Here is a 55,840-nt window from a genome sequence, read left to right as displayed (position 1 = left end):
GTTAACTGAATCAATTTGTTTGGTATTTCTAGAAAACTGAAGAACCGGTTTGGTTTTTGGTTAATCTAGAAAAAAGCAGGCGGTTAACCAAATCAACCGATATATATTTATATGTATATTATATATATTTTTAATGTCTCACATGTTATCTTTATATTAAGTATATATATATATATTATATAAATACATACATATATTATATTTATAGTTATTTATTTATATTTATTTATAGTAATATTTTATATATTTATTTGTAATATATGTTATAAGTATAAAAAACCAAAAAACCGAAGAATCAAACCAGTCAAAAACTAAAATTGATCAACCGGGCAACCGGTGGTCAAGGTTCAAAGTATCGACATGTATTGGTTGGTATCGGCCGATATGTGTCATGCCGATGGCTTCCCGATATGCCCCTACAGGGGTTGTATTGGGCCAGCCACTGGTTCAGAGGGTAGCCGGGCCTTAAACTGGCCCCTCTGAACTAATTTTGAAAAAAAAAAACTAAGTGAAACATAAAAAAAAGCACTGACACGGGCAGCCTGTGTCTATATTTAGAACCTTGTTGGTGGTATCAGTTTAATTTCGGTTTGGAGATACGGAAAAACTGGCAGGATTGGTTTGATTTCAAAAAAAAAACCCTACAGTTTGGTTAATCGAATCATGAGTACCCCTAATGGATAATCGCTTAATTGCTTAATTTTGGATAAAAATTAGCACTGGGGCACTTGATATCACTGTGGTGCCAACCATCCATTAGATGGTCCTGATTACCACTGTAACTAGTTGTAAATAGTTTCTCTTGATCCTTGAATTTGTTGCGTCTTCTTTGACCGGAACAGAAAATTAATATTAACAAACAACAAAAATCAATGGAAGATGTAGTCCTACCTTTCTTGATCCCTGAATTAGTCGTATGCATCAGAATCTACCCTATTTCATTCATAACATGAACCGAGCAAACAATATTCTAGTGTCAAGTGTAGTTAGCACCATTCAGATCACAGGAATCATTTTGCATTTGCTGCTACCCTTGGACCCGTTAAATGCATTACAGAATATGCAATGGTAGATTTCAAGTGGGCCGGGCAGCTGCCTCATATTCTTACTTTAAGTTCTAATAATTAAAAAAAAAAAGAGTTTTTTTAATTGTTTTCAAGTGGGATTATTCCCACGGCTTCTTCAAACGAGAGAATATTAATCTGATGACTCAAATACATTGAACCCAGCCCAGTTGGCCAAGAGATGAAGAGATAGACCCACCATATTTCTTAATCAGATGCCAATATGTAAAGCCTTGAATATATACACAAAGGAATTGGAAAAGGCAGCCGAATGCCTATACTGAACTGCCTGAACTGCCTGAACCATACTTATAATAAGCTTGCATATGTGGCATCCACAAAGTGATGCTTCTTGGCTCCGGTGTGGGTGCTTTCTGATTTCAATAACAATAAACAAGGGGACCACTCCTGTATTTAGATGATTAGATCTGTGCCTGCTTTAAAAGGGTATAGACCAGAGTATGATATATGCTGGTCAATGGCAATGAATGGCCTATGGTTTTGGGTTTTTTTTTTTTTTTTTTTTTTAACGGTTCTATTTTTCCTCAAACAGCAACACGACACCATAAATGTCGTCTGCAACATTTCTATTAGAAACCTGTTTGCTGAAGGCAAGGCAATGCCCATGTGGCATTTAAGTGCTTACTGTGCTTTTACTCTTGTTGTTAACAAAGAAAAGCTACTCATTTTTCAACGCCCTGTAACACCAAAATCGTATTTCCACCAACACTACCAGAGCTGGTGTGATGTTCTGTTTTGGAGTAAAACAAGGGTTAGCAAACATGTTCTTTTTGCCTGTGTTTCCTCCAACATGCTGATGTGGAAAAATCATGCAGTGCAACAATCAAGACGCAACCATGCCAAACACCATCAAAATAAGCACATTTTCAGATGGCTTATAACCTCATTAGCTACCATGGTCAATCAAATTAGAGAACTTGTTAATCGGGTGAATATACTAAGGCAGAGAGACCAACAGATGTAGGGCCATTCCTGAAAGGCTGAAAGTCGGTGCTTATTTTCCAGTATTAAAGCACAGGAGGAGCATGACTTTTTCACGTTCTTATTGTAAAAATAAGACTTATTTTATATTTAGTGTTTGATAGTCTTTTTTTACAATAATCACTTAAACAAGCATTTGTGATTATTTTGTCTTTCATTTTCTTTCAAAATATACCTTATGAAAGTACTTTTACTAAATAATTTTTGTAAAAATATTTTTATGAAATCACTTTTACAAAAACATTTTTACGAAAGTACTTTTATGAACACTTTTATAAAAGCACTTTTATGAAAGTACTTTTGTAAAATTCAACTAAGGATAATTTTATAAGTAATATTTTAAAATTCAACTAGGGATAGTTTTGGGAAAAAATCGAATAAATGCTTATTGTTTAAGCACTTTAAAAAAGCTGGAAATTTAGGCTTAAAAAATAATCCCTTATTTTTAAAATAAGTACTTATTTTGGGTTTATTTTCCAAACACCAATACGGAAGCATTTTTACGAAAGCACTTTTATGAAAGTACTTTTATGAACACTTATATAAATGCACTTTCATGAAAGTACTATTGTAAAATCCAACTAGGGATAATTTTGGAAAAAAAATCAAATAAGTGCTTATTGTTTAAACACTTTAAAAAAACAAAAAATTTGGGCTTAAAAAATATGCCCTTATTTTTAAAATAAGTACTTATTTTGGGTTTATTTTCCAAACACCAATAAGTGCTTAATGATGTGCTCCCAACCCAAATAAGCACATATTTTTAAACACTACCAAACACGGTCATGCTTAAGTTAAAAACAAGTGCTTAAAAAATAAGCACTTTGTATTGGGTGTTTTGTAGTTTTTTCCTCTCATAAGCACTTAAATAAGCATTTGTGATTATTTTGTCCTCTATTTTTATTCGAACTTTCAAAGTATACCCTTTGAAAACACTTTTATTAAATTACTTTTATGAAAACATTTATGAAAGTACTTTTACAAAAACACTTACAAAAGCACTTTTACGAAATTACTTTTATGAAAACACTTACAAAAGCAATTTCATAAAGTATTTTTACAAAAACACTTTTAAGAAAGTACCTTTAAGAAAATACTTTTATAAAGTGCTTTCATAAAAGTTCTTTCGTAAAAGTGCTTTCATAAAAGTATTTTCGTAAAAGTGCTTTCGTAAAAGTGCTTTTATAAAAGTACTCATTTAAAATTCTACTAGGGATAATTTTGGAAAAAAAAGTTGAATAAGTACTTATTGTGTAAGCACTTAAAAAATGCTGGAAATTTGGGCTTAAAAAATAAACCCTTATTTTTAAAATAAGTACTTATTTCAAGCTTATTTCCAAAATACCAATAAGTGCTTAATGGCCCAAATAAGCACTTATTTTTAAGCACTCCCAAACATGGCCTAATTGCTTATTCGAATAATCACTTGTTTTAAGCACTTATTCAATAAGCACTCCCAAACATGGCCTTAAATAAGCCTTTCATATGAAGTGTAATCTGTTGAAAAAGGGGATATTCTCCAATGTATATTGTTTTTCTTGTTGCAAGTTTCCAAAACAAATTTAAACGTTTGAAAATAAATTAGTTCTCAAAACAAAAAACAAAATATGTTGTTGATTGTACAAGTTTTTTGTTTCCAAAAATGTGATCTTGAATTACCAGTTTAAAGAATATGTTTTCGTTTGGTAACTTGATATCATGTTTCATAAATCATACAGTATCGGCATCCAAAATTTGTTTTTGTTTTAAAAACAATTATTTTGATGGTTTCAGAAACATAAATTGTTTTCTGAAACAAAACGAACTTTTTTTTTTCGCTTCTCAAAACAAAAAACAAACGGTTCAAGATTTTTTTTTCTTCTTTTTTTTTTCAGATGGAGCAATTTTAAAAACAAATAAATACAGAAACGCTCATGTTTTAGAACACACCCTACGCTTACAGCAAGCTTTATAATAGGTAGGCACAATGATATGGGGAAATAAGTAGAGGCTAGAATAGAATCACATTTCATTTCCTCCCATCAAATTGAAAACGGCTCCTATGCTGGATTCAAACAGAGCAATATACCACTATTCCAATTGCATCATTGAACTTAAAGGACTTGACACTCTTAGAAGCAAAGTGTTCCATGTAAATTCCATAAAATGCACAAGATGAAAAAACACAATACTTGCATGATGGAGTATCTCAGACAACAACAGGAGGAAAAAGGGAAACATGCTAAATTATCACTGCAGTTCATGCTTGTCACTGGCATGAGATGAGGATATTGAGGTCCACAGTTCATGCATGAAATGAGATATAACAAAAGAAGGTCCCAAGAATAAACCTTTAGGTTCATCTATCAAATGTAATCGCTGAAAATACAAGAGGATAGTGAATACAAAATTAACAATAAAGAATAGAATGGATGATGGATGATATATAAATATGCCAATTCTCTCACAAAAAAAAAAAAATTATACCTATTACCTTTCTAATTCACACATCAGATTACAACATCTATAAAGTACTTACTCATATAGGATGGACAAACCTCTAAATTCATTTAAATCTAACTGAACTTAGATCAGTAAAGTTCCGAACTAGAAAGTAATCTCACAGGGTGCATGAAATGTTCTTCCACGACATATAGCTTCTAAATTTTCTCCCGCATAAGAGCAGAGGGGTGAGATCTCTACACCTGGGTTCAACATAAGAATCCAAAGAAGCAAAAAAAGGTGTTAATATAGAGATAATTAAATTTTAATCAAATCTTGTTTGAGAGTCTATTTCTCATATACTATGTTAGTCTGTTTGCAATAGTTTGAGTTTTAGCAATAAGCACTTGTAGCTTCCCCATTTACACATAAAACCTAAAAGGATTGAGTGCTCAAGAGAATGTTGATGATGTAGATAAGGCCAGGCTTTCAGGGGTGTCTAGCACTTCGCTTTTATGGTTTATTGGGTGACATCTGTCACAACCCATGACATGAGCATGAAGGAATTAAAACAGCAAAAATTACCAGTTGCATATAATGGCACTGAATGTGTCAAGAAGCCACCTGCTGCAACCACCCAACGAGTGTGAAGACGGAGAACAAGCAAACGAGCACTATCGGGGGTATCAAAAGTTGACCCATTGGCATTTTTAACTGGTGCAAATTCCTCTTCACGTAAGACCTGATTATAGGAGTAAATCATTCCAAGTCCCAAAAAATTAGTGTAAACCAAAAATGGGCATTATTTCACTTCTGAAATAAAGGATGGAGGAGGACTGTAGGGGTTGGAAGGGAAGAAAGGGATCCACCTCAAAAAGAGCAGTTGAAGGAGCATATGTGAATGCATCAAATATGAATTGTTCCAACTTTAATCCCACGGTATATCCATGAATTGAAGGGATTTTCTTCTCAGCAAGGTGGAATCTGCATTCAATTGCATGGTACCAAGTTTTCCAGCATTAAAATAAATATTAGCAAACGAGTCCAAAAGTCTTCAAGAAAATGTCAATAAATATGAAACTGATTTATTCTGATAAATATTACAAAAAGAAACAAAAAACTTGCTCTGACCAGACACTTGTTTAGCGATCCCATCTTAACTATAAAGAGAAATGAAGAAAAAAAATTCCACAAACAAGAAAACAAACTACATCTATGATATGGGCATACAATGCATTTAAACTTAAGAATTTATAGAGCAACAGAAAACTGCATGAAAAAAGTTAAAATTCACAATGAACTGATCATAGATCCATAATTTTCATCCAAGTATAATAGACATATGGCATAGAAAGATAATTTAAACAATATCCACTATTGACCCTGTAAAGCAATGACCAAATATCAGAGAAGCATTTCCTCATTTGTTGAATCTTTTACAGAGGTTTGTGCTGTTATCATCCATTCTGTTAAAGAAAAACAATTGGATTTTTTTTCTTCTACAAAACAGTGGACAAAAGTTTATTAACATTAAGGGAACAAGAAATACATTCAAGGTCTTAAGTGTTGGGTTGACAGCTTTTGTATAAGAGATAAAAACTAGTGTCTAGATAACATCACAAGAAAGTTTGATAATGTTTCAAAAAAATCCCTCTTTAAGGAAATCCTTCCTACAAGCAACCCAAAAGTAAAGGATTCTTACTGTAGAATGATATATAAAAGAGAACCAACATCCCAGGAAAAAGCCTTCACAGTTTTCCACCCTCTAATTCATGTCACTCATGCAAGTTTCTTTCTTTTTTCTTTTTCTTCGTCTATCTTTTCTGTGTTTTTTTTTTTTTTTTTTTTTTTGGGGGGGGGGGGGGGTGTGCAAGTTTGTTGTTTCTAAAACCTTCATTGCTGATGAGTCATGTGAGTCTCTTACCAATGGAATATGGTGTTCTATCTTCTTTATCAATCCTCCATCAGCATCTACATTAAATTGAGAGGTGAAGCTAAAGGGGTTTTTGTTGCTTCCAGAATTCATGGGCTGCCAAGCGTGAGAATGCAGATTCAAACCTGAGAGCAATCACTTTGTGCAAAAAAAATGCCAAAGGTCAGGACTGTATCCAGCCACCCCTACCAAGACCCTGATACCTAGGACCAACATTAGGGAATGGCCTTTTACTAGAGACTCTTCTAATTCCAGCTTTCGGTCCTCCCTGGAAATAAATTGAATATGTTTCTAAAGTTGGAACATTGTTATAATTGTTTTATAATTTGGTGATGTTTATATTGGTGCTATCATCACCCTATTACTTGACGTCACAGGTGTTTCGACCCCTTCCTTTATTTTTTCATTTTTTTTTTTTTTTTCAAAAATTGGCTAGTGCAGTCGATCTAAGGCCCGCCTACCCCTTGAAATGGCTCAAGACCCCAAAAGCCGCTTATTTGGTGTATTTGTGATCTATCAATATGATATGTATTGGCTAATATGTTGTGAAATTTTAATCCTTTCTTGGTGTACCTCTCTTTTTCATTTTAATAAAAATCTTCTACGCTTTACTATCACAATGCTGGACAGCTGGAGGGGTTTTGTCAAAATGGTGTAGTTTCTGATTCTTCAGATGAAGCATCTTCCTTGGGCAGTGATCCAGAAGAAAGTTTGGATAGAGTGATCTAGATGTATACCAGTCCTAACAATTCTTCCATATCCATTAAATTTCTGAAATTAGATAGAATTAGGTATGGGAATCACAGGACAATTAAGTACTTCAGGCAATTGGATGTATGTGAATGGCTAGTCTTATACTCTTATAGAGCTGTGCAAAGAAGATAATGTAGTGGGTGCTCTGGTTTTGAGGATACTAACATAGGAGCTAATTTCCTCCAAGGGAGTGTCATATCTATTCAATTTGCTTGGCCTGGGGAAGGTGGTGGGCAGGAAGATGGCCATTAAAGGTTGGGGAAGAGGCAAGTGTAGAATAGCAGTTTGTAAATAAGTACCATTGCTATTGTTTTTGGTTGTTCTTGAGCAGAGTGTGTTACAGAGTGAGGTGGTCACTGTAGGTAGGGATCTTTAGATTCCTAGAGAGGTGGGTGCAAAAGGGATGGGCTTTAGTTAGGCTCTTCCTGACAAATGGCAATCCTTTATTTGCAATAATAAAATGAATGAATAAACTGTGGACCTAGTGACACTACACAAATATTAGGTTCTTTGAACATTCAGTTCCCATAAAAGTTTGCATTTGGAACACACACACACACACACACGAGAGAGAGAGAGAGAACACTGACATGCTGTCTTTCTCAAGGCCATTTGCCACTTGATTTAGAAAATCCAAAGTAAACATATGTAAGCACACCTGGAAAGCACACAACAAAAAAGTTTGAGAACTCAACATAAGATAAGTAATCTTAGACTAGAAAATCCTTCGGAGGATCTCTTAAGAACACAACTTCATAGAGCACAAACATGACTTTCTATAGTTCAAAAAGTTGACAAAACATTAATAAGGAAGCTTAGCATGCAGTTAGTGACAGGCTAATACTGCCAAACATCCTTAACTTAAAACTTCTTAGGAACAATTCACACTTAAATTTCAAAAGGCTAAAATCCTGTAACTTGGAAATGAAAGAACCAAACCTACACACACACACACACACAGGATTGGGGGACAAGAAAAAACAGCTGAGATCACTAACTGCCCACTCTATGTTTGCAGTACCTGAAATATCTACATGTTTTCCGTGAAGAAATTGAATGAATGAATTCACCTTTCTACTGCCTTTCTACTGAAACAAGCTTAAGGAACTACCGAGTGAAATCCATGGTAGACTGATAATGCAAACTTCCAAATTGTCAGTAACATGAAATGCAAAGAGGAAATTGTGAACACAATATCTTAATTAGAAAACCCTGCAATTTCACCCAGCAAGGATGCCAACTAACATACATGATATCACACTTATCTCTTAAAACATCACTGTGAAATTTTGGGCTTGAAAATGTATGCACAAGTAACATAGAATTACAATCAAGGCTACTGATACTAAATCAAAGACGATGGAAGGAAACTATACATTACTCCAACAAAAGCGAAGCCGTCCAGTCTCTTGATTGATTTCAGAAGCCAGCATTGGATCTAACTCACTATACTCAACCACAGCGAGAGGGCCACCTTTACCTTGTCGGACAAAAACACCAACCTTTTCTTGTGGGTATGCCTGCTACAAATTAAATTTTTGAAAGTATATTAGTAAATAATTTGACCATTTTGATAAAATACAATGGTAGTAACATTCTGAAGTAATAGTAAATAGATACAGGTTACCAACATAAGTAATGCAAGCAATCCATATACATTACAGCATTATAGAATTTAGTAAAAATGGCTTCTAAATGAGTTTTAAGTTTAAAATAAGAAGCATATATAGTTGTTTTCTGCAGATTCTTGTATTTGCATCTTCAGTTTGTAAGGATCAAAAATGCTACACTAGCATTTGATAACAAAGTCATTAAGTACTTCCTGGAGAAGATAGAGGCTACAACTGTGGAAGTCATATACCTCCTACACATCAGACCCAAGGTTTAAAATGTTGGTATTGGTGGGAATAAAAGTCATCCAAATATAGGAAATATGTTGGAAATGTTGTATGGAAATAGTGTATAAATTATAGACTATTTTTTTTTCTTTCTTTTATTCCTTCCTTTCTTTCTTCCCTTATTCTTTTCTTTCTTTTATTCCTTGTCTCATATTAAAACACGTGTAAGGAGATAACCATCCACAGCCTTGTCTATGAAACTTGGTTGACTATGGCTCCTTACTCCATCTTAACCCATAAAATCACTATTTTACATGTAAGGAGACAATTATCTACAGCCTTGTCCATGAAACATGGCTAATTATGGTTCCTTATTTCATTTTGACCTTGAAAATTATGAGTTTGTGTGGGGTAAGTGTTAAGAGTGTGAGGAAATTTCTGTCCTTTTATGAATATTTGTATTTGGATACCTATTCAAGGGCACATTTGTAATTTTGCTTGTGAAGTAAAACGAAAAGTCTCTTGGTGTGAACAATAACACACCAAGCATTCTTGACACTTTCTTCTTCTTCTTCTTCTTCTTCTTCTCAACATCTCTAAACCTTCCAACTTGGTATCAAAGCATCTCACGATCAAGGAAACTATTTGCTGTTGATTGTGACTCACAGACAGACCTACTGGCGTCAGTAGTCCGTACAATCAGCGACATCCTCATGGGTTTTTGATGATCATTGATTCACCTTGATTTTAGGGGAATTTTGGTATAAGTTTCATGGTGGTTTGAAGCTGTTTTAGATTTTTCTTGGATTTTTTGGATGAAAATTGGCGAAAAATCCAGATATAGAGTTTAGGGCTTGCATGCTAGTAAGGTGGGTTAGTTGCTGTTGAAACCTCTTGTATTTGAGTCATGGTAAACCCTTGGAACTATAGGAAGTAATCCTGAATTTTTTGGAGCCCTAAAACCTTTTTGGGAATTATTTTTCTTCCCATGTTTTGTCGCCAGTACCTACTTTTCTTAGTTTTTAGCTGTAACTCGTGTCTAACCTTGTGGGAAAGGTGTTTGGGAGTTCAGCTAGTGTTGGAATATTGTGGTGCTGGTGAGAAATATTTTTTTTGGAGGGGTTGTGATCAATGAACTCACACAAAGACATCCGCATACGTATCTCTTGGGAAGCGATGACAATGCCGAAGGGCAGATCACTACTGTAAAACTTGATGGAACAAATTTTCTTGAATGGTCTCAATCAGCCAAGCTTACAATCGGTGGAAGAGGTAAGCTCGAATTTATTACCAGTAAGGAAGCTAAGCCGAATCCTGAAGATCCAAACTGTTCCATGAGATTACTATGAAAATACTCCTTTGCGTTGTCCGACTAGAAAATAAGAATCTCAGTCTGGAATTGAGTAAAAATCATGCGTTGAAAATCTTTTACAATCTTCAGCACCCCATCTCTAGATCGCATAGGATAAATACAGGTATACCTAGAGTAGTCATCAATTAAAGTAATGAAATACTTAAAGCCAATTTCAGAAGGTAAAGTAACAAGGCCCCAAACATCAAAATAAACGATGTGAAAAGGAAATTCATATCTTTTATTTCTTAAAGGAAATAACTTCTACAATGTTTACTCAATTGACATGTTTGACATTGCAACTCATTTAATGATAAAGACTTAAAATAACTCTGGAAACATAACCTTTAACGACTCAAAAGAAAAATGACCAAGACGATTATGCCATAAGTAGGGTTGACTCTCACTAGGCGGACTCGAAGACTCTGCAACCACAAGAGTAGCTTGATTCTCCAACACGTAGAGACCATCCACCATACTTACTTTACCAATCGTCCTCCCTAAGGTCAAATCTTGGGACACATAAGAAGGAAATAAGGTTACTGAGTAATTTAAAGAGTGAGTAATACTACTGATGGAAAGTAAATTTATAGGCAATTTTGGAACATAAAACACATTTGAGAGGGTAAGGCCAAATAGAAGGGAGATGGTTCCTTCATCGGCTATGATAGAGAATCAACCATCATCTAGTCTCACCTTATCTCTTCTAGAGAGGAGGTTATATGTCTGAAACAAATTTGACATACCAGTCATGTGATTTGAAGCTTCAGAGTTAATTGTTCAAGGGATTTAGATGTATGAGATGACACATAGAAGGTAGTGGCAAAGTTACCTGATGTAGATGCAAAAAAGGTAGGAGTAGGGCCAGAATCCACCTGACGAAGTGTCCTACCATATAGCTCCAAATGGTCACCAAAAGAATTGATAATCTCTTCCTTGGGATCAGAACTAGAGGGATGTCCTTGAGATACCATGGGAATAGTTTCTTGAGAGGCCACATTTACTGAATTGTATTTCTTCTGATTCTACTGACTTGGCTTTTTTCCTTGATCAAATGCTGATTTTTTACTCAATTCCTTAGCCCACTTAGGCTTCCCATGGAGATCCCAGCATGTGTCTCTAGTGTGCCTAGACTTTTGTTAGTGTGTACACTAAAGTTTGTCTTTATCATCCACCCACTTTTGAAAGCCACCCTTCTTAAAAGAACCCCCTCCATTTCCACTTGTACCTCCCTTGACTACTAGGGCAACCAGTTCCCCGTTTGAACAATTCATCACACATCTACTCTCCTCAGACTAGACCAAGGCATAGACCTCCTGGACTGAAGATAGGTCATTGCTTCTCAATACCTGTACTCTGATAGACTCATATATAGGATTCAGCCCCAAGAGAAAAGCAAATACCCTCTGCTAGGAGACAGGGGACTTGTAAGCTTTTGCATCTTCATCACACTTCCAATTCATACTTTGATAATGGTCCAGCTCTTTCCAGATTGATGTCAAATCTGAGTAATATATTAAGAGACTCCTCTCCCCTTGCTTACAAGTGGATGATTTAGCTTGCAATTCGTAGATCTCTGCATTGTGTCTTTGTTCTAAATAGGTAGATTTTGCTTGTTCCCATATTTCACAAGCTGTTTGAGCCCACATAAAATTTTTCCTCACTTGTGGCAGCATGGACACCAAGAACCACAACATCACCATACTATTCTCTTGATCCCATCTGTCATGTTTAGCACTTCTAGTCTTTGGTTCCTTCACCTTAACCATTGATATACCCTATTTTTCCCTTGGCAGTAATGTAGAGCTTAATTCCCCTGGACCATTCAAGGAAATTGAGTCCATCAAAGGGAATCACAACCACAAAGAAACTCATATCCATCCCCTCACTCTTTTCGTTTTGACCTACACAACACCTGAAGTTGCAGAATTTTCAGAGGACATAATTCTGTTCACTATTCAGCTCCAAGTACACACCCAAGGGTCTGTCCTGACACAAATCAGTCCTAGAAGCACACTAGAACTACAGTTCACATACTGCAGTCTGGACACAATCTGGACACAAACCAGCTCTATTTTTTCCCAAAAAACAAATTTTAGGTTATTTTTAGGGCAGAAACAGACTCCACAGTCACGGTCCACCACAATTCCAGACCATGTTATCACCTCAACCACCAGGAGGGACCATGAGCAATGTTTCCAGTCAAAAACAAGTCATTCGCGACCTACAGAATTCCCATTCTTAGGTATAAGGATCACACGATCTACAGAAAAAGGGTTAGAAACCGAATACACACTTCCTCACAGCATTTAGAAACTTCAGTATCTGTTTTTCTTGGTACACGACCTAGGGGGAGAAGAAAGAGGTAAAGAACTCTGCTGTATCAGTCAAAAGTTGATCCTTTTGATCTCGATCTGAAGTAGGCAGCAAGAAGAAGAGAAAAAATTGATTGATCTGTTCTTAATCCCAGTCGTTATGCTCTGCTACCGTATTAGAAGAAAAAACAGTAGAAAAAATAAAAAAGAAGAAGAGGAGGAAGAGAGAAGAAAGAGGTGATCCAAAAATAGTTCTGGCAGTACCAGAATTTATTAATATATATAGGGCAGCACTTAAAACAACCATAAAGACATATTTACCCCTTGTGGCACCTACAACAGATAAAACTATCTATTCTAACACAAACCACCCTCTCAAAATTGTTTCCTGGAATCCCTTTGTGCATCTTAAAGATCTCTCTTTTCTAACTCCATAAAAATAACCAATCAAAGAAAAAAAATCCATAGAAGCTTTTTTATTGATAAATAAAATCATCTTCCATTAATTTAATGATTGGTTACATGAAAATCCCCTTAGAGGCGCGAGGTGCCACCTCTCCGAACAGCAAATACAATAACTACAACAGAGATTACATGAATGTTGATGTTAAACAAGAGTTACAGTTGTGCCCAGAACAATATTTCCCTATTTATCCCTTGTTTTGCCAAGACAAATCGGCAAATGCATTAGCTGATCTCCCAACCCATTGTACTGTTATAGACATATTTCTTGTCAGCCATTTGAATTTCTTTAACTCATTTTTGTAGCCCCAAGTGACATCCTCCGGATTATTTAACCAGTCCACCACTATTTTAGAATCTCCTTCAATCAGAAGCTGTTCCACTTCCACTTCTTTTGCAAGAAGTATTCCTTGTATTGCAGCTAACAGTTCTGCCTGGATAGAGTTCCCAACACCTAAAGGGCCATAGTAGAGTAAGACAACCTCTCTAGAGTCATTCCTCAGTACACCTCCCATCCCAGAGGGACCCGGGTTACCCTGGCTACTCCCATCAAAATTCAGCTTCAAAGAACCAAGAGGAGGGGGGGACCCAGCTAGTTAATACCCTTACCTTGTAGGAGGAACAGCTTGCTACCAATTTCCAATCCTTCCAACAATCAATAAAAGAAAATTGGTTAAATAATTCTAGAGTCTTTAACCATTGTATTGACTTGTACATAATGCAGTCCTTTAAGGCTTGACTGCTCCTTCCTTTTTCTTGGAAGATCCTAGCATTCCTTTCTTCCCATACTGTCCATAACAATACTGCTTGCGTGCACCTCCACATTTTCCTTCCTCTTTTATGGGGCCAAGAGAAAAAAGAAGGGTTAAAGATTGTGCTTACTTCTGCTGGCATATCCCAACTATGCCCAAACAAAGATAGAAGCCAAACCCAGAGCTCTGTAGTTACACTACAAGTTAAAAATAGATGATTACAATCCTCACCATGAGATCTGCAAAGAATGCACCAGTTTGGTGAAATGCAAAGGACGGGTCTTCTCTTTTGTAGGTTATCCATTGTGTTTACTTTACCATGCCACACTTCCCAACACAAAGCCATAACCTTGGGGGGGACCGGCCTACACCAGAATTCTTTGGAAGGGAAACTTTGTTGAGAGGAAGTTTGGCAGAGGAAATTGAAAAAGGAGCCACAAGAAAAAGACCCATTGGGGTGAATGGCCCAAATCCTTTTATTAGGTTTCGAGGGATCTAGCCAAACCTTATCAAGGAGACACAAAAGAGTAGACAAACACTCAATTTCCCCATCCCTTAACCCTCTTCAGAAACCAAAATCCCAAGATAACGCTGACAAATTTAAAATCGACGGAAGGAATTTTGAGATCACCTCTTTTTTATACAAAGAAACAAAGTACAAAGAAGGAAAAAGGTCTTTTAGAGGGAGATCTCCAACCCAAATGTCCTCCCAAAACCGAATAGAATTACTAGAACAAGCATCATGCCTGACACAACTGAGGAACTGCGGAAGAATTTTCTGAATTGATTTCCATGGTGTGGCTAGGTTAGCCCTCCTTGATGCACTAGCATCCCAACCACTCGCTGTACATCCATGAATATTCTTCACTACTTTGTGCCAGAGTCTATCTCGCTCCAAAGGCCACCTCCACAACCACTTTCCTAACAAAGATGAGTTTTGTTAAGCACATTCCCAAGCCCTAATCCTCTTTGCTTCTACCCACAATCCCCCAATTAATTAAGTGATCTTTTATACCTTCTCCCGGTTCCCAAAGAAAATCTCTCATCAATTTTTCCAATTTCTTTGCTTCCCTAGACAATATTCTAAAGACAGAGAGGTAATAGGTAGGTAGATTCATGAGGGTAGCTTTTATCAAAGGGATCCTCCCACCCAAAGAGATATAATTTTTCTTCCACACAGCTAATCTCTTTTTGATCTTCTCCAAGACTAGGGTCTAGAACCTACTCTCCCTAGGGTTTGCTCCTAACGGAAGCCCTAAGTAGGACAAAGGCCAAGAAGAAATGGAACACTGAAGACAATCTGCAACCGCCTCAACCTCCTCAAAGTCTAGCTTTACTCTGGCTATGCAACTTTCTCCTAGATTGATTTTCAAATTGGGAACTCCTTCAAAAGCTCTAATCAATTCTTTCAGGTTTTTCACCTTCTCATTCGGTTTGTGCCTACTCTCCATCCCCTTATCACATCTTCCCTATCAGCCCTAGTTATAATTCAACTGAACACATCAGCTACCAAGGTAAAGAGAAAAGGTGAAAGTGGGTCCCCAAAAAATTATAAACAAAACTTTATTTCCTCTAGGTTATCATTGGATGGATTACAAAGACAACGAGAGAAGCTTGAGAGACATAATGAAGGACTCCCCCCCCCCCAACCATCAAATGTATTTTCTTTCAATTTTATTCTTATTTCTTTTCATTTATTTCTTCATCTTGTAAGACATAATTTTGGGGGATAAAACAAAAATCATGGGCCTAATTTTCTTCCCATTTTCTTTTCCTTATTAGGTTTTCTACCCAACTGCATTCTTGAAAATATATTTCCATCTTACTTTCTTTTCTTTTTTACTTTCTATGCAACCAAACACAGTCTAAGAAAATAAGTAGGCGAAAATTCAAAGCCTGAACTGCATCAAGAGTTTACTAAAGAACTGTTTCACTAGGAACAATTTGATAATTTTGTGTCAATTACCTTACGGACAACTTTTGCTGATGCAGCTACTCCTTTATCAATAAAATATCCTAAGGAAGTTGGATCCGCAACACGAACCTGATTTCAAGATATTGAAAACTATAAATCAAAAAAGAAGATGATTATCAGAAACCTTAGCAATGAGTAACAGAAGAAAGAGTCTCACCAATGCATTATCAACTCCATAGCAATCCAAATATCTCACACCTCTCATGGCCATATCCTCCAACAATCTTGAATATTTCAGAGCTGATTAATAAGTTCAATCAAAAAAAGAATCAGTATTTACTCACCAAATAGGAGGAAACCATGGGATTAAGATGCTGTAATAACCTAAAGATGATACCTGAGTAAACTCCCCCATTTCCATCTGGAGCCTTTGCTACCTGGCTTCAAAAAACACATATTAAATGTCTACTACAAGAAAAAAAGTATACTTCGAAAAAACTGTGCCTCCAAAAGATAGCAAAATAACATGATTATTGAATAGCAAAGAGTTATAGTATATATGAATCTCGAATTTTATTTCTCTTGCATGAGACCTAAAACCTGAGATTGGCATTACTAAAGGTTACAATCTATATAGAAGATTAACATTATAAAATTGTCTTCATGCAGTCTGCAGATCCTTATGAAACAGGAAAAATTAAGGAGATTATGAGGGTAAAGAAAGTGTAAAAGGAAGAGAAAGGGAGAAAACAAAGACAAATAGAAGAAAGAGGGCAGGGGAGGAAGGAGGAAAGGAAAGAAATGAAGTAAACAAAACAAGGAAGGGGGAAGGAGAGGAGGTAACTTGCACTCCCCTCAAATTGTTCGAACTGATTCAGAGGTAATACAAGATGGGGAGGTTAATATAGAAAAGTTGGTAGAGAGGGAGGTTCAGATTGGGAAATCACTTGGATTAGTCTTCTGGGGTAGGGAAGGTTTTGCCAAAATTTCATTTGAGAAATTTGAGTAGAAGAAGAAAGAAGAGAAAGAGAGAAAAAGAGAAATCCTAGAGAAAAGCAAGGGGTGGAACAAGGAAGAGGAAGAAGAGGAAAGTTTGGATGAGAACGAGTAAAGAGGAATAGGACAGTGGGGGAGGGGGGAGGGGAAGAGGGATGAAGATTCTCAGTTGAAAGGTGGGAGGTTTGAGGGATGGAAAAGACGGAAATGGTAAGAAATTTAATTACAAACACCAAAACAGTTGTGGTATTGTTGGAGGAAAAAAATTGGAAAGTTTTGACTTCAGATTGAAACTGGATATTTGGGGAGAGGAGGGCGCAGAATGGGTGGACCTACAAGCTTCGGGATTGTCAGGAGGGGTTGTGATAATTTGGTGTTCAGAAGTCTCCAAAGTTGATTTATTGGAAAATTTATGGAATTCACTTGTGTTACAGCCTTGTAATGTAGATGCATTCTCAGTTTAAAATCCTGGACATGTAATAGAAGTATGTACTTGATGTTGGTGTGTCATCTAGACAACCAATGTGATAGGATGTAATCTTTGCTTTTAATAAATTTTCTTTCTTCTTGATTCTTCAAAAAAAAAAAATTAATCAGTTCTAGTTAGAAGACACTAACTTGGAAATAGGATCTACAAAATTCGACATCAATGAAATAGGCAAGACCTTGGTTCTTACCAAACTTGGCCCACATTTCTCCTTTTCCACATTTTTCTTATGGAAACTGTTGCAGTTATCACTTCTTTGACAATATGACACTTAAAGGAACTATCCTAATCACTTCTTCCCTATTCACTTTAAATTATTTCAATCATTGTTTCTTTAAAATCAACAGGAAGCATAATAATCATCTGAAACTGAAATTCTAGCATGCATAATTGAATTCATCCATGGATGCTATGTTGAGTTGAAAGCAAGCATATCAAGTGAGGTTGAAATACCAAAAGATCACTAGGCCATCTAATTAATATTTTCAGATTGCTCCAAACCATAAAAATAAAAATAGCATGTAAAGAAACAGGTAAAATCATACTTTATATGGAGTCTCCATGATAAATCTGCCATCTTTAGAAATACAAGGTATAGTACCTTGTTGGAAGAATGTGACCTGCAGTAAAGAAAAAGATCTCCATAAGAAAGAGAGCGAGAGAGCCAATAACAACAATAACGAAGTGTACATATCTTACTTGATCAGGTTCAAGGCCAAAATATTTATGACTTTCAAAAAACTTGCGTGTAGCATCATCAGTGAATGGGCTAGTCATTATATACCAATGTATTGGCACAAAACCAGCTGAGCCTGCAGATAATAATATATAAGGAAAGAGATGAAAAAAAAAAACGTTGGGATTACAAGTGATACAAATTGGAATAAACTGAAAGTAGAGAAAGTAAAATCTTACCCTCATTTACAGATTGAGCTGCAAGTCTTTGAACGCATAAAATTCTTTCTGCTTGGAGTTGAAATAATGACTTTCCTGATGGAAGCCCAATGTCTAATATAATAGAAAGTAAAAGGTATAAGCAAATGGATTATGGAACCATCTGAACTATAAGATGATCCAACATGGCAAACTACATTATTAAAATTTAAAAGATGCAGGACTCTGTATATTAATATTTTTTAAACCAATAAACACAGAACTGTAACTAGACTTCTGAAAAAAAAAAAGAGCCAAGATGTTATCAACAGTTTTGGATATACTATGTTTTCATAGTAACTATAAAGCTAATGGATGTTCTGATTTAAGATCCCAGATACAGATGGAATACACAGAAGCAAGTCTTCATTTCATAAAAGCCAGGATAAATATGTATCTGGATTTCCTACTCAATACTTAATATCATAATTTCTATTTTCAGTTCCCAAGGTACTTATCTTTTTTAAAACTTATATCCAATCAAATTTGAAGGATATTATTATATTTATTTGTGAAAAATACCATTTGTATTTTTAGGGAGATAAGGCAACTGACAGTATAGGCATGAATTTGCTTAAAGTGCACACAATGAACTGCCAACAGTTATGTTGATGCATTATCCAAACAAGGAGCTAACAGGGAGAGATTATTCTGGGGTTTGGTCCAATAGGATAAATGATTGGGTGTTTCTGACACAAAACTATGTACATACTATTCTTTTGAAACAACTAATAAAGATTTACAGTTATTAGTAAAAAATATACTGGTTGTATTTTTCTATGGAAACAAATAAGTAAATTGTTATAAATTATGAGAACATTACTTTTTATCAGTAACATAACTGAGACGTTATTGATTATGAAACCATTTTGATATACACCACCTACTCTCCAAGTGCATGAGATATAGATCTAGATCTAGATGACAACAAAATCTATCAAAACAGCAATTCAAGTAAGAAGCCAGTGTCTCTACTTCCCTTATAATAAGTCTTAGAGTCCAATGTCCTTCCACCCCCAAAAGAAACCAAGTTCTAGCTACTTGGCAGTCCCCTTGAACAATTAAACACTCCAACCTGCAGCATATGCTAATTTTAATCCTTTGAGTAGTGCAAGAAGCTTGGCCCTTGGAGGACTCTCTACTCCAACTGGGATAAATATGCATATGTTTACTGCATGATTTCTGAACTCTCCTCACACGAGATTGTCTTAGAGTACCCAGAGAATTTCCACCAGAATTAAGGTTTCATCATCATATGGGGTTGGCGACATAAATCTTGTCTTCCCATTCCATTCCTTTTAGTTCCATATACATTGTTAAATTATGAGCCTTTAAATGATTTCTTATTACTTCAACCCATATCCTTTTTGTTCTTCTCCTTCAACTTGTAATAGATCACTTCTTACAGGTGCTGTACATGGTCTTCCCTGCATACCACCAAGCCATCTTAGTCTAATTTCCCTCATTTTATCAACTATCGGAGCTACTCCTAGGCTCCTTCAATTGAATTAATTTCTGACCTTGTCCCTTATAGTTTGTCCCTGTTGAAACTGAAGAGAGGAGAGTTGACTGTTCTGCAATGAGGGTTTGAGAAGAGGATTTCGAACACACCCTCTCTCAACCCCCTAACACTGTTTTATTACATATATTTGAATAATTACAAGGAGGCCCTTAGTTGGGCAAGAATTTACAAAGAACTTAATATTGACAGGATGGGCCCAAAATAACAAGAAGAATAAACAACCTATGGGCCATTCGGCCCATCTTCTCTACACTCCCCCTCAAACTGAGCATAGATGTCAATCATGCCAAGCTTGCTGGTATCATGCTGAAGTTTTGCCTTGGGAATGCCTTTGGTAAGAAAATCTGCCAACTGCCCTTCAGATGTGATGAAAGGAAGACACACTTCACCCGAAGAGACCCTTTCCCTAATGAAGTGTCGATCAACTTCAATATGCTTGGTTCTATCATGTTGCACTAGGTTGTGAGCAATGTTGATGGCAGCCTGATTATCACAGTACAACATCATTGGCTTGTCATATTCAACTCCAAGTTCTTCCATCAAAGATTTTAGCCATAATAATTCAGAAACCCCATGTGCCATGGCCCTGTATTCTGCTTCAGCAGAAGACCGAGCAACAACCGATTGTTTCTTGCTTCTCCAAGAAACAACATTACCAGCTACCAAGCTGCAATACCAAGAGGTAGATCTTCTGTCATCAATGTTCCCGGCCCAATCAGCACCGGTGTAAGCTTCAAGTTTCATACGACCATGCTTGGCAAACAGAATACCCTTTCTTGGGGAGCCCTTCAAATAACATAGGATTCTCTCTGCAGCTGCCAAATGAGTGTCTCGAGGAGCATGCATGAATTGGATAATGCAACTGAATGCATATGCAATATCTGGCCGAGTCATGCATAGGTACAAAAGTTTCCCAAGAAGTCTCTGAAAGATTCCTTTGTCTTCTAACAATGTCCCTTCTGAGGCTGAGAGTTTATGACTCATATCAATAGGAGTAGCCGCAGGTCTAGCACCCATCTTTCTAGTTTCAGAGAGCAAGTCAAGAACATACTTCCTTTGGGAGATAAGAATCCCATCCTTGGATCGAGCCACTTCTATGCCAAGAAAGTATCTCAATTCCTCCAAATCTTTAATCTCAAACTCTGTATGGAGAAAAGATTTTAGATCATGAATTCCTGAGGCATCATTACCCGTTACTACAATATCATCTACATACACAATGAGGTATACTGCCAGAGGTTCACTCCTCTTCACAAAAAGAGTATGATCGGACTGTGTCTACACATAACCAAAATTAACAAGTGCTGTTCTAAATCTCTCAAACCATGCTCTAGGGGACTGTTTTAGTCCATAAAGAGATTTCTTCAGCCTGCATACCTTCCCTTTCATATCAGTTCCATACATCCTTGGAGGAAGAGACATGTAAACCTCCTCATGTAATTCACCATTCAGAAATGCATTCTTCACATCTAATTGATAAAGGGGCCAGTCAAAGTGAGTAGCTAAAGATAGAAGAACCCTCACAAATGTCATCTTGGCAACAGGTGCAAAAGTCTCTAAATAATCAATCCCATGTGTCTGTGTATAGCCTTTTGCAACCAGCCTGGCCTTGTACCTTTCAATGGTGCCATCAGCTCTATATTTGATAGTAAAGACCCACTTGCAACCAACAGGATCCTTCCCTTCAGGCAAATCCACCACTTCCCATGTGTCATTCTTGTGTAGGGCATCGATTTCAGATTTCATAGCATCCCTCCATTCTGGAATCTTAATAGCTTCTGACACAGACTTGGGAATAGGATGAGAAGCAACAGAAGAGAGATAGGCAAAGTATGAAGGTGAAAGCAAACTGTAAGAAAGGTGCTTGGAAATGCAGTGTGCAGTGCACTTCCGTTTTCCTTTTCTAACAGCAATGGGAATATCAAGGTCAGGGAAGGATGAATCCAAAGGTGCCGAACCAGCACTTGTTGTCTCTTCTGTGACTGGAAGTGTATGAGGCTCATGTGTTTAGGAGAAACAACCTGCACATTTTTGGATATTTGCCTTTGATACACCTTAGGATTGAGGATAGGACGAGGAGGTAGAGTACTGGGACAAGGAGAATGGAACGACTGATCCACCCTTGATTCATTTGAAGGAGAGGCAGACACATCAAGAGACTCAACAGGGACAGGAAGAGGAAGAGCAAACACCTGTGTCAAATCCTCCCCCTGTGGACAATGTCCTTCTGGAGAGGAACCATAAAAAGGGGAAAACTCATCAAAGGTGACATCCATTGAGACATACCGATTGCCAGACTTTGGATCAAAACAACAATAACCCTTCTGTGTAGGGGAATAACCAAGGAAGATACACTTTTGAGCTTTGGGTTCAAACTTATGCCTTTGGACACTTGGAACATGTACATAACAGGTGCAGCCAAAGACACAAATAGGAACAGGAAAAAGGTCTTTGTCCGGATGAAGAAGAGTGAAGGGAGACTTAAACCCCAAAACCCTGGATGGCATGCGATTTATAAGATAGGTAGCAGTAAGTACAGCATCACCCCAAAACCTGGTAGGAACATGTGAGGCAAATAAGATACTTCTTGCAACCTCAACAATATGCCTGTTTTTCCTCTCAGCAACCCCATTCTGTTCTGGGGTCCTAGCACATGAGCTTTGATGAATAACCCCCATGTCAGAAAGATAGCAGGATAGGTTTTTCTCAAGGTATTCTTTTGCATTGTCCGATCTGAAGATTTTAATCCTGGTATCAAATTGGGTTAGAACAAATTCATGGAATTGTTTTACAAGTCTTGGAACTTCATCACGAGATTTCATCAGGAATATCCAAGTGAACCGTGAAAAGTCATCAATAAACATGATAAAATATTTGTAGCCACCCATGGAGGGTAAGTGGTAAGGTCCCCACACATCAGAATGCACAATATTAAAAGGAACAGAAGATCTTTTATTGCTCAAAGGATACTTGCTTCTACAATGCTTTGACAATTCACAAGACTCACAATGAAGACTGGACAGACTAATTCCCTTAAACAGTTCAGGGAATAGATGACTCAAGGCGGAAAAAGACAGATGACTAAAACGACAATGATACAACATAATCCGACTAACAGACTCTGAAGAGACAGATCCAAGAGCAACATTCCCAAGATGATCAGTGCATTGTCCTGGAGTATCAAGCAGGTATATTCCGTTCGCCTCATGGCCACTCCCAATCACCTTCTGAGACTCCAGATCCTGAAAAACACAGTAGGAAGGAAAAAATGTTACACAACAGTTTAGTGACTTGGTTAAACTGCTCACAGACAACAAATTTGTATTTAGTTTAGGTACATGAAGGGCAGAAGGTAATTACAAGGAATCCGTAGCCTTGATGGTTCCCTTACCAGAGATAGGGGCAAGTGAACCATCAGCTAAAGTGATTTTATCACGTCCAGGAAGTAAGTCATATGAAACAAACAAGGTAGACATATTGGTCATATGGTCAGAAGCACCTGAGTCAATAATCCAAGGGATCTTGAGATTACCTGAAGATGTAGCATGATTAGCAGAAGCCCTTACACCTGAATGAGCAAATGCTGAAGTAGTAGAATTTCCTGAAGGGTCGGAATGAGAGGTCACATCACTCAGCTGACTGATCATCTTCCCAAACTTTTCATATTCTGCGCTCATGGCTGCCAACTGTGCAGAAGCAGACATCTCTTCACTATCTGGCCCGGCAGCTACATTTGCACTTCCTGATCTTTTACTATCATGTTTTTTCTGAAACCGAATGGGAACAAGATTAGGATGTAACTTCCAGCACTTGTCTTTGGTGTGCTTCGGTTTCTTGCAGTACTCACATATAACTTCTTTCTTTCCTGTGCCACTAGAAGTTCCAACATTCCCTTTAGGTTTAATCCCCGTATTGGCAAAGTGATCATTAATATCAGCCCCTTGAACTTGGACAACCCTTCACTACTCACCAATGCATAAGCTTGTGACAAAGAGACACACTCCTTGGAAAGAATATTTTGTTTTGTGATATCATATTCTAGGTTTAGTCCAGTTAAGAACTCAAAAACCCTGTTCCTTTCAACCAATTTCCTGTAAGTCTCTGCATCATTGGTGGTGTGCCAAGTTACAGCTTCTATTAGGTCAATCTCTTGCCGTAGGTATTTCAGGGTTGAGAAATATACAGCAAGAGGTTTCTCTCCTTGCCTTAAATTCTTTACATCACTTCTCAATTTATATACCCGGGCCACATTGAGGTTTTGGGAATAGGTTTCTGCAACACTGTCCCAAATTTCTTTTGCTGAATTCATCCATAGGTAGTGTTGACTGATTTGTGGCTGCATTAAGTTCACAAGCCACCCAATGATAGTGTAATTTTCTTGCATCCACTTCTCGTAGGATGGATCATCTTCTGGGGGAGCCTTCTTAGTCCCGGAAATGAACCCCCACTTTCCTCTACTACATACATGAATCTTTACTGATAGTGACCATGCCAGATAATTAGTTCCATCTAGTTTAACTGTGGTCACAGTCAATAAGGAATCACTTGGAGTCCCCTGAACCAGTCCATATTCAGCACCACTTTTGTTTTCAAACTCTGATGAGTACATCATGTAAATACTCCAAATATGATTTCAGATGACTTCTACAAGTATACTGTATAAGGACAAGCAATAACTGAGTTCAGCCGACCACAAGGAGGCAACACACTGAGTTCAGCCGACCACAAGAAGACAATACACTGAGTTCAGGCTTCAAGAAGTAATCAGAAACTCCTAGGCATTGTGCACTCAGCCGAAGTACCTTTTCAAAGTTGTACACTCAGCCAAGAAGGGTAAGTACCAATCGGTATTGCTGAATAGGCATTTTCACAAACACAGTGTGAGCAATAGAGACAACCCCATTGTCAAGGAAGAGAAAAGACCCCAAAAACAGTTCGTACAACCCCCTAAAACAGCCAAACAAGAGTAACAATACACAGCCTTGTTACAAGGATGTTTCAGCAGGTTTTAACAGTCCAAGAAGAAGAGAAAAAACAGCCCAGAAATTCCTGGGTTAAACCAGATTTAATGCAGTTGAAGGTAGTACAAAACAGCTAGGATTTTCGAACACTTCAACAGTCCAAACACAGACGAAGGTAATACAAAAGAGAACCAGAAAACTGAGCACAACTTACAGTTCGAGCTTCAACAGTCCAAACACAGTCGAGCTTCAAAACAGAACGGAGCTGTTCCCCTTCCCCTCCTTTTTTTTCTTCTTCTCTGATTCTTCCTGGTCACCGAACCCCTTCTCCAAGAGATTCTAGTCTTGGACTCGTCCAATGACCTCCAAGAATCAGGCAGTACGTGACTAAGCCTCCAGCCCTAGGATATTCAAGTTCAGATACGCTCTGATACCATGTTGAAACTGAAGAGAGGAGAGTTTGAGTGTTCTGCAATGAGGGTTTGAGAAGAGGATTTCGAACACGCCCTCTCTCAGCCCCCTAACACTGTTTTATTAGATATATTTGAATAATTACAAGGAGGCCCTTAGTTGGGCAAGAATTTACAAAGAACTTAATATTGACAGGATGGGCCCAAAATAACAAGAAGAATAAACAACCTATGGGCCATTCAGCCCATCTTCTCTACAGTCCCTTCGTCCATATCAAAATTAGCATTTTTTACTACACTCGTGTTTTGGATATGTTGTTATCCTACATTCATTTTCTGGCCTTACAACCATTTTATAAAAATTTCCTTTTAGCCTACGTGGTACTCGCTTACCACATAAGACTCTCTTGACAGTAAATCTGATTGAAGGTTACAACAAAGAGAAGAGAAGAGAAGAGAGGAAGGAAGAAATGTTGAGGCAATGGAACAATGCTGGTGGCGCCAGCTTCATTATAATATATAGGGCGAAAAAATAAGAAGGGAAATGACCTTTCTGCCCCTACTAAGTGATTGTACAATAATAGATTAAAATAAAAAAAAGGCTTTAATCAGCCAAACAGACCCTAATGAACATAAAATCAATTATTTAAACACTTTCAACACTCCCCCTCAAGTTGGAGCATAGATGTCAATCATGCCCAACTTGTCACACAAACCATTATGCCGCACATGATGAAGGCCTTTGGTGAAGATGTCTGCAAGTTGTTCTTCTGAGCTGACATATGGGGTGCACACTTCTCCACTTACAAGTTTCTCTATAACAAAATGGTTGTCCACTTCAATGTGTTTTGTCCTATCATGGAAGACTAGATTAGCTGCAATGTTGATAGCAGCCTTATTGTTGCAATAGAGTGACATAGGGTTGCTAACTATAAAACCCAATTCTCCTAATAGATTTCTTATCCACATGATTTCAGCAACTCCATGGGACATAGCTCTGTATTCTGCTTCAACACTAGACCTAGCCACCACACTTTGCTTCTTACTTCTCCATGTGACTAGGTTCCCCCCTACAAAGGCACAATATCCACTGGTAGACTTTCGGTCATCAACTGCCCCTACCCAATCAGCATCAATATATACCTCCACCTTTAAATGTCCATGTTTTTGGAACAGAAAACCAGCTCCAGGAAACTTCTTGAGGTATCTAAGGATCCTTTCTACAGCTTCAAGGTGAGTTGTCTTAGGATTGGCATGAACTGATTAAGGACACCCACTACATAAGCAGTATCAGGCCTGGTCATAGACAAATACAAGAGTCTCCATACAAGTCTCTGAAACTTCTTCACATCTTTCAAGAACTCTCCATGACATCAACCAGATGATGGTTAGGTTCAATTGGTGAGTCAATTGGTCTCACCCCCAGTTAGACTGTATCTTCTAGTAGATCTAGTACATATTTTCGTTGGGAAATAAAGATGCTCTTGTGAGAGCGAGCAACTTCAATTCGAAGGAAATAACGTAAGGGGCCTAGATCTTTCACCTCAAATTGAGTGGTTAAGAACTTTTTTAGTCTCTGTATTTCAACCTCCCAATCTCTTGTGATCACTAAGTCATCCACATACACAATTAGAGTTGCAATTTTCCCTTCACCTTTCTTTACAAATAGTGTGTGATCTGACTAGCATTGTTTGAACCCCCATCTATTGAACTGCTGAGTGGAACTTACTAAACCCGGCCCGAGGAGATTGTTTTGAACCCATATAAAGATTTTTTTAGCTTGCACACTTTCTGTTCACTGCCTTTTGCACAAAAACCTGGAGGTTGGGTCATGTACACTTCCTCTTCTAAGTCACCATTCAAGAAAGCATTTTTTATGTCCAATTGGTGAAGTTCCCAGTTAAGATTTGCTGCCAGTGAAAGGAGAATTCTAATAGAGTTCATCTTGGCTACTGGGGCAAAAGTCTCTGCATAGTCCACTCCATATACTTGTGTAAAAAATTTTGCCACCAGTTTGGCCTTGTACCTTTCAATAGTTCCATCAGCATTGTGTTTCACTGTGAACACCCACTTACACCCTACCGGTTCCTTCCCTTCAGGAAGACCCACCAACTCCCAAGTGCCATTTTTGTGTAATGCATCAATCTCTTCCTTCATTGTATTTGTCCGTTCAGGTTTGGATAAATCTTCTGCCACATTCTTAGGAACGGGGATACTATCAACAAAAGAGAGGAATGCACGATATGAAGATGAAATATGATCATAGGACACAAAGTGAGGGATAGGATGGTTAGTGGTACAAGATCTAGCACCCTTTCTCTTAGCAATAGGAACATCAAGATCATTAATGGTAGGGGAAATCAACATTGAGAGGAGCAGGCATATCAATAGAAGCAAGTGTACCTGGCTGATGGGAAGGATCAACCTCCGTTGAAGCCGATGATGTTGGTTGCATAGTGTCAGGTTCCACGGCTCTTGAACTCTGTTGGCTTTTGTGGCGGCGAAGAAAGACACAAAATGGAGGAGGGTCAGGTAGAGGAGGTAGTTGAGTCTGAGCCTGTTTCTCCTCAACCCTATTCTCCCCTTGAGGAGAAACCGAGAAGAAAGGTTGATTCTCAAAGAATGACACATCTATTGAGACATAGTACTTACGAGAGACGGGATCATAGCAACGGTACCCCTTTTGAGATAGAGGGTAACCAAGGAAGACACAAGTAATAGCACAAGGATCAAGTTTACCCCGAGTAGGTGACAAGTTATGAACAAAGCAACGACACCCAAAAACACGCATTGGAATGGGGAACAACGGAGTTGTAGGAAACAAAAGCTGATGTGGGGCCTTATACTCTAGTAACTAAGAGGGCATACGGTTGGTGATGTATGTAGCACACAGAACAACATCCATCCAAAAGCTCTTCAGAACATTCATATGGATTAACAAGCCACGAGCTACTTCAAGAAGATGACGGTTTTTTCTTTCAGCAACACCGTTTTGTTGAGGTGTCTTAGCACAACAGCTTCATTGAAGTGATCCACTCGAAGCAAAGAATTTTGTGAGATCACTATGGAAGTATTCCTTTGCATTGTCCGATTGGAAAATATGGATTTCAGTTTGGAACTGAGTGAACACCATGCGTTGAAAGTCTTTCACAATTTTAGGCACTTCCTCTCTAGATCGCATAGGGTAAACCTAGGTGTATCTAGAGTAATCATCGATCAAGGTAATGAAGTACTTGTATCCAGCCTCAGTAGGTAGAGTAACAGGGCCCCAAACATCAGAATAAACAATATGAAACGGAAATTCAGATCTTTTATTTCTCAAAGGAAAAGAGCTTCTACAATGTTTACTCAATTGACATGTTTGACACTGCAACTGACTCACTGACAAAGACTCAAACAACTTTGGAAACATAACTTTTAACGACTCAAAAGAAAGATGACTAAGATAACTATGCCATAAATAGGCTTGACTCTCACTGGACAAACTCAAAGACTCTATAGCCACAAGACCAGCTTTATTCTCCAACACGTAGAGGCCATCCACCATGCTTCCTCTACCAATCGTCTTTCCCGAGGCCAAATCCTGAAACACACATGAAGATGGATAGAAAGTAACTGAATAGTTCAAGGAGTGCGTAATACTACTAATGGAAAGCAGATTTATAGGTAATTTAGGAACATGTAGTGCGTTAAAAAGGGTAAGGCCGAGTGGGAGAGATATGGTTCCTTGGCTGGCTATGGTGGAGAAAGAGCCATCAGCTAGTCTCACCTTATCTCTCCCAGAGAGAAGATTGTATGCCTGAAATAAATTTGACTTACCGGTCATGTGGTTTGAGGCTCCAGAGTCAATTACCCAAGGGGAATCAGAGGTACGAGATGACACATGGAAGGCAGTGGCAGTGTTACCTGAAGCAGATGCAAAAGAGGTAGGATTAGGACCAGTATCCATCTAGCGAAGAGTCCTACCATATAACTCCAAATGGTCACGGAAGGAATTAATGATCTCTTCCTTAGGGTCAGAAATGGGATGCCTTTCCTAAGTTACCATGGGACCAGTCTCTTGAGATGCCATATTAGCTAAGTTATACCTTTTTTGATTCTGCTAACTTGGTTTCTTGCCCTGATCAGTTGTTGACTTCTTATCCAAATCCTGTGCCCATTTAGGTTTTCCATGGAAATCCCAACAAGTATCCCTGGTGTGTCTTGCCTTCTGGCAGTGAGTGCACCAAAGCTTACTCTTATCGTCTATTCTCTTCTGAGAGTCACCCTTCTTAGAGCCACCTCCAACGTTAGTATCTGAACTTCCCCAGACAGCTAGAGCAACTGGCTCCCCCTCTATAGAATTCATCACATTTCTTCTACTTTCTTCTGACTGAACCAAGGCATAAACCTCCTGAACTGATGGCAAGCCTTTACTTCCCAAGATTTGCACCCTGATGGGCTCATATGAAGGATTCAGCCCCAAGAGGAAGGCAAATACACGTTGCTGAGATACAAGTGATTTATATGCCTTTGCATCCTCATCACACTTCCAGTTAACATTCTGATAGTGATCAAGTTCTTTCCATATCGATGTCAGATCCGAACAGTACACCGAGAGACTCCTTTCTTCCCGCTTAAATGTGGACGATTCAGCTTGCAGTTGGTATATCTTGGCATAGTGTCTCTGCTCTGAATAGGTGAACTTTGCTTGTTCCCATATTTCACAAGCGGTTTCGGCCCACATAAAAGTTTTTCTCACCTGTGGCAGCATGGAAACCAAGAGCCAAGACATCACCATACTATTTTCTTGGTTCCATCTATCATATTCAGCACTTCCGCTCTTCGGTTCCTTCACTTTCCCATTGATGTATCCTATTTTTCCCCTAGCAGTGATGTAGAGTTTTATTCCGTTAGACCATTCAAGGTAATTTAGACCATCAAAGGGAATGACAGTCGTGGAGAAATCCATTCCCCCACTTATCCCATTTTGATTTCCAAAAATCCCTGAAGTAGCAGAATTCTCAGAAGACATGGTCAACATAGAATTTTTTTATCAAAAAACTTCAACTTAGGATCCCTCCTTGTATCAAAACAAAAAACTCCACACACAACAAGTGATTAGTCCACCCACACTACAGTTTTTGGACTTAATCTGAGCACAAGACCAGCACCAATTTCCAGAATAAACAAGATGACAGATCTGATTTTCAGACCTGTACGGAGTAGCCCAGCCTACTAGTTTTCTCAGCAGGTCTACAAGCAATAATCACAAGGGGAGATCTTTACACACAAGGCATCAAGCCAACAAGTAGAGAAAACAGGTCATACGTGACCTACAGCAGCCTTTCACAGGTACAGGATCACATGATCCAAAACAAACAGAGGAAAAACCTCACAAGGGTGTGCTAACATTCAGTGGTTCAGGTCCATTCGTTTTCCTCTTGATACACAACCAAGGGAAGAGAAGAAAAGAAAAAAAAATGGGGCGGTACCAGTTGCAGGTCTGATTCGAACAACCCAGATGTACTCCTCTGTTCTGCCCAGATTCAGCAGCTTGAAGAAGACACTTGATCACCCAGTTCAATGGCCACGCTCTAATACCATCTTGACAGTAAATCTGATTGAAGGTTAAAGCAAAGAGAAGAGAAGAGAAGAGAAGAGAAGAGGAGAGGAGAGGAGAGGAGAGAAGAGAAGAGAAGGAAGGAAGAAGTGTTGAGGCAATGGAACAGTACTGGCGGCACCAGCTTCATTATAATATATAGGGCCAAAAAATAAGAAGGGAAATGACCCTTGTGCCCCTACTAAGTGATAGTACAATAATAGATTAAAATAAAGAAGGCTTTAATCATCCAAACAGAGACCCTAACAAACATAAAATCAATTATTTTAACACTTTCAACAGATTCCAAATGCACCACTCCATTTTGACCATCCACCAAAACTGAGTTTTACTTTCCCCATTTCAGTCACATCGCATTGCCAAGATACAACCTATCTTTGATGAAAAAACCAGCCACTGTGGACCATCAAGATTGGGTCCACTGTAACTCCTTTGTACTCCTTTCTAAGCATCACCCTATGTGCCACTCTTATCATACAAAAGTTAATAACAGTATTTGAATCTTGACTTTTTTCAGAAGTACTCATTATACACTAATATCTAGTATCTATTAATATCAAGATTGGGTCCACTGTAACTCCTTTGTACTCCTTTCTAAGCATCACCCTATGTGCCACTCTTATCATACAAAAGTTAATAACAGTATTTGAATCTTGACTTTTTTCAGAAGTACTCATTATACACTAATATCTAGTATCTATTAATATCAGTATCATGTCTTGTCCGCACAATTATGGTTAAGCATGTTGAGATACCCGGTGTCATAGGTTGCTTCTGAAATAGAGAGAGTTTGTTCATTGAAATTACACACTGTAGTTGCATGCATATCAATGCTAAATCTGAATCATGAGAGGAGAATCAGATTAGATTAACATTTGTTCTAACATTTTCTCCCACTCCTAGCTTGGGTTTGAAGTTTACTGCAGTTGTATAAAGGCTGATTAGAAGCTTATGTTTTCTAAGATTTTGGGACAATCAGTTAGCATCTTTTCATTCCATTCACTATATCTTAGCATTGTAAACAAATCCATTCATTGTCCTTTTTATAACATGTAGTCTACACTCTACAGATTATCATCATCTGTTACAAAATCAGATATGTTCTTAGAGCTAGTTTATTTTGCTGATGTCCATCAGATGAAACCTACACACTTAAAAAGGAAGACAAAACAATATTCAAATCAGAATTATTTGAAGAGGAAGCATGATTCACCCAAAAGGAAGATAAAACAATATTCAAAATCATCTGCACCAGAGCATCACCTCAAAGAGTACCAAAATCAACCCCCACTCCATAAAGAGAAAAAGAAAAATAGAAAATTCTTGGCAACTCTCATTCTTGAATTTCTAATAGTAGTCGATCAAGACTACAATCTGTCTTGAGTTTAAAAAGAAACAAATATTAATTTGAAGAGGATAAGAAGAGAAGAAGTACACGAAGAGGAATTCAGAAGAAGAGAGAGAGGGTCATAACTTCTGCCAGCCCACTCTTATGATTTATATAAATGTTTGACTAACTGTAAAAGGGCTAATTGCCCTTACTGCTTACATGGCAAAAAGAATAAAAGAAAACTAATAATAAAAACTGAAATAAGTACCAACTAATACACTGTCATAACTAACTAAAATATTACTGCCATACGAACACAGTGGGGACCACATCAGTGGGGTCCACATCAGTGTTCTCTACACTCCCCCTCAAGTTGGGAATAGATATTTATCATTCCCAACTTGCATAGGTCTACTTCTAACTTCTTCCTTGGAACAATTTTGGGGAGAAGATCTGCGAGCTGCATGCTAGAGGTGATATACGGAAGACACTTCTTGAGATGAAACCCTTTTTCTAACAAAATGTTGGTTTACTTCAATATGCTTAGTTTTGTCATGCTGTACCGGATTATGGGCTATATTAATAGCAGCCTGATTATCACAGTACAACATTAAGGGCTTCTCATAAGCAACACCCAACTCCTCAAATAGTGATTCAACCATAGGATTTCAGCCACACCATTTTCTATGGACTTATATTCAGCTTCAACACTGGAACCAGAAACAACACTTTGTTTCTTACTCCTCCAAGAGACAAGGTTACCTCCTACAAAAGCACAATATCCAGAGGTAGATCTTCTATCATCAACATTCCCAACCCAATCAGCATCTATGTAAACCTCTATCTTCATATGATCATTATTCTTGAATAGTATACCTCTACCTGGGCACCTCTTCAAATATGCTAATATCCTCTCAACTGCAAGTTCGTGAGTGGTTCTAGGAGAGTGCATATACTGACTGACAACATTGACTGCATAACTGATGTCCAGTCGTGTGAGACAAAGATAAAGGAGTTTTCCAACTAACCGTTGGAAAATAGCTTTATCTTCAAGAAGCTCTTCAACACCCAACTTTCAATTTCTTCCAATAGGTCAAGAACATACTTTGAGAAACAAAAATCCCATGTTTAGACCTAGCTACCTCAATACCCAAGAAGTATCGTAGCTCTCCTAGATCTTTTACCTCAAACTCTTGATGGAGTTCTTTAAGAGACTTAATCTCATTGTTATCATTCCCTATCACTATAATATCATCCACATATACAGCAAGCAAGGTCAAGGAAGAATCCACTCTCTTAGTGAACAATGTATGGTTTAACTGGGCCTGCACAAAACCGAATTTTTCAAGGGCTTGTCTGAATCTATCAAACCAAGCTCTGTGAGACTGTTTTAGTCCATACAAGGCTTTATTCAACCGGCAAACCTTCTTTCATGTTTCTGCATCATAAAATCTAGGAGGCAACTACATGTAGACTTCTTCTTGCAAGTCTCCATTGAGGAAGGCATTTTTAACATCCATCTGGAACAAAGGCCAAGAATAACTAGTTGCAAGGATAATAAAACTCTAATAGTGGTCATCTTTGCTACTAGAGCAAAAGTCTCCAACTAGTCTATACCATAAGTGTAAGTAAATCCCTTTGCAACTAGTCAGGCCTTATACCTTTCAATGGAACCATCAGCATTATGTTTCACAATAAACACCCATCTACATCCAACTGGTTTATTCCCTTTAGGCTGGTCAACTAGCTTCCAAGTATTATTCCTTAAAAGAGCATCCATTTCAACTTTCATTGCATCTTTCCACTCAGGAACTGACAAGGCTTCCTGCACTTGGATGCAAGAAAGGACCTATAAGAAGGGGAGAAGTGATCATAAGACAATAACTGGGAAATGTAGTGGGTTGTGGATGTGGTGCAATGCCATTTGCCTTTACGGACTACAATGGAGAGGTCAAAGTCATCCAATGGAGGTAAGGGCTCAACAGTGGAAGGTATCTCAGTGGAACTCTAATCTGATAAAGGAACTTCTGATGAGTTAACCCCACACTCACTACTCTCCCCCTAAGGAGAAACCCGAGGATAATAGGGTACATCCTCAAAGAATGTAACATCCATAGAGACAAATCTCCTCCCAGAAATGGATTCATAGCAGTAATATCCCTTTTGAGTTTGTGCATAACCGAGAAAAATACATTTGGAGGCCTTATGATCAAATTTGGAACGACGAGGACCAAGAATCTGAACAAAGCAAATACAACCAAAGGTTTTAAGGGGAATAGTAAACAATTCCTTATCAGGATATAAAAGGGTAAATGGAGGTTTCATATCAAGAACCCGTGAAGGAACTCTATTGATGAGATACACTACTGTAAGAATAGCATCTCCCCAGAAACGAATAGGCACATTGGAGTTAAACATAATGCTTCTAGCCACTTCCAATATGTGCCTATTCTTTCTCTCAACAACCCCATTCTGCTATGGTGTATGAGGACAAGTACTTTGGTGGATAATCCCATGTTCAAGCAAATAAGAGGCTAATGTGTTGGCAAAGTATTCATTCGCATTATTGGATCTGAAGATTTTAATTTTGACCCCAAATTGGGCTAAAATCATCTGATGAAAGATTTGGGTCAAAGCAGGAACCTCATCTCAAGAACGCATAAGGTAAACCCAAGAAAAACGAGTATAGTCATCAACAAGCAATAAGAAATATTTGTATCCCCCCATAGAAGTGATATGATAAAGTCCCCAAACATTGGTATGCACAATATCAAAAGGATTACTACTTCTTTTATCACTCAATGAATAAGATGTTTTACAATTCTTTGCAAGCTCACAACTTTCACATCTCAAACTGGACAATTGAACATACTCAAACAAATTAGGAAACAAACACTTCAAAGAGCAAAAAGATAAATGACCCAACCGATCATGCCAAAGCATAACCTGACTAACCAACTAAGAAACAAAAGACTTCCTATATTCACTATCTTCCCAATGAGAACTCTCTCCAAGCAAATAGATCCCATTCGTCTCATGGCCAGTCTCAATCACCTTCCTTGTCTCTAAGTCCTAAAAAACATATCAGTCAGGAAAAAAAGTTATTGAAAAACTGACTGAAAGCAAGTTAGTACTAAGTTTAGGAACATGAAAAACTGAAGATAAGGAAATGGTATTAGACAACTTGATGTCTCCCTTGCTAGAAATGGGAACAAGGGAATCATCAGCAATGGGCACTTTATCTTAGATAGAAGATAAGTGATAGGTAGTAAATAGTGATGGCAAGCCAGTCATATGGTCAGATGCACTTAAGTCTATTACCCAACAATGTTCAGTATTACTTGGAGCTAAAGCATGATAAGCTGAGGCCTGAGTACCTGAATGAGCAAAAGTTGATGTTGGAGGAGCTGATGACAGCTGAGATGATTGAGCTGAATTGCCAACTTCTTTTTTCAACTGAGTCAGGGCAGCCCAAACAGCAGCTAGGGTGTCTAGAGGTGTGCCTTTTGTTCCTGAGTTTTGCTGGAACTAGATGAGGATGTAGCTTCCAACAGGTGTCTTTAATATGCTTAGGTTTCTTGCAATGTTCACATACCAGATCCCACTTGTCTTCCTTCTTTATATCCCTCTCCGTATCACCCCCAGACTTAGGTTTAACTGCTGCCAAGGCTGGTTAGAAAGGCCGATGTCGCATCATAACCTTTCTCCTAGTCTCTTCACTATGCACTAAGGAGTAGGCTTGTGATAGGGTCACACTGTCTCTTGTTAGTAGTTGTTGTCTCACAATATAATATTCAGGATTCGAACCAGCTAAGAACTCAAAAACCCTATTAGTTTCAACTTGCTTTCTATGGTTTTGTACATCCTTCTGACTTTCCCACTCAAGTGTTTCTAGGTGGTCAATTTCATGCCACAAAGATTTCAAGGTAGAGAAGTGAACCGAGACTGGTTTCTCTTCTTGCTTAAGGTTGTTAGCCTCACATTTCAGCTCATAGGCCCTAGCAATGTTAAGGGGTTGGGAGTAGTTCTCTTTCATGACATCCCAGATTTCGTTAGTTGTTTTTGCCCTCAAATAGTTTCAGCTGATATGTGGCTGCATAGAGTTGCACAGCTGTCATAACCAAATAGTTCTCCTGAACCCATTTGGTATAAGTTTGGTCCTCCTTAGGTGGTTCCTTCACATCTCCCAACAAGTAGTTCAGCTTCCTCTACCCCCAATGGCCATCATGGCCGATTGAGCCCATTCTAAATAGTTTGATCCATCAAACTTAATAGTTGTAATCTGAAAGGTATTCTCAGACATGTTACCTAAACTACTAGTCCCAAAAACACCTTCCCTTTGATTCTTGAACTCCATTCTTGATCAAGAATTAATAGAAAACCTTTTTTTTAACTACTGTAATAAGAGAAACAGCGCCCAAACAATTGATAACGCCGGCCTAGGTCTTCCAAAGAACAAAAAACACAGTTCTGAATGAAACAAATCCAAATTCTGATCTGAAACCAACAACAGTTCTGAATTTTAGGGTTTTCTCTCAGAACCCTAAAAAACACAGGTGAAAAGGCAAAGATTTTCCAGCCGCACCTCTCGGAATAAACCAAGATGATCTTTTCTAAAGTCGATCTCAAGGAAAAAGGCTTACTTTATGAAAAATTTCTGGCCGCCACCTTCTAATTGATGCAAAACCCTAATCTTGAGGATCTGAAGCTTCTTCTAATTCTTCTTGATCATTGGAACTCTCCCAGGCTTCTACAATCTCCTTAATAGCAGCCGCTTACTGCCAATAACCTCCAAGAATCAGCCGATCCACCTTCTCTGTTGAAAAGCTTCCAAACCTAGGAAGTTCTCATGTAGTCGGCTTAATTAGACTAGCATAAGAACTCCTAGGTCGGCTCTGATACCAAGTAGTCGATCAAGACTACAATCTGTCTTGGATTTAAAAAGAAACAAATACTAATTTGAAGAGGAGAAGAAGAGAAGAAGTACATGAAGAGTAATTCACAAGAAGAGAGAGGGTCATAACTTCTGCCGACCCACTCTTATGATTTATATAAATGTTTGACTAACTGTAAAAGGGCTGCATTAACCTTATTGCTTACATGGCAAAAAGAATAAAAGAAAACTAATAATAAAAACTGAAATAACTACCAACTAATACACTGTCATAACTAACTGAAATATTACTGCCATACGAACACAGTGGGGACCACATCAGTGGGTCCACATCAGTGTTCTCTACACTAATGAACTGATGATCCTTGAATTCTTACATGATATGGTACACGGTATTCTTTTTTCAATTTTCCATTTCTACAAGCATCTTCCATGATGCATATCCAAATTGATTCAAGTGTGTTCCATATTAAGATAAGAACTGTCAACCAAGAGAATTCAGTTCTAGGACATTGTTTAAGTAATCAAGTACTCAGATTAGTTGCTTACTAAAACATCCCTTGGGGTCAGAACTACCAAGCCGTGTCCCCTGCATTCACATTTCAATTATGAGTAAAAATGGCAAAATCACTCAATCTAATACAAAGAAAAGCATAATGGGTATTTAAGTACAAAAGTACAACAACTAATGAGCTAAAGAATAAAATTAGAAAAATAGAAAGAAAATGAACAGAACTACTAAACTAGAATCATACACTATAACATATTCCCCACAGTATTTATTGAAAAAGGTAAGTATTACATCAAAAGGCAAGCGATATATATCTATATATCTAGATACCTATAACATCAATTTTGATGGGAACCAAATATTATCCTCAAATTCCCATATAGAGAGTTGAGGGATCTTACTCTTGGATGAAAAGCAATAATTCTTTTTGCATCATTTGTCCCCCTTTTCCTTAATCTGAAATTGAGGATGGATATTAAATAAATATTTCATATCTTTTTTCTTCCAGTTTCTTCGAAGGCAATATAAATTGAGATAGAGAGGAATAAATAGTCTCATATCTTTCCTTTTTTTTATCTTTTTGAATATGTAATTTATTGGGTTTTTTCCTTCAATTTGTAAAGCAGAATTGAGAGAGAGACCCATGTCTCCTTAGTCCTCTTCTCAAATTTTATAATTTCTAAAATAACTTAGCCTTAGTTAATTGGATTAGGAAATTTTACTAGTATTTTTAGGAAAAAAGAAATTTAAATTCTCCAACATATTTCCTTAATCTCGTTTTTATTATAATAATTGATTAAGAAGTGTATTATTTGAAACCACATCTCCTACTTTTATAAATTCGTCATTATTGATCAGAAATAAAGAAAAGTCTAGCCTTGGACTAAATAGTCATTGCATCAAGAGTACCGGGGGAAAGCCTATCACAATCAAAAGAACCCACTTTGCATTTTATTAATACCATACCCCACCCCACCTACTAGTTCTACTCCCAAGTAGCTAACAATTGCTAGTTTATACATGGGCCACTCACAAGATAGGACAGGACTGTAATCTGATATCTTTATCAGAACTTTGAGAAAAAAAATAGTTGCAGGAAAGCAACCAAAAAGAAAGAGAAAAATCAGAATTTCATCATAATTTAGAGGGAAGGAGGGAGGGAGGGAGGAAGGGAGAGAGAGAGAGAGAGAGAGAGAGAGAGAGAGAGAGAGAGAGAGAGAAACAGAATTTCATCATAATTTAGAAATTACTTTGTTGTTTCTCAAACAATAGTGATATTTAACAATACAAACTTGGCCTGGCTTCTAATACCTATGGAACTGGGTTTAAGGCCCAACATTCCTTACTAAAATCTCTGGCCATGATTTGAAGCAGTTCATATCTTCAACAGATATAACTGAAAAACTGGATAATTATACATCAGAGACCACCTAAGTCCTAATATAAAACAAACAAAGATAATGTAATTATACTCTTATCTCTAAAAGGTAAGGCAGTTGGCATTTTCCATTTTTTCAGATCATCAAAGGCCTAAACATGTATTCCTGAATTCCTTAAGTTGCATGCATTTGTACCATCTCTCTCAAGCTTAAATGAGCTTCAGTTGCCGACTCAAATCTGAACAGGTTCCAGTTGGGAAAAAACTGAAGAACTTATTGGAGCATTATTCAATAGTGTGCCTATAATTGTTTGGTGCCAACTAAAAAGGAAAACAATAATTAATACTTTTCTTCCTCTTTTTCCTTTATTCACATGCAGAAAGATATAATTATAAGCGAAGTTGTTATGTGTAGCTATTTATCAGAAAGATGATCCAAGAAAGACAATGATATCCTACAATCTACTTATTAATTAAGAAAAAAGAGATCAATGCCATATTATGCGTATGCATGTGTGGATCAGCTGTGCTAAAATACAAAACCTCAAATCAAGCAGTAACCAACTAATTGAAACAAGAATGGCACCTGCCCTCCAGAGAGAAGCAACACTGCCAACCTCCCTTCTGAGATAGCTTTCAGGCCCATCTTCCACCATCTCTCTCTTTCCTCAAGTGTTCGCACTTCGACAGTCGATACACAAGACTCCGGAACAGGCTCAATTGCCGGTATGGGAAGTCCTGAATGCGCCCCAAAAGATTTGAAAAGGATCAGGAAACAACGATCTAAACTAATTTAAAAAAAAAAAGATACAACTTCGAATACTTCAAAAATAAAGAAGAAAAAAAGAAATTCACCTTGAGATCGAAGTGAGCACCGGATTATCCGATCTATTCTTGGAAGATCTAAGCTCTGAGGAAAACAAATCCAATAGAAACAAATCAGAGTTCCTCTTAACTTGAAATTCCGAAAAATATCAAACACATTTCTCCCACTTAGTTATGTAAACCTTCGAATTACTCAATATGCAGCCGAAAATACACTAATTAGAGCACAAATCTGACTTAACAAACTGAAAAATAACTCAGTTCGAATAAAATCAAAAGTAGCAATGCAGCATATGTAGAAGAAAGATCTTAAAAATGCAAATCGAACATGAAGTAGCGGAGTCAGATTGCAGGGATCGAGAGTTAAAAGATCTGCATGAATTCGAAAAAAATGCGTTTATAATGTGAATCATACCTCGATATCCTTGACGAGAAGCTCCCGTTCTTCTGGAGAGAGTTCGTCCCAGAGGGAGAAAACGTCTTCTTGACCATAATCCTTGAGCCTCTCAAGGAGAGCTTGTGGAGGAGACGATGCGTTACCGCCCGGCGTTGTAGTACCCAGTTCGCTCATATTCTCTCTCTCTCTCTCTCTCTCTCTCTCTCTCTCAGAAGTCTCCCCTCTCACAGTCCCACTCTACCTTGCTTCAAAGCTCTGTCATGTTGGCCATCGGGCTTTTAAAGGAAGAGATAAACAGTGACGAAGAAGACAGACGGAAGAACCAAACGACCAAAACGAACTTGCCATTTGCCGATATCGGATCGCCCGATCCGGATCTCATTGGTCCGACACTGAGACTCGGCGGGATCTACATCTACCTCCTGAATATCGCCCGAGTCACTGTGGGCCAAAAGTCATTCAAAAAAACCGTCTTGCATTAAGCCGTACAGCGCCTTGAATACCGTCGATCTGGTGCATCATTCATCACCAGTGCACATTGAGTCAAACAGCGATCAAGCTTAAAATTTTTTTCTTTTTCCCAAGTTAATGTAACTATTTTTTAGGATTAACTAGTGAACTGAATACGGAGAAGTTATATATATATATAATAGATATCATTAATTTATTTATTTTTATCTTTTGGAAAACTAAATCAGAGAAAAAATAGTTAGTATTGAAAATGAAAAATTATTTGAACTTTTGCAAAAAAAATAATAAGAAGAAGAAATAATTAATATTATTAAATTACTATTAATATTTTACTAATTATAAAATCAGAAATAATTATAAGATTACAATAATAATAGTAATAGTAATTTAATATTTTATAATTAATATGAAGTAATTAATTTGTTGTAATTAAATATTTTATTTAATTAGTCAAGTAATAATTAAACAATTTAATTAATACCAAGTTGAAAATTAAACAATTTAGTTTATAATTGTATTATTATGTTATTATATTGTTAAATTTAATGATAATAATATATACAATGATAATGATTAACATTACATAATTATCAGTAATTAATAATAGCATTAGGTGATTAATAATAAAATTACGTAATTATCAGTAACTAATAGTAACATTACTGAATTAATTATGAGTAATTAATAATATTAATACTTTAAAACAATTATTTTTATTTTTGTTCTTAATTATCAGTAATTAAATTGTAAATAAATAATTTTTAAATTGTAATAAGCAGTAATTAATTACAGTATTTTAAAATGTAATTAACAGTATTTTGAAAATTACAGTAATTATTATTGATAGTTACAGTGTTTTAATAAATTACTATAAAAAATTAAAATTAATGTGTTTATTAATTAGCAGTAATTATTTTTAAATTGTAACAAATTACAGTTAACAGCATTTATTAACAGTAATGTATTTATTAATTAATAGTATTTTTAATAATTACAGTATTTTTAAATAATTAACAATACTTATTAAAAAACAGTATTATTTAACAGTGCATCATACAGTATAATATATTTATTAATTAAATAACAGTAATTAATAGTGCATCATACAACAATTACCAATAATTATTTTTTAATTAACAAAAAGTGCATTTAATTTAAAATAATTAAAAGTGCATCATACAACAATTAGCAGTAATTATTTTTTAATTAATACATTATTGTTTTTAAATAATATATTTTTAAAACTGTAACTAAATGATTTTTAACGGTAAATATAATTTAAGCTATGAATAGCATAAAATTACATTTAATTACCAGAAAATTACATTTAACAATAATTAATTAACACTAATATAATATATATTAAAACAAAATAAGAATCATCAGTTATCATGAATGTTTATTCAAAGTGGGCCCCATAATAAATACCAAATACAGTAGTTAAACGTTAAATGATAATCAATATTTATTAACAATAATTAAAATTGTTAAGCCAAATCATTAATGTTTATTCGTAAATGCAAAATATGAATTAACAAATCTATTATATAATAATTATACTTGGTTGGAAAAAAATATTTTAAGTAAATATTTAAATAATTACAAATTTAATTAATATTATTACCCAATAACAAAAAATTTAAATTAACTACTAAAATAAATTAATAAGAATAAGAATAAGAATGGTTAAATTAAAGTAATAAACGATTCAAGTTGAATTTAATGACCCGCATAAATTTACAGGTTTGACATGTAAGTTCAAATTAATAAGTACATATTTAATTAAAACGTTTTGAGTTGAATTTAATTAAACCGGGTCAGATACTCGTGGGCCAGACCACAACAATATTTTATGTTAAACGTATTTGGACTATTCAAATTTAACAGTTATTAAATTTTAATATGTTTTTAACAGTAATTATTTTTAATATGTTTTTAAATTTAACAGTTATTAAATTTTAAGATACTAATTAACAACAATTAGCTGTAATTAAATTGTAAATGAATTATTTTTAAATTGTAATTAGCAGTAAATATAATTACAGTATTTTAAAATGTAATTAACAGTATTTTGATAATTATAGTATTTTAAAAATTTACTATAAAAACATTAACAATATTGTATTTATTAATTAACAGTAATTATTTTTAAACTTTAATAAATTACATTGAACAGAATTTATTAACGGTAATGTATTTATTAATTAACAGTATTTTTAATAATTACAGTATTTATAAATAATTAAAAATATTTATTAGAAAAACAGTATTGTTTAACATTGCATCATACAATATAATATATTTTTAATTAAATAACAGTAATTAACAGTGCATCATACAACAATTAACTGTAATTATTTTTAATTACCAGAAAATTGCATTTAATTAAAAATAATTAACTGTGCATAATACAACAATTAACAGTAATTTTTAATAAATACATTATTTTTTAAAGATAATATATTTTTAAAACTGTAACTAAATGATTTTTAACAGTAATTATAAGTTAAGCTATAAATAGCGTAAATTTACATTTAATTACCAGAAAAATACATTTAATTACATTTAACAGTAATTAATTAACACTAATATATATATATATATATATATTAAAACGAAATTAGAATCAACGGTTATTATTAATGTTTATTCAAAGTGGGCCCCATAATAATTACCAAATATAGTTATTAAACCTTAAATAACAATCAATATTTATTAATAATAATTAAATTTGTTAAGCCAAATCATTAATGTTTATTCATAAATGCAAAATATGAATTAACAAATCTATTATATAGTAATTATACTTGGTTGGAAAAAAAATTTTAAGTAAATATTTAAATAACTGCAAATATAGTTAATATTATTACCCAATAACAACAAATTTAAATTAACTACTCAAATAAATTAATAATAATAATATGAATGATTAAATTAAAGTAATGAACGGTTCAAGTTGAATTTAATGACCCGTATAATTTTACGGGTTTGACATATAAGGGTCAACTTATGTGGACCTGTAGACTGTATTAGTGTCTTAAAAATGGTAGTTTATAATTTATTTCCTATTATTATTATTATTACTATTAATTAATTAAGTAATAATTAAACAATTTAATGAATACCGAGCTGATAATGAAACAATTTAATTGATAATTGTATTATTATGTTATTATATTGTTAAATTGAATGATAATAATATATACAATGCTAATGTATAACATTATGTAATTATCAGTAACTAATAATAATATCACGTAATTAATTATAACATTACGTAAAACAATTAGTAATTAACAAATAACCTTACGTGATTATCAGTAATTAATAATAAGATTACATCACTAATTATAAGTAGTTAATAGTATTATTACTTTAAAACAATTATTATTATTTGTGTTCTTAATTATCAGTACTTAATTATTGTTAGTGATTAATAGATGTAATTAATTAATAATAAATCATTAATTACTATTACTTTAGTAATTAACAGTAATTAAATAGTCCGACCCACAACATAATTAATAGTAATTAACAGTTATTAAATAGCCGGCCCACAACAGTAATTAACAGTAATTAATAGTAATTAACATTAATTAAATAGCCCAACCCACAACAGTAATCAGGAGTAATTAAATAGCCCGACCCACACCAGTAATTAATAGTAATTATAAATCCTGGGCCGGTCCTCAACAGTGCAGTGTTTAAGTAATACAAAATTGGACCATTTAATAGCCCGATCCGAAAACCTGCTTTAATCACCATCTTTACCCAATATTAATTTGTTCGCTCGTTAGAGCGACAAACTCAGAGGACGAATAGAAAGTAAATTAACAAACCCATAAAGTGGTGGTTTGCCACCCATTTGAAGAAAAAAAAACATAAGATAAAATAAATGGAACAATAAAAATTGAAATTGATCAGAAGTTTTACTGCTAGGGGAGATTACAGTACACCAGATTTTTTTTTTTTTAAACATAAATGCTTGTATAACTGCCGGAGGAGAAGACAGTACATGGCCGATGATCGCCAGTAGTTTCTAAAGAATATGAACATGTAACGAACTCCAAATCTGAAAAATAATCAACTAAATCCTAACTCATGAACAGAACGCATCAAACCGAAAAAATGCCAACTAAATGCTCTGAAGGTTTATGCACTAACGGAATGAAGGGTTAGTGAAGTTCTCTGAGTTTCAGATATCACTCGGTTGCAGATTTCTGTGCAGAAAGGTTGGTATTTTCAATTGCATTAATTTGCAATTTGTTTGCTAATTCATGCATGAGTTACCTATTTCCTGAACTAATCTTCTTAAATTTCTACTTTCCATTTTTTTAGGAAATGATTGAAAGTGGGAGTTTCTCACTTCACACTACACTACATTGTGAAAACTCCAGTATGCATATTAAAGGGCTTTATTAAAAGACAACGAATAAGATATGTCTAATTTGTTTCAGGGTTTGGAAGGCTAAGTGTCTAAATGGAAAAGGGCCATGTGTTTGACTGGGGAGACTTTGGCCTGATTTCATTACTGTTAGACAGTTTTGTATGCCCTTAGCTTCAATCAAAATGATGTACTTTATGAGTTTATTGTAAATGAATAAAAGTTCATATTTGATTCATGTTCTCTTGGTATGTTTCTGTGTAATACTCTTAAACTGGACATTTAATGAGACTCGTGTTAGTTTAGAATGTTCACAGCCAGTGAGTCGGTCTGGGGAGACCTATCCTGACAAGACTAACACTGTAGTGCCACCAAGTCGGTTGGGGTGGCTTGTCTCAACTACCGGGGTGAGACCCTAGGCACTTACAGTGTAGGATTAATTGAATCTTTGAACTGGACCGGATTTCCAGTATTGCCCTGGACCTTGGTGATTGATGGGTAAAACTGGAAAGTTACACCCGACCCCTAGACTCGATTATGATACTGCACTAGGTGTTGGATTGAGCTGTCTTTGATGTACCAATCAGTGAGATCCTTAGCGGGGGTCAAAAACCTAGGTATGTTGGGACAGTCTGAGAATTCATCTGAGTGAGTGATCATAATGACAGGATCAGCCTCTTTGTCGGACAAAGGTAATGATCGGGGATGCACTCTCACTGATGGAAACCAAGACTACCGGTAGCCGATTTCAATCGTTGAGATTTGTTTTGCAAAATATATTTTATATGAGATATAAAAGTATATAAATTATGGTTTCGAAATGATTTGCAAAAGGTTTTAATTCCCGGGATCCATACTTGAGAGAGTGCAACACTGTTCCTTGCAACCGAGGGAGATGTCCTCTCTTGTCGAGCAGTGTATGATCATTATGGGCTAAGAGATTAAGTGTAAGACCATTGAGGATAATACCTGATGGGCTAATCTTGCATCTGCCCACAGTCCCTAGGTATTACAAGGTGGCTTGGCGCAGGGACCACTTAGGGTAAGTGTTGGGCCCATAGAGCCCATCTGATGGGTTTCAGGGGGTGCACTGTCCATAACAGTGTATTTGGCCAGGCCTTGTAACAAAGGATGGGCTAAACCCATGTGGCTGATGTGTAGATCAATGTTTGGGTCCCACGCCATACAAGGAAGCCCAATTGGGCAGTAGTTTGGAAGGCTAAATGAATACATAACCCTAAATGGGCCTTAAGCCCATTTCGAACTAGGCTAATTTGATTAGTCTTTAAGGGGCGAATTATGAGATAAGATCAGCTAATAGGATTGGGCCCACACGCTATCCACTCAGAGAATCCAAGATCTAAATGAAATTTAGATCTGGAAACTTCCTAATTAGATTAGGAGATGGCTAATCTAATCTACAGATAAGATAAGGGTTATCCCTTATCTTAAAGGGACTTCTAATCCAGATATGATTTGGGTTAGAAACTCCTAATGGGATTAGGAGTTGATCCCTTTAAGTCTATAAAAGGAAGAGGGGGCGGTAACCTTTAGACAAGAATACACAATCATCAGCAACAGATAGTCTTGTCTTCAGAGCTGAAATCACAGAAGAGAGAATTCTGCTCCCTGCAAATACTCTCTAGCCGCCTCCTTCCTGCAACCACCGCCTATAGCAGTTCGATCTCCATTGCTTGGGGAGAAATCAAGATTGGATCTTGATTCCAATCTTTTGGAGAAAAGATTGGTGGGAGTTGTATTCACAAGCCATCCAGGTGATTCTTGAGAAGGATCAAGTTCTTTTGGAAGAACATTGTTGATTCTACTCCACCCTGCAGTGCGCCATCTTCAGTGGGAGCATATTTTGGATCCTATCTTGGGCGTGAACACCCCCATTGAGAGATATTGTTTCTCTGTATCAGGTATTATCTCTCCCTACTCCTTTTGGTTCAGATCTGGTTCAGTTTATGGTTCGAGAATGATCCTTGAAAATATGATTTTTTAAATAGGGAATTCGATTCCCAGTTGAAGGGAGAGAAAAATTTTTGAAATTCACCCCATTTATTCCGCAAGCGTGGGCGTCCATGTGATGGATTTCCTATCCCTTCAATTACTTATATATCTATATTTATATATATTATATTTTTTATAAATTTTAGTGAGTTCATTAACCAACTCGAGTCTGTCCGGGCTTGAGCCCAACCTGAGTGCATCAAATTACAATGCACATTGGGTTCAAGCCTTAAGCCCAAGTTTTAGGGATCTCCAACCCACCCAACTTACACACCTAGCACAAACAACTCCGGATCTCCTACCCACAAGAACCCAGTTCATGCCTACTCACAATACATCACCCCTACATAATACTTTGCAGATAATTAGATATTCTCCATGTGTGGCTACAATAAACATGGGCAGGAGATTCGGGCTCACTACAAACGCCCTACATGCGCATCTTAATGTGCATTGAGAACCTCTCTTGTACTTGTTGGGATATTTTCAATGCACTTTGAGATGTGCATGTGGAGCGTTCAGTAATAAGTATAATCCCTACTAACATTCTAAAACATGAGCATCCCGCCGCACAAAACCTAGGATACATGCACGCAAGATATTCCCTATCTGTGGCTGGAGTAATTTTTATTTTTAGGAGATTCGGGTTCAGATCAATTACCAGTAAAAAGGCATATTAATATGCTGATAATGATAGCATGGCATCCAGCATAGATTGGGATATAGAAAATAATTATCATATAAAATAAATCCTTTTTTATTAACTAGTGTAAGAGAGCCAACAATTGGTAGAATCTCTGACTCGGCATAGTAAACACCTGAGTAGGGGTGCAAATGCATCGGATCAGAATCGTTCTAGTCATTGGTTTCTGGGTTGACGGTCCAATATCCAGTTTAAACGAATGACCCATTCCAACTAAAGAGTTAAAAAAGCAATTAAAATAAAAATGGTCAAAACTATTGAATGGTCAACGATTTGATTTCTGGGTTAGTGGGTTGATTAAATAAATGATTTTTGACCAATGACTGGTTGAGGGTGAAACCGAACCAATTGCCTAAATGGTTTATAGGTCAAATGGTCTAACCATCTGGGTCAATGGCAGTTTGAAAACATCCATATAAATCAAACAACTGACATGTCTAGATTCCTAAGGAAAATTCTTTTGAGTCCAAATATATATGAGTTGAAGTGTTTTGGCTGGTACCAAGTCTTTTTCATTAATGTTTGTACAAGATAGACCCTTGTAAGAAGAATGCCCTACCCACAACAACCCTATCCACACCTACACACATCAATACAGCTTTACAAGCGAGATGTTTTCAATGTACAGTTGTACTGTCTTGTGGGTAGAGACATGGATTGATAAGAGAGAACACATATACTACAGTCATACTATCTAGCCCGGATTAACATTTTATACTGGCTTTGGTTCGAGCCTTTAGGCTGGGCTCATTCAAATCTTGGCAAAAGCCTAAACTGAGCCTACCCAAGTTACACTCCTAAGCCAAAACGCTTTTTAATTTCCATTATTGGTGTGTTATGCTTTATTCGGGGATCACAAGGAAGTGCTAAACCCTTGAAACAGAGATCACATCTCTGCCCCACAGCACATCCCTTCCGTGTATTGGGAACACCTCCCGATGATGATGACATCATCGGGACTGGTATTATTATCAGGAGATGTTCCCAATACACAGCGGGGATGTGTTGTGGGGCAGAGATGTGAACTTTCTGTAACGTGAGTCAGGTCCACACACTTAGTGATGTTATAGCCGTTTCACATGAGTTTACATCTCTGCCCCACAAGGGGCCACCCCACAGCACATCCCCGCCATGTATTGAAAACATCTCCTGATGATAATACCAATTCCGATGATATCATCATTGGGAGATGTTCCCGATACATGGCGAAGATGTGCTGTGAGGCATTGTGGGGCGGAGATGTGATCTCGTTTCACATAACCTCATATTCCAATTGTGAATCTGGATTTTGTCCTCATAATACTTATCGTGTATTGGGAACATCTAATGAATGAAAACGAGATGTTCTCGATGCACATGCACGGTTGCAAATGTTATGAGGACTTTGTGAGGACAAAATCCAATCCCTCTAATTGTTACAGAAGTTTTTAAGCATTCGTGAGTTGTTTTCTTTCTTAAGAACAAAAGAAATATGTCCATTTAAAAAATTACACGTGCAAGAAAAGAATGAAGAAAAGACAAGATGATTAAATTGCAGTAAAGAAGAGAGAGAGATATAATGGTGCTACTTGGAAGCTCGAATCTGCTGAAAGCAAGAATCGTGACAAACAACTGAGAAAACAGCACTTAGCCATACATCGAGAATATCTTCTTTACTTTGTTAAAATAATGAAGAGATATTCCAACCAGGCAATCCAATTTGCAGCATGGCAAGAGAAGAAATGGCTTAGATTTTTTGCATGGCGGTCTTGACGTAAAACTAAAGCAAGTATCAGCATTATATAATAAAGATAAAGATGCATGCATTATCTCTTCTTTATTATAATATCCCTTTCATTTCTCTCTGCCATTTAGCCTTCCGTATTCCATGCTTAGATTATACGTCTTCTCTTATTGCTTGAAAATGCATCTTACATACACCATAAATTAAGCCTTAGGGGCCATTTAGTGAAATGGCTGACCCAAATAACTTAGGGTCCTACTATAATGTGGAAAAAATGTGATATTGAAAAAAAAAATATAATTTACAATCAATCAACCAGCGTCATAAAAGTGGTAATCAATTACGTGAATTTTCATTAAAATTTACTTAGGGTAGGGGTTTGATTGGTTGAAGCCTTTTGAGTAATGTCTTGATTTTTCTGATAACTTATTGCTTTGCCTTAATGTGAATAAATTTTTTAAGGAGGTTGGTAACTTCTCGACGGCTGAAGTTGAAAATGCATGGGTTGAGCACTATACCTACCCTCCAATGTTTCATCATTCAATTATTTCATCCACTAATTAAAAGATAAGGCAATAAAATCATTTAGTTCAGTCACTTCTTCAATCATTACCAAACAGTCCCTTAGGTTTGATTTATAATAGAACAAAGAATGGAATCCACATCAATGTAGCAACTCAGAAATTGAATTAGGTTTGTTTCCTTAGTAAACGAACAATCTAACCGAATTAGAAAAGAACATGAATTTAAAGATAGAGTGGGACTCATGCCACTTCAAATATATTCTTATTTTGAATTAAAATATACTTCCTACAGTCATTTCTAGGTGGGTGGGAGGCCTAATCATGTGCCTGAAGAAGCCCCCCCAAACCAAGCCTTATTACAATTGAGAGAGTTTATATCTGATACCAATCAAATGCTCTCAATGTGTCCCAACTGGTTTAGGGTCCTGACCTGATAAATAAATGTGCAAAACCTGTTATAAATAGGTTATTATATACTTAGATCTAGGGATCTAGGGGTGTCAATTGGATTGGATTTATCAGTCCAATCCGATCCAGTCCAATGTGAGTTTATTATAAATGGACCAGGTCCAGTCCAATTCAATGAATATTTTGGACCATTTTGGATTGGTCCAATTCAATGTCTGGACCATCTAATTTATTGAAATTTATTTTAATTTTGATTGGTTCTAACCCAAACCTGGTCCATTGACACCTATGTTCCTATGTTCTATCAATGGACTAGATATTGGCTCAATCCAACCCAATTCAATATAAATTCATTACGGATTGACCAAGTTCAATCCAATCCAATAAATACTTTGAACCATCAAGTCTGGACTGGTCCAATTCAATGTCTTGTTGATCTGTCCAATCTATCCAAATTGATTTTGGTTTGGGTAGTGTCCAATCCAAAACCGGTCCATTGACACCCCTAGATGGAGCATATGATTAGTTTGAATCTTGAACTAAAACAAAAATGCTAAGAGGTCAGTTAAGGCACATGGTTTAAACCTTTGACTTACCTTGAAGATCCACTAAAAGGACTATCCTAATGGTTCAAATGTAAATAGTGTAGCCTAAGGGTGTGGTTTAATTTGATAGAAAATGAAAGAGAAACAGAAAGTTGAGGGAAAATTCTTAAAATAATTTCACAACTTTGAACTTTCCCTCAACTTTCTCTTCTCTCTTGGTTTTTGTCAAACCAAAAATAGCCTAAGGGTGATCAATTCTGGCTAAGCCAAGCCTGAAAATTTTTAGGTTGTACTTGCATTAGTCACAGCAAATTGCAAGTACAATTCTTAGGGTTAGTCAAGACCAGGTTTAGCCTGCAACGCACACACACATACACACAATATGACCAAGGTTCAAAATATTGGCACGATACAGTTAATACATGTCATATTATATCAATATCCAAGACAATTGACACGTGTCATGGTGGAATAGACGTGGCACCAAACACTCTATTCATGCCCTTTAGGTATTACCGTAGTGTATTCTATCACATTAGCATCGATTGATTGATATGAACTGATCAAGGTTTTAAAAATCGATCTGAAAACAGAACCACTCTACCCACTGGTTTCCTGGTCAGTGGTTCAACCGTTTGGGTTGAATGGATCAAGCGGTTTGGAATATTAGGGCAAATAATATTCAGGCGGTTAGTCTTTTATAAGAAAAATGAGATGGTTGTGAGGTTGTCGGCTGAGAAAAAAAAAAAGAAAGAAAGAAAAGAAGAAAAGAAAGAAAGGAATGAGAAAAGGGAAAAAAAAAGGAATGAAGGAAGAAGGGGGGAAGAAGGAGGAGGAATAGGAGGGAAGAAGAACGAAGAGGAGGAGGAGGAGCATCCGACGTTCACCGCAATGATGATGGCGATGACGACAGTGACGGTGACAGCGATAGCAATGAAAAACACAAGGCAACCAGATCTCTGTGAGATCTCAGATCTGAGATCATTGTGGTCTCACTCTTTCCCCATCTCTCCATTTGCTATGTGTCTTATTAAAATGCGAACCACTGTCCAGGTTGAATGGGTCGATGGTTCGACCGCTCGAGTCGATTGTTTTTTACTAAGTCAACAGTTTTTGACCCAAGAATGGATTAAGGGTGAAATGGAACCGGTTACCTGAATAATTTCCAGGCCAAACAGTCCAACCACTAGGTCAACGATGGCTCGAAAATAGTAGAATTGATAGACATCAACCATCCGCCTTCACACCATTTTCTAGATTCATTTCCTATGCTTGCTGAGGTTGAGACGCCAACCTTCAAAAATCCAAAAAACTCTTCACACCAAAAAAGGAAAAAAAAAACAACTCAAAAATTGCATGAAGAATGAGGAGGTGGAGGAGGAGGAAAAAGTACTTTATGGGGTGCTATTAGTAGATTATTTTAAGAAATACAGATTATTATTCGTATAAAAATATTAAGTTAAGTAACAATTTATGTGGAACTTTTGTTTAGATCTGTGATATTTTAAGCTTCTACTAGTAAATTTATGGGGTTCTCCCCCAAAGAATTAGGAAACTATGAAAGTTACAAGTATTATGTATTTATACCTTCTTTATCATTACTTCAATAATAATATATTTTGTGGGATTTATGGAAATTTTCCTAATATATCTAAGTTTATCACCATAAATACCTATTTTCAAGCTTACTAATATGATATGTCATACAGATATCTTGAACCTTAAATACGTGGTGTATGACATTTTGTATTATAAAAAGTATAGCATATATTTTATGACATAATTATTATATATTTTAAAGGATTGGGTCCACATCATCAATACTCTTTGTCCTTCGTGACCCTCTAAAAGTTTTGGGTTCGATGTTGATATGGAAAAAATATGATATCCAAAAAACAATTGACTAATAAACCAGAATCATAAACGTGATTGTAAACATGGTGTGATTTATCAAAATTCATGGGTGAGTTTTGATTGATCAAAACTCTTTCCATACCATAACTTTTCCGCATCATAGATTTTCCCAAAAGTTTTATAATTTTTTGCATTTGTTTTAAAAATTACAGTAACAAAAAACATTAAGGACAATTGTCACTAATTAAAATGTCTATTAATTACTATTAATTTGAGATAGTATTAATTCAATGATTTATTTATTATATTAGAAAAATTATTTAATATGAAAACTAAATAGAAAAATTAATATAAGATTAGATGTCTAATAATATTAAAATAAATAAATCAATTAATTTGGATGGTCCATTCCTAACCAAAATATTCTATATATTAGATAAAAAATACTAATTTAAAGTATTAATTCTCTCCAAATTCAACTTTATACTAATCCAACATTTAATTATTAGATTAGAAAATCATTTTAATACAAAAACAAATATAATGATTGACACATCAAAGACAGTCCGATCCTACACCTAGTGATGTATCATAATCGAGTCTAGGGGTCAGGTGTAATTTTCAGTTTTGCCCATCTATCTCCAAGGTCTAGGGCAATACTGGAATTCTGGTTCGGTTCAAGAGTTCAAGTAATTCCATACTGCATGTGCCTTGGGTCTTACCCTGATGGCCGAAACAAGCCATCCCAACACTTGGTGGCAAATCAGTATCAGCCTTGGCAGGATAAATCTCCCCAGACTTATCCAATGGCTGTGAACATTTAAAACTAACACAAGTTTCTATAAATGTCCAGTTTTAGAGTCTTACACAGAATTATACCAAACAACATGAATCAAACATGCACTTTAATTTATTTCCACTAAATAACAAAAGTACATCAAATTCGATTGAAGCTAAGGGCATACAAGACTGTCTAACAGTCGTTAGTTGAATTAATGTTTTTTTTTTTTATAAATAAATTACCCATTGACCAAATAGACCTAGAAACTCGGTTAGGTTATAGATCATCGAGTTGAAATCTTCTACTCGTAAAACACATTCCAACCCTCTACCAACTTGATCTAACATTGCATATCTCACTATGAGACTGGAACCCACAATAAAAGTGGAACCCACCATTTATGAGATGTGTGGTATAAGATCATGTTGGTAGATGATTGGGACGTGTTTTGTTGGCAGGTGACCCAGGCTCTAGATCATCCAATCATATACTTGCTTTTACGTGGTCTTGCGTGTCAATCATATACTTGTTAGGTTAACACTAGGGGCCGGCTAAGATTTTGTTGTATGTCACAACTTTTCTATGCTATATATGATATCTATGACTCTTCTGTTTTTTATGCTTTTTAAATTTTTGAAAAAATGAAAATCATCAAAAGAAAACCCCAATAGGAGTTTGGCTCCCATGGCAATACCCGTTCCAACAGCCTTTACAGTCTTGCAATATTTCCATGTGCTTTATTTCATGAAAAGATATTCCAAATACAAGATTGCAAAAGGCTGTTCAGACTGAGTGAGCACGGGTTTTCTCTGACCGAAGTCGATGTTCCCCAAGAGGTGAATCCTCCCTGGGTTTGGACAGGACACCTTCATCGATCCATGAACCTAACTGTCTCTGATCCTCAAAGGAAATGTTACTCAAGAATTTGGAAACTTCCACTCCCAGCAACGTTCCAACTTTTCATGGGAAGAGTGTTAAATATTTGTGTTCCAATCAAAGAAAAATTATTTTCTAATCCTTTGTGTAATCAGGAAACAAAATCTTTGAACCACCTCTACTCCATTGTCCTTTTGCCAAAGCGATTCTCTTTGCGGCTCCCTGAAACATTTCTCTGCAATCTCTATTCCAGGACTCGTGGTTCAAGTACTGTACACGTTTTTTACATTATCGACCACATATCTAATAAAAATGAATGTTCGTTAATTCTAAGTTAGCATGCAGTTGTTCTCTATTATATTTGATATGCTCGTAATGAACAAAATTTCAAAGGAATCAAACGTTTCAGTTCATTGGATTATCATGAGAATTGGAAACTTGATAAGCTCTATATCTCTGCCTGAAAGTGTGTCCCCCTCATATGTGTCCAACCGAAATTTACCTTGGTAGTAAAACCTCCAATGAATATCATTCTTTTAATCATGGTTTTCAAACTCGGCCAGACCGGACGGTCGGACCGAAAAAACCAAGAACCGGTCAGGTGATAGTTTCCGTTTTTTCTCAAAAACCGTTGATTTTGGTCAGAAAACTGCTGACCCAGGCGGTTAATCATTCAAATTGTTCGAATGGTTTTGACTGTTTATTATTTTTTAAAATTTATTTTTAATTTATTTTTATTTTTTGTCAGAACAGACCGATCATTTGGTTCAAACGGTCGGACCATTCAACCCGGGAACTGAACCCCTAACTGATTCATTCTCCAGATTGGTTTTAAAAACCTTGCTTTTAATAGATGGTGGATTGTTAAATGAAAACTACTGTACTTTCAGGGCAATCTGTTATCTCTCACCTCATCTCTCTTGTTTAGGGGTGGTGGAAAAGGAAGATGTGGGTTAGTGGAGGAAGCAGTGCGAACTCGGCTTCAGTCAATATAAGGCCGTTTGAACATACTTTAAGGCCTTACATTGGAAATATCTCCCCATAAAATGAAGTACATAGTTGCAAAGATATTCTCAATGCAAAGCTGTAAAAATTGTTCAAACAGTATTTGAATGAGCCTTGCATTGACTGAAGCCGATCTCGTCATCTGTTCTGACTTGATGCTAGCAATATTTAAAGCATTGGAGAACAAGGTTTCGTTGCACGCTGGTCTTGCCTATGACTTTTACAAAGAATTCAAATCAGCCCCCCACAAGATAGTTTCCCACAACATCCCACAGTACATCCCTGCTGTATATTGAGAACATCTCCCGATGATAATACTATAAATAATGAGGCATTATTGGGAGATGTTACCAATACAGACGGGGATGTGTTGTGGGAAAGTATCTTGTGGAGGGCTGATTTCAACTCATTTACAAAAGACCAAAACTCTGGACTTGTTCTCTTTTAATAGTTATCAGCCTTGGATATTGGATGTAAATAACATTATTTCTATAGCGCCGT

The 55,840-nt window shown here is 36.4% G+C and overlaps 1 protein-coding gene across 1 annotated transcript; it reads right to left on the bottom strand.

The window, feature by feature from the left end:
* Window positions 1-4,369: 4,369 nt before the first annotated feature.
* LOC148846543 (UDP-N-acetylglucosamine diphosphorylase 1-like) lies at window positions 4,370-40,354 on the bottom strand. Its single transcript, XM_088953309.1, has 15 exons — window positions 40,071-40,354; window positions 39,686-39,740; window positions 39,417-39,568; window positions 37,491-37,530; window positions 18,205-18,297; window positions 17,989-18,101; window positions 17,835-17,909; window positions 16,204-16,243; window positions 16,024-16,106; window positions 15,858-15,935; window positions 8,550-8,693; window positions 7,764-7,831; window positions 5,357-5,471; window positions 5,073-5,229; window positions 4,370-4,750 (listed from the first exon to the last, which is right to left on the bottom strand). The coding sequence occupies exons 1-15, from the start codon at window positions 40,224-40,226 to the stop codon at window positions 4,653-4,655; spliced, it is 1,467 nt and encodes a 488-aa protein (XP_088809435.1). The 5' UTR covers window positions 40,227-40,354; the 3' UTR covers window positions 4,370-4,652.
* Window positions 40,355-55,840: the final 15,486 nt, after the last annotated feature.

This window comes from Nelumbo lutea, chromosome 7 (assembly GCF_056320005.1).
Source record: "Nelumbo lutea isolate HS-2025 chromosome 7, American lotus-T2T, whole genome shotgun sequence".
Taxonomy (NCBI): Eukaryota; Viridiplantae; Streptophyta; class Magnoliopsida; order Proteales; family Nelumbonaceae; genus Nelumbo; species Nelumbo lutea.
The sequence above is the reverse complement of the archived record's forward strand: the minus strand, read 5'-3'. Positions and strand labels throughout refer to the sequence as shown.

Bases quoted from the DNA above. Each gene is read 5' to 3' on its own strand.
- LOC148846543 (XM_088953309.1), bottom strand. From the start codon at position 40,226: ATGAGCGAACTGGGTACTACAACGCCGGGCGGTAACGCATCGTCTCCT. The intron at 39,569-39,685 runs GTGAATTTCTTT...GGGCGCATTCAG, and splicing joins GTGCTCACTTCGATCTCAAG to GACTTCCCATACCGGCAATT. The intron at 5,472-7,763 runs GTCAGTGTTCTC...AATTGAATGCAG, and splicing joins GGCCTTGAGAAAGACAGCAT to ATTCCACCTTGCTGAGAAGA.